A 60,948-nucleotide genomic window follows, 5' to 3' on the forward strand; every position below is an offset into this window, starting at 1 on the left:
GCATAATCTCAGATTTCACATATAATAGGAATCTTTATTGCCATCTAACCACATCTTTAATCAACTGAAAGAGTTAAATGATTTCCACATATGTGATTGTTTTTATTTCGTGTGTGTTTTTGTGTCTTTCTCTTTTTAAAATCAGCTTTGGGATTCTCGGTAAGCCATTTACACAGTTCAGCCGCAGTACCCTGATACCCTGCGGAGAAGAGAAGCACAACAGAGTTGAGGATGACGACCATGAACCCCACAGTGACGTTAGCGACGGTGAGGACCGTCCCGGCATCCACGTCCTCCGTGGCGGGTCCTCCGTGGGACCCCGAGTCGAGATGTGGCAGCACCACCCGCACGTGAACACCACAAACTCTGCAGCTACCAGCGAGGCAGCGACCTCAGATACTGAATGATAGTACGAGGGAAAGTGGCAGAATGTTTTGTTTGTGTGCATTTTCATTGGCATAGCACAGACATTGCGTGTGCTCAGTCTTCCAAATGCCTTCCCCCAACACAGCCCACAGGGTCAGAAACCGAGAGAAAGACTCTGGTATATAGGAGCAACAGTTTCTGCTTTGTGTGGCTCATTTTCAGAGGCACCTCCCTGGACTGTCATCGCACACACACACACACCACATTTGTTGGGATTTGCTTCTGAATTTCAATCAGTTTATTATTTGCCAGCTGGTGGTGCTGTTGAATAAAATATAATGAAATCCATAACATCTTTGAAGGTCTGCACTTTCTATAGAGTCTGAATATATACAATTCACATAAGAAAAGGAAGGAAGTCCAGCACATAGCATGAATAATTCACATTGGATAGCATGTATTTGGGAAATCAAATTATACAGTATTCACGCAGTTTGTCACCCCAATCAGTGGTCACCTTTTTTTTTTCTTTTTCTAAATTTAGATTGTTGAAGGTGTCCCTTTGGACCACTGAGTCATTCTGTGTCCTTGTGCTGCTTCACAACAGGTTGACAGTAACATCACACACACACACACACCACTCTCTGGCGAGGCTTGGTAGCAGAAGGGGCTTTGCCTTCACCCTAATTGGCTGCGTAATCTGGGACACCAGGAGTAGAGTTAAGCCTTCTGAGGAGGAGGAGGAGGAGGAGGCCTGGGAATCTTGTGCAGCAGAGTGGGGGATGGGTCACAAGATATATATACTCTAAATTGGTTTAAAAAATTCAAAGTGTTCTTGGTTTAAATTTGCTCTGTTTCACACCCAAAACTGTAAGCTCTCCCGTTTTGTCTAAGTCTTTCTGGTATCAGTGAGTTACTACCTCAAGGAATCAGATTTGGGGAAATTTGCTCATTCGTTTTCCTTGCAGAGAACGAGGTTGAGACAGTTGATGCACTCACAAGTTTGTATGGTAAATATGTAGTTTGTTAGCTTAGTTTAGCATAAAGACTGGAAAGATCTAGCCGGGCTCTGTCCAAAGGTATCAAAACCTGCATATCAGCACTTCTAAAGGTCAATACTTATCACATTATACCTCATTAGTTTAATTCATACAAAAACGGAAGTGTAAAAAGGACAATCTGCAGTTTTCGGGGGGCCTTTGTGTCAGACTGCTCGTTGGCCAGGACCACTTGGAAGGCAACCAGCGGGGACTCCAAAGAAGAGGTCCTGCAAACGGTCCCTCATAAACCGTGAATCTGTGCTTTTTCATTACTTTGACAGTATTTGTACAGATTTAATTACCAAAGAAGATATAACGTTAGCTTAAATGATGCTGGTCAGTGGATTTAGTGAGCTTTGGGCAGACCCAGACTAGCTCTCTCCCCCTGTTTTCAGTCTTTATTCATGTTTCCCAGAAAGTCAAACCACATCTTTTTAACTAAATAGTTGCCTTTTGGATACCTCTGTATTTAAAAAGACTTCTCGTTGGATTGTCAATCATCCGTGGTGTAGATCTCTTAAAAGGAAAATGTACCACTCCTCTCTTCATCAGTAAATCCAGCTGGATTTAGTTCCAGTAAACTCTCAATAGACCATTCCAGAAGCTGCACAGCGATGATTCGCCGCATGCATAATATTCCAGTTAATCAGTCAGAAAGATTGAAGTTGCCTTTTAAAAATTCCCCCGAAAGTGTTCCAGCAGTGACAGTCATTAGTAAAGCTGTGATTCACACCTCTTTCCACCTGAGTGGTAAAGGTTAATGAGTCAAACCAAGTCAAGGATGAGATGCCGTGTGGTTGAACTCAGCAGTTCAGCTGAGCATGACGTTGGTCGAGCACCAAGGCACGGAGAGCACATACCAAACTCTCATGGACACGTGTGAGATTATGTCTACATTCTGTGTTCCACACGTAGAGCTCTCTGGCCCCGTGTGTTTGAAGGAAGTCACCTTGCGTCTGCAGAACTGACTTGCAGAATGTGTGGCTAAGGAATTTAGTCTGGCAGTACTTGTGATCAGGGGAGTTGTAGGGTTCACTGTGCACAAAGGCCAGACTGTTATTGAGTGGGATTAGCGGTTCTGGGAAAAAAACGCTGTTTGCACTGTTCTGAATGGATTTTAGTGATGTGGAAATTCACTGCGAGGCGGAAGATACATTTGGGCTAGCGGGTTAGTCGTTAGTAGAGCATTTAAAGGCTGTATACGTGGATGAAAAAATGAATTGAATAATTACTAAATTCACTCACAAATCAGGCACTATAGTTGCACATGTTTTAAATTGTGAAGCATGTGTGTGCATGCTTACAGAGCTTCATAAACCAAACGGGATTCTTCAGAGAGAGCACATTTAACTTCTGACCGGTCGGTTTCTTTGAAGCGATTCAGTGAGACAGCGAGCTATGATGTAGGAGTTTGTGAAAGCTTTATAGAACCAGTTAATCATTTACTGAAAAAAAACCCCTTCAACATCAAGCCCATGATTCTGTACAAGGTGTAATCGGGGTAAAAACGAATCCTGCATGCTCAGACCTGAGTATGAAGCTTGTTGCAAGTTTGCGGAAACAAATATAATTTTTTTTGCAATTAAATTAAAACAAATTCAAACTAAAAACATGTGATATTGTGTAGATTATTGGGTGGGGAAGGCATTCATGTACACCAGCAGGGGGAGACTTTGCCCACAAATAGCTGAACTCAGTGGGACTAGTCATAAAACTGATGTAACTCTTTTCAGTGTTAAACTCCATCTCTCTCGTGCAGTGTGTCGTTAACAGGATCTCGTGTGCCTTTTTTTTTTTTTTAATTCATCGCATGTATAAAGACCGGCGCATTGATTTTACGGCGTGCCGCGATACAGCAGCAATGCACGACTAATCAGATGCGTTCACAACACCGTCGCTGCATAATAAACACGACATTGATTGTAATTTAGTGCGCTGACTTAGTGGAAGTGTGGAGTCCTCATTAGAGGGGGTGCAATTAATGATCGTTATCTAAACGTGGAGATAAACGTCCCAATTAGTCTGTTATCCGACCTCCCCCAGTAGCAAAAAAATACAATAATTAATATCTATGAGGACTTATACGCAACATAATTGGTTGGATATGATTCCTGTGTAATTATTGACTTCCTCTTTTCTTCTTTTTTGGGGGTGCTACTTTGTAGCAAGTTCTCTCTCTCCGTCTCGCGGTGACATGGCCGAAAAGAGCGCACGCACTCGCCAGAGCGTCAGTCGTGCTCGTGCTTATAGCGCTTTGTCCTCGTTATTTCAAAGTGAGCGCTGAGGGAGGAGAGCGAGCTAGGTGTCTCGTGCGGGTTTTCGCTGACACAATAAGGTGCGCGCGGGTGGGGGTACGTTGCAATTACGCCGTGCTTTATTTGTATCTATTGTTTTTGTGTGTCAGATTTACATAGGGGGAAAAAAAAGTGCCTGGAGAGAGAGAGAGAGCGAGAGAGAGCGCGCGCGCGAGAGAGAGAGAGAGAGAGAGAGAGAGAGAGAGAGAGAGAAGGGGGGAGGAATAACCAGAACGCAACACGTATCCGGTGGGATCCCACTCCTGAGAGAGAGAGAAGCGGCAGGAGTTGGAGCGAAGGGTGCAAGGAAAGCGAGAGAGGGAGAGAGAGAAGCAGACGAAGAGGAGGAGGGGGAACGTTAACCTTTCGCTCGCAACAACGCGTTTTTAACTAACAAAGAGGAATAATGAAGAACGTTTGGATAATTTTGACCCTCGGGCTGACCGTCTTCCTCTCCGGGGAAAGGGTAAGTTTTTGGGAAATCGAACTTAAAAACGGGGGTAAATAGCTGTGTGTGGGGGGTGGGGGGGAAAGGCAACTTAGGTCCACGTACGGACCTCTCGCTGCTTTTCTTGTTGTTTTGTTTAAGGAAAAAACAACTCTAAGCATTTGCCGTGTTTTTTCCCCCTCGAAACACAATATGATGGAATAAATAAATGAGAAACGTTTCGCTTTTAGTGAGCCGAGAAGTCAAGCGGTTTGCCCATTGAGTCTGCTCCGACGAGCTAGCAGACTTCTTGTTGCCACTTTGCACGAGACGTACAGCCACTTTTCTGGAAATCACGTTAGATACTCACGAGCTGGAGTGGAGCGCGTGGAGGTCAACGTGCTTTCGCTCTCACTGCTCGGCTCTAGGTGTTCAGCATGGCAGCAGCGCTTTAAAGGGACATTTGTGGCTGAAGTTTATTCAACGAGCTAGTTAAACGTGTCGTTTGAAGCTCTGACGTAGCCAGTAAAGACATATTTCAGAGGGACGTTTGAGGACATAATGGAAATAATTAAAATGTTAAGAATCTATGACATCTGACATGAAAGTTAATCATCAGGAAACACGGGGCGCCTCTATATGACCATTACAGCTGTAATGCAGTGATTTGTTGTTATGATTCCTATGACAGCTGTGAACAGGGTCCATGCTCACTGAAATACATGCATCGTTGAGGAGATGTCAACAATATTGGAGCCATCCAGCTTAAAACTTTAGGTTTCTTCTTTTGTGACATTTAAAATGAACATGGCAATACCCCAACTTTTATTCTCAATTTTCCTTTCCCCCATTTTTATCCTCAGCCTAGGTTTAAACAAACATAGTGATGTTTTTTTCCTTGATTCAGTTTCAAGTCCTCCTCAGCGTTGTGCCTCCTAGCCGTGTGTGCATCACCCTGCAAAATTGGCTCGGGGCTGTTGGAATGACAGATTCTGGCACTTCGGTGCTTTGGCCCCTGTCATTATTGTCCCCTCCTGTTGGCTCTCTGTGGGCTGCAACTTGTCAGCTTGGCGCTGTGCCTCCTCCTCTCCTCTGATTAGCTGATTCAGACACTGTTGTTTGTTAATGACTCATTGTTTTGCACGAGGTCACCATCATGTCGTCTGTGATTTTTTTTTTTCACACCAGGGCTGTGATTGCGTTTCAGTTCTTTATTGAACTGTCGCCTAATCGTGTGCATGCGGTGGCCCGAGGATACACAGGGTGACTGTAAAATGGGATGGGTACATTACTTCTTGCGTCACAGTGTCAACAACAAGTAGAAGAGGTAGCAGTTATTGCAATACATTGGATTGCAGCACAATTTACAGGGGGATGTTTTCCCGGTCACACAGTATAATATCCCACAGAATTCTGGCAAAATATGAGATAATCCATGACAAGAATATGGCATGATTGACCATCATCATCTAGATGATTTACACACACACACACACTTTAACCTGATCAATATCTACCTCTCCTCTTTATCGGTGTCCCCTGAAGGCCTCACTAGAACCTGACACGGCGCATTGATTCTCAATATTGGCACTGGTGTTGAGTGGTTGATAACCTGCTTCAGGCACATGTGTCTGTGCTGTTAATTACGCCGTCCACATCACAGGGGTACAGAATAACCCTCGGATAAAACCCCCCACTGCTCCTGGCTTTGGAGAACTAATTATTTCATTATCGAGATAGCGATTTTTTTTTTTAATGTCACCCCCCCTAACCCCATATGGTTGTATGAAACAGTCGTGCCTTTGTCTGGAAACCATTGGTGTATGTTGTTGTCGTTGGCTAGCCTGCTTACCAGCTTACTTATAGCGAGGAATGCTTTGGCGGTAATGCAACATGTGAGGTCCCTGCACGTGTCGAAGCCTCCAGTTGAAGGTGGATACTGTTGTGCAGGATGCAAAGAAAGCACAGTGGCCGGCGTGGCGTCGTTAGATGAGGTCAACGTAGTGGCATTTATTTCTCTGAGTGGTTTCTGGCCACTTATTCCACTCCGTTTTCTTTTTTTTTTTTGCCAGGCTGCTTGTGCTCGTCGCCGCCCCGCCGCGTTTCGATGCGCGCCACTCACCAGATGTTGTGGTCTGTAATTTGTGTCGTGTTTTCGGTGGGAAAGGGTGGGTGTCGTTCACCTCCCTTTTACAGCTGCGATTCACAAGGGGGTTCTGAGTGCCGTCTCGCACTCCGAGGCCGGACTCAAAAAAAAAGAAATCGCTTCAAGTTGAAGACTTGGTTGTTTGGGAAAGTGCGGCGGAAGAGAGAGGGGGTGGGGGGGGGGGGGTGGGAGGATGGAGGAGAAACAGACTCCAAATTACACGACAGCTCAAGGGATTCTGGAGGCAACAGCCAACGGAAGATTTCACATGTTTGTTTATTTCTTTTCCTCCTGGCCGTCTGTTATGGACTGACCCCGTCCGTGAGGATGATGCGGGGCGAAAGCTGTCTCCGTCTTTTCTCAAAAGGGCAAGTGAGGTCGGACCGCTCTGATAAACCAACCTCAAATGATCCAAAAAGAACGGACACGCCAAGCCTGAGAAAATCCTGTATAGTATTTCAAGGGTGAAAAGGCCACGGCAGCAACAAGACTTCAACTTGAAGCCTTTGAGGGAGGGGAGGGGGAAGGTGCACAAGGCCTTGTGTTGTGAAAGATGTATTATCTCGGTCCCATGGCAGTATTCCAGGTTCATTTTCTGGCTTGAATGGTAGTTTTCTGCCGATTTGGTGGTAATGAAATGAACAGCACAGACTGACCTTCCGCTCAACTTCAGGCTGCCTCTAGTACATCTACACTCGTCATTCACTCCTAGATTCACCAAGAACATATAACTCGCACTGCTATTTAATTTCACGTTGATTGATGATCTGGAGGCTATATGAATCTTAAAAGCGTGTTTTTTTTTCCCTCTTGAAAATAAATCCTCCAGGGCTTCTTTAAAGCTATAGTGAGCTGAATGCAACCCCTCGCTGTTTGTTTCACAGCACGAGGCTCTTGAATGAGGTGTGTACATCAGAAATGTCCTGCTTCATCCGAAGCACTTCATTGCAGATGTACTTCACGATGAATAAGTAAAAAATGCCTGTCCGCAGTGGGCGGACAAAAGAGTATTTACCCTCTTCACCGCCATTCTGTGTTCGAGAGCAGGAAATGTGCAAGGGAGACGTGTGGCGAGGAATAACACGCAAGGATACCAACGACCGAATAGAGAAAGTAACGCAAGTCGAGGGTGATGACGGCGTGGAGGAACGAGAGGACGTGGTGCCACACGGAGGAGGCCAGATGCCGTGTCGCGACTGCTGCTTCGCCTGCTGTATATTTAATGACGCTCTTTTATTTTGTATTAACCTAGAATTCCTCAAACCGGAGACACAGTCCTATCTCCCCCTGCATGCAACTGCTGGTGTTTTTGTCCGACTGCGAGTGAAAAAGCTTTCTTCTTTTTTTTTTTTTTTAGCACATACACACAGGAACCCTGAGCAACCTATGCCTCCTTGCTGGTGTCCGACCCTTCGGGTGTGTGTGTGTGTGTGTGGGGGGGGGGGCAGCATTCACCCGGTCCCTGGCTGCCAAGCATTATGTAATCGCTAATGGACTCTACAGAAGGCAGAGAGGCTGCTGGACCGCTGAAAGCACACCACCAACCCCCCCCCCCCCCCCCCCGAATCCATCTGTCTCCACGCATGAACTCCTGTTTTGTCACCGTGCACACACACTCGCGCACACACACTCGCACACAGTCACACACACAATTGGATAAACACTCCCCTGCGGTGTCCTTCCTCTGCTCCTCTCTGCCAGCGTGGTCAAGATGCCGGCCTGTCATTGCCACAGTGTCTTAGATCAGGCTGAGAACAGTGGCATTATATTTCCCTCTCAGGCATCTGGAATGAATGAAGGGGAAAAAGTATATTTTTCTTCCTCCTTTTTTTTTTCTTTCTCCCCCCAAACAAGATACACCCCCTTTGTTTTAACCTTTCCCCTCCGTTAGGATGTGCATCGGATTTGCCAACATCTGCAGGTCGTATGTGTGTTTTGAAAGGAGCTGCTCTCCTCTTTCGTAACGACGAGTTGGGAGAGGCTCTTACTTTGGCGGGGTCTAGTGCACACTCTGCGTACAGACTCCTCAAAATAGTCGCAACCCTGTTGACCGTGCATGTCTTGAGCTGGTGCATCCGGGCCCTTTTTATGTCCCTACTGGCTACTTGTGTGTGTGTGTGTGTGTTTATAGCCACGTGTTTAAAATACACTGTCAACCCAGCCACCAGGGCATAGGGAAAACACATCAGGGAGATGTGGCTGCAGCAGAACGGGCGACGGCGGTCCACAGCCACCTCAGCTATAGCGGGAGGCTGCAGCATTGGACAATAAAAGCCTCTGCGTGCGCTTGTGGCAATGTGGAGGAAAACATTTAGACACAGCAGACCTGGAACGTTGCTCTTTCTCTCTTCCCACCCCTCTTTTTTCTCCTCTTTTTTTAAAATTAGCTTAGCAAATGGAAACTTCCGTGGCAGCGCTGCAGTTGAGGAGTTTGTGGTTGTGACGAAGAGAGATTTGGGGGGGGGGGGGGGACCCTCCGTCAGGACGTCTGTTTTCTTCCTTTCTTCCTCTCTCTCTTTTTTTTCTTGTTTTTTAATGGCCTGCCGCCTTACAGCTTCAGTCGGTAGGAGGAAAAGAATGGGGAGATGAAGGAAAAGGAAGGAGGTGGGGGGGAGGGGAGAGTGTGAACCCGGCCTCCCTTATGGTGTTCAGACAGGACCTGTCTGGAGCTTTGCTGTGTGAGGTGTGAGAAGTGTCTAACTTGGCAGCGGGATGAAATGAAACAAGCCCATGTGGTAGAAAGAGTGCCAGTGACATGTGACTGCTAGTCTGCTTCGGTAACGGTGTGTAAGAGTTCTACGAGTCTGCCTAATTTGATTTAGAGAAAAAAAGAAGCTGGTATATTTTGGATTTCTTGTTTTAGCCTGACCAAAGGTATTCAGTTTGAGGAGCAAATGTTTGGCATTGGTTTTATACTGTCCAGAGAAGTTAACGCACACACAGATCATCACAACAATTGTACATTGCGGTGTTGCTGCATTTATAGTTCATACAAGAAACGTGCATTTTGTTTATAATTTGGCAGTCACCGTGGCCAAAAGCCCAAAGTGTTTCCACGCACCAGATTCACTTTTAGAAAACCTGGTCTGACAGTCTGCTCAGCGAAAGTCCTGGTTCTGGTTCTCCCCGTGCCCCCCCTTGCCTCCAGCGGGCCTGGGCCTCCAGCAGCGTGGTGTCAGCGTGTGACTCCCAGTGGGGACCGGTGGTAGCGATGACAAGCATTAAGAATAACGATGTAGAAAGGCCGACATTCTCGCTCATGGTCTGGTTTTACTTATGTAGGTCATATGGAGGCACCGGTATTATAATTGAGACGGTTTCATAACCAGAGTTTCCTCTCAGTAACTTGAACCGTACAGCTGGAATTCTGACATTACACAGCTTGCCCTATTGCTCCAACTGAGAAAAGTCTATTAAAGCTATCGTTAGCATGAGTTGTAGACAGCTCAGGTTTTGTTCTTTCAAAGGAGTGGGGTGAAATTTAAAAGCTGCATGTGGAACTTTTTCTTGGTTGACTTTGTTCTGCTGAGAAGACAACGATCTTGAGACCAAATGTGTTCCATCTGTATGCCGTCGCCCCAAACAAACGGCAGACATTTGAAGCCATGACGTCTTCGTTTTTTTTCCCCCCATCTGACTCCCAAGATTGCTGTGAGAAGAAAAAAAACCCGGCACGGCACATTTAACACATCTGCGCTCTTAACTCGTATTTACGAGCGCACTTTATCGTCTCTAAAAAGGCGCCAAATTGATATCTGCACTGGCGAATGTACTTCTGACGTCTGGTGTTTCCGTTATTTCACTCCCCCATCGCCAATCAAAGACGGCGCCAAATGAGCTTTGAGAGTGTAAATCATGCTCTCTGTGCGGGGTGTATCGCCAACCCGCACATTACACTGCGTGCACTCACTTAATCCAGAGCTGTTTTCATGGGGAAACTCTGGGACTCCAGAGGGTATTTGGGGAAGCTGATGAGCTGGAGAGGAGAATTCATTAGTGAGCTCCCCACACTTAGGGAAAAGCAGCGCCTTTTAAAAGGCTACAACGGAGCGCTCATGAATATTCATTATCGCGATGTATTCGTCATTGTAATGCATCGCAAACGAAGAGGAGGTAGATGTGTTTCCGTCCCTGTCTCCACGTGGGTAGTCTCGGGAGACTTCCATCTTTTAATCATCTCCTTATGAGCAGCACATAACCTGTCATTTGTATAACAAGCCGGTTGATCCGATGCTGAGGAAAAAACACTCTTTGGCAAAAACAAACATTTGGGTCTTCAGCGGTACTTCTGTATGTCCTAGTTTTTGAATCCCGGATTCATTTCAAAGGCGACGGTTTGCTTCATTTCCTTGTTTTGATTTGGAGGAACCGAGACGTCGAGAACCGCTGGATCCGTGCAGATGTTCCGAAGTGCTGCGGTGGCAGACGTCCGATGTTTGAAAGTCTAAACTGTGACCACATCAGCAGAACCGGTCCAGACAGTGACTCACTCTGTTAGACTGAATGAGCTAAGTGGTGAAAGAGGGGGCAAATATATATGAAGGGACATTGCTCTGCACTAAATTAAAGAAAATACTTGGAGGGGAGTTTCATTAGCGACTGAGGATCAGACTGAGGGCCTTTTCACGCTGAGTCTGAGACTAATTTACAGTTTCTAATCTGAAAAACAAACGGGTGTGATTTCTCATGTAGAAAACATAAAATGTGTGAACATAGCTCCTCTCTGTGCTCTACGAATGGAGAAAGTCTTATTCTTTTCTGCTGCTTTCCTTTTGTTCTCGTCACAGGTCACTCAAAAGTTTTGACTACACAGTTAAGACAAAACTCTGTGTATATGTATATGATAGTATTCTTTTTTTGTTTGCTTGTAGTTTTCTAAGGCCCAAAGTGACGTCTTCTAAAGTCTTACTTGCCGAACCAACAGTTCAGAACTCCAAAATATTCCCTTCACTTTACTATAAAATAATGCAGAACAGAAAATATAAAGAAAATATAATTTGACAAGTTGAAATTGTTAAATATTTGGTATTTTTGCCCCAAAAAAAAGGGGAAACAGTTGCCAATTGATGTTCTATTCATTGGTTAGTTAGTTAATTGTTCCAGCCCCAGTTGTCCTAAGGGGAATGGGAAATGAATAATGTGTGACATAAAACTTCATTATACCCCTTCGCTCACTTCATAGTTACAATGATAAAATAAAATGATGAGAACTAAAACTAAGATTCTACACTCATGAAAACATATTGATGAATATCATATTCTGCTAATAGAAAATACACTACCAAAATACTCCACGCCGGCCCTTTAAGAGTAACATTACTTCTCTGCACAGTTGGCATCTTTTCAGCATCTGGACTGCTGTTTGCAACTCCGCTGGATGTTCTATATTTTATGACATTTTGACATTTCTTGCAGTAGATTTGACACACACACATTTAACTGTGCAGCCCCGGGGTCAACCTGTATGGCCTACCGTACCGCTCACCGTCTCTCTGCCGTGGTTGTTAACGTGATCAGAGGCACTAATGTGACTCTACCAGGCGAGTTAATCTTTACTAATGCACTCTGTTAACAGCCATCTGTGATCTCCACTGCGGCCGTATAAACCCTTTCAGCGGGAGCACGATGCTGCATTCGGCGCCCCGGCAGTCGGTCCTCCATTACGCCGAGGGATTGGGTTTATTATTCAGCCCCCGAGAGGCTTTAGATCCGAGAAAGCGTGTCAGATAGAATCCATGTTGATTTCAAATGCAAATACCGCTGACACGCTCGCTGCCGGCTCCCCTCCTTACGGGGCGGGACCGCTCAGCCCTCCAGACGGGGTGGAAAATTACAGGGAGGGGTCTCCAAACAAGCAGAGGCAGCCAGTGAGAACGGGTCATGGTACATGCTTGACCCTGTAACTGTCTTTGCAACCTGTGTGCATGCTTTATTGTGCTCAGGGTTTGGAAATTTGAAACAAAATACACTCCAAAGTTTTAAACCCAGGATGGAATTGTGGAGACATGAACCATTTTTTACGCCATCCTCTCTTTCGCTCTCTCGCTCTCTCTGATTTCTCTATCCAGGTCTCTCCCCTGCTTTCACCCTTTCTCCAGTTATTACAGTCTTATCCCCCCCCCCCCCCCCCCCTCCCTCGAAAAAGATCTAAGGCCTTTTGACAGCGACATTAGCCAAGGTCATAGCTTCATTCATAATCCGTTTTTCATGCTATGCGTAAACCGGTTTTCATGGTATAATGGAAGCAGGCAGGCCGGGTGCAGAGCTTGATTACTGCGGTGATGATAATTTGTTTAACCAAGTGATTGGGTGGGGCGGAGTGGCCGTTATCCTCCGGGCTCCGAAAGGATATCCTTCTCTGGCCGGGAGTCTCCTGGCTTTTCACCGTGCGGCCTCTGCGGGGCTTTTGAGGTTCATCACAAAGAATTAAATGGAGGATAGAAAGAGAATGAGGGATCTTCGGAAGCTTTAAGCAGCTTTCAGCCTCAGAACATTTTGGCTAACTTCTGTGATCTTCTCCAATATCCAGTAGTGCTGCTCGGTTAACCCTTGACAACACAGGAAGCAACTTTCTTTGTTTTCTCAATGTCATAGTGGACATAGTGGACTTAAAGGCACACTTTGATCGCTAGTATATGGAGGCATTGTTTCAATGAGTGGGTCCATGTTAAGCTTATCATGAACAAACAGTAATGGGGCTTTTGCACTCCCGGTTTAGGCCCGCAGAGTCGCACCAGAGAATGACGTAGTGTGTTTTCCGCTCTCTGTACTTTCTGGTCTGCTTTATATCACCGTCTCGCTTTCAGATGTGTTGGAGTTAAATTGCCATTAAACCCAACATTTCCTGATTAGGCTGCTTCACAATAAAAGTTTTTAAATAACAAAATCCCGGGGGGCTTTTATTGTGGAGAATGTGCAGCTTTGTTAACGTCCATACTCGATTAATGATAACCTCTACTGATACTGCAGCGAGGAAGAGTAGGCAGCAAAAATAACGGGGGACTTTTATTGTGAAAGATATAGGAAATTAAATGCGTTTATCCACCGGTTTACGTCTTTTCGTTGTTGTAAATCGTTGTTTTACGAATCCTCCCGACATATTGGAAGTAGAATCTTAAATTGCTGTTCCGATATTAACAGTTATTATGTACCTGGTTACGTCAGCTCTCTCCCGCTTCAGAGACTCCCACTTTTTTTACAGTGACATCGTGGCATCCTGCTTTTACAGTGAGCATCTAATGAACCCCACCCACCTCGCCACATGTGCGTTGCGGCAGACGGAGCTAGCGGCGCGTTCTCTGCGTCGACACACAGTCTGCTGAAGACGCCTTTTTGTTTTTGAAGATGACTCCTTACTGTTGCAGCCTCTGCTTCTTGTTTCGTGTGGTCGCGCTTTGCTACGTGTCACTCGGTGACCACAAGAGACACGTTTTTGTTAGACCTGCAGTGCAAAGCGCTTCTGCAAACATCTGTTGCCTGGTGGGTTTTCTTTTGACAGCGTCTCCTCTTTAGTGTGGGACGAGCCACCGCAACCTCTTTAGCTTCTTAGCTTTCACAGCACACATCTCTGTCTGTTCTCACTGGAGAGATCAGCTTCACGCGCATACCATCGAGTGCAGCTCGTCGCCTCATCTTTCCTTTTGTTTTAAGAAGAAAAAAGCTGTCTCTTAACATATGTTAAGATTCTTTTTTTCTTTTCTAACCACCACTCACGATGTCTCTCCTGAGACCCCGGCATGCTCAGCCTATTAGTTAAGGAGGTTGTAAAGTATAAAAAAAAAACCTTGAGCACAGGGTGGAGCGCCAGTCGGCCAGCACCGTGTGTTGTTTCAGGACCTTTTCAGGAAAGCCAGACTGCACTCTGCAGAAACCACACATTCTTGCAGAATTACAGCACGGGGGAAAGAATTGGGGAAAGGCGATGTAGTGAGCAAAGGGAGCATGGGGTTTGGCAGACGCATTAAAAGCCACTTTGAGCAGCAGGAGTTTTAGTTCGGGATATCTGTCCTGCATCGAAAGGACGGAGCGCAAACAAATAAAGAAAAGTCTCTTCTGTGAGAGATTGGGCTCGTGCTAATTGCGTGTGATCTCAGTTGAATGTGTTGTTCTCTGTCTCGATCAATTGGTGCTCTTTCAGAGTCCCGGCTTATTCTTCCACAAAGTCATTAAAGATTGAAAACGCAGCCTCGCTGTGGTTGAAGCGCTGGGCCTATTTTGGTTGCCAGAAGTCAATTATTTACATTGCGTGGAACATAAATAAGAATTTTGCCCCATCAAGTACGAGCCAGAGCGCGCACACACACACACACACACACACACACACACACACACACACACACAAAGAAGTCACACAAAATATCCCCAAAAAGATGTTTTTTGCACTGCGACATTACACCTCATCCTTAAAGTAGGGAGAGTGTGAACGGGAGCTGTTCACTCGTATATCTGCGCTGAACTTGTGGGCTCTCTGTTGTTTGGATGATATGAAGAAGAATGCTTTCAGCACCAAGCAGCTGGCCTGCATATGTGAAACATGGAAGCCTTTTAACTTTTTTTTGTTGTTGTTTGTTGTCAACAAGCACAGGACCCGAGCGGACGTGGGCTGTGGCGTTTCTGTCGAACATCACCAGCACACAGACTGCAGCGGCTCCCTCTTTGTGTGATCAGGCTGCGTTTACAGCGAATCAGGCGACGCAGCGGGAAAAAAAACGCCAATAACACGACAGTCGTGTAAACCGGCGATCCAAAGCGGAACAACACAGCCGTGAGAGAACAAACAACGCGAGTCGTTGTGCAGTCGCTTGGTGTTAATGGGCCATGAAGTGACATTTGGTGTGAATGTCGGCCTGTTGTGGCAGCGCCAACTGCGTCTTGTGTGAGAGGCCCTTAAGGCCAGCTTGTGTCCTCCAAACACAATCACATTTGTTATTTCACACGGAAATGGCGGCTTAATGAGCTGAAGGAAGTGCCAAAGTGTTGCAGTATTGTGCGTTTGAAGTATTACACCGTAATCTGTAACTGGTCAACATTGGAGTTGTACTTTTTTTAGTGAACTGAAACTCACAACTATTTATTTTTTGGGATTAATCTGCCAATTATATTTTTCTGACTAGCTGAGAAATGTGATTTGTATTTCAAACAATTAATTAGAGTGACGCCTTCCGATTTCTGTTTTTCTTTCTGGTCAAAAGTCTAATTTTCATGATGTATGTTGCAATTAATTTTTCCCGTGGAACAATTAATGGATTAATCAGCTAATCCTTTGGGCTGCTCCCACCGCAACCAGCGAGTCAAACTGCTATTGACGGCATTAAAGGAACTGTGTGTGTGTGTGTGTGTGTGTGTGTGTGTGTGTGTGTGTGTGTGTGTGTGTGTGTGTGTGTGTGTGTGTGTGTGTGTGTGTGTGTGTGTGTGTGTGTGTGTGTGTGTGTGTACACCAAGTTCGAGTTCATCTGCCAGATGACTCTTTTCAACGCCGTGTTAATCCACACAGGTAACGGTGTTGCTGTGGGAAAGTGGTGTGTGTGTGTGGATGCTTTTCCCACTCTGTGCCTGAAATCTGAAGTTCTTCTCTGAACATTAGTGTGACTGCACCATTAGTGCTTTAGCTAAAAGTGAAGTGTCAGTGAGTACATATTTTTGAAGCTCATCATGGTTTTACAAGGTTCAACAGATGTGTGGGTGCACATTATTTCTGCAATAGTCTGCTGCAGTGTTTGGCTCCTAAGTTCTACGTTGGTGGGCCTGACGCTACTTAAAACTGGCTGCAGGAATGTAACCTACGCTCCGATAATATTGCCAAGAAAACCTTGCGTTGACATGAATTCCTTTGTCTGCTTTTGAAGAAATTTTAGGTTGGAGTCCAGAGATTAAAGAACCTGTGTGGTTGTGTGGACCCTACACTGAGTCTGGCAGGCAGCTACGCTCATGCACACATAATTAGACGTCATTAATGTGCAATTACATGAGTCACGCTGTGCCCACGTTGTATCTAGTCACTGTTCACACTGTAGCCCACTGAGAGACTTTTCTTTTTTTCACTGTCATGATTTTCGACATGCCCATCTTTGTAGAGAGATGTCCCGCCTTGCAGACGCTCAATGATATGCCCCCACTTGCTCTCACCTTAAAGCCGTCAGAGGCTACATTTCTGAAGGCTAAAATGGTTGAGGAGACCCTGAAATAAGTTAAACATCGCTCAAGTCATGAGGTCTGCATGCTTGTAGTTTTCAGGATCATAGAGGAAACTATTTTGGGGCCATAGCAACGTTTAGCACCTCTAGCATGTGTCGAGGCATTACAACGCCGCTCCTATTCGGAGCGTCGCCCCCACAGCAGCACTCAGAGCCTGTTTCTCCTCCGCACCGGCGGCTTTGATAAAGAATCTGTTGTCTGTCGTGCCGACTTGAAAATGAACTCAAGGTAGCTCCTGGCTTTTAATGATAGCACTGTACAGAACACCAAAAAGTCCTTCTACCCATGCTGCCACGAAGGTCGTTTGTTTCTCACTCTCTAATACAACCCACGGGAGAGCCCTACAGGTGGCAAGAGATCAACACATCCTCTGTCGCGGTTTTAAACACGTGGTTAAACGGTAGCGCTTTGGTAATGTTTAGGCGACAAAAGGACTAGGTTAGGTTTAGGAAAAGATCTTCGTTGCCGTTTATATGACGTCAACTGACTCCTTTCTTTGCTCCCGTCATTACTACTGCTACCACTAGAGATCAGCGCCTCTAACATGGTCTTAAATATGGGACGTAATCGGGCGGCGACCTCCGGTTCTGCCGAGTGAAGCCGATGCGGAAGTGTCTTAAAACGTGCATTCTCTCTCCTGACCAGCAGGGGGCGACTCCTCCGGTTGCAAAAAGAAGTCAGATTGTATAGAAGTCTATGAGGAAATGAATCGACTCCTCACCTGATTTATTACCTCAGTAAACATGAGTTTATGGTCTCAATCTCTAGTTTCAAGTCTTCTTCAACACAGCATGTTGTTCATTTATTACAACATGGTCCAGTTTAGAGAAAAATAGACCATTAGCTGCTTGTACAAAAGATCTATGGGGTCATTTCTCTCCAGAATACCAGTGATGTTTTGTAAAATTGTGTCTCTAATTCAGCTGTCAGTGGTTGGCATTTTGTCTCTGGTTTTAATAAATGGGAATTACAGTGTTTTGGGACATTTTTATTTTCTGAGTCTTAACATGCATGACACGTAGAAATGACCTGCACCTCTCCGTCAGGAACTGCAGTCATCTAACATTATCATGGGACATGGTGGCCCAGACTGGATTAGAGCCAGATGATGAAGCCCTCTTCAAACTAAAAGCCCTGATGGCAGGAACGCTTTAATACACACATCGCTATGCTCGGGTTATGTTATTTACATTATTACAAAGGTCAATGTGATTTGGTTTAAGGTGTTTTTACTTCTGTAACAGAACCGGTAAGCAGTGTTTGTTTTTATTGTGATCGTAGTACAACCGGAAAAAAATATATAATTTAAATATTTTGACTGTAATTGATATGAACAGAACAGTGTGGCCACTCACATTTCCCCAGTGTGCTTCTGAATCAGTCTCAGTGCATTTTGTGACACCAACACATTGTGGTCCAGACAAACTGGCTAGCTGACTATTAATACCTTGTGCATACTGGGCTGAAGTTGACGGCACTCTGGACTCGTACCGAGTGCTGCCAACTCTCTCGCTCGCCCTCGACTCACCCCAGTCGCACTGAATCTGCTGCTTCTCAAACTCTGACAAAGTTTACACCCGAGGTTTTTATTATTTTGCTGACGAAAAGCCGAGACGTACTTCGTTTCATCTGACAAGCTGTCAGAAGTCTGTTGCTCTGTGAGTGTGGTGGGGGGGTGGGGGGGGGGTAGATGGAGAGCCGACAGACACAGGAGGGGAAATAAAGTAGCACGAAGTGACAAATGGCTTGTTATAACGTAATAAAAAATTTATACTGTACAAGAAGAAGCACCAAACTTTTGTCAAGTTTCCCAGTATTGGGAGAGCTGAATTGCCAATTTGTCTCACAGAGGTATGGTGAAGGATGTTCGACCTTCCTGATGCTTTCTGTAGGCATGCGATTTCATGTACTTTTTAAAGGTGCCATATCGGGCTCATTTTCAGGTTCCAACTTGTAGTTCGGGTTTTTAATCGAACATGTTTACATGCTTTAATGTTCAAAAAACTTTTTTGAATATACTTGTATTAACCCTGTCTTAAACGCTTAGTTTCAGCTCCTGTCTCTTTAAGACCCCCTTCTGAATCTGTGACATAGGACGGGGATTGTTTTTTTTTACCATTAAAAATAATAACTGGGTTGTCATATTTAATAACTGGGTTGTCATACATTTCAAAAAATGTACGTGCACAATATATGTCCCCTTTTTAAATGAACCCAGAACAGCGTCTACACAGATGTCGCCTTCACCTTTTCCCTCAAATGTGGCTGCGGGTTGTCTTGACAGACCTGACGTGCGTCAGTGATTGTCAAGCCAACAACGAAAACAACAACAACACACGTGTGCATTGTGCGCCGCCACACATGCTAACACGCTAACTGCTGGTCAGGATTAGCCCTGGATAATGGGATCAGAGATCACCACCTGCCGCTGCTCTCCTGTCATCTCTTCTTCCAATGACCCCCCCCCCCCCCCCCCGATCTTCCTTCCGTTTATCCCTTCCTTTAGTCGTCACTGTCCCCTCTCTCTTTCACGGTCCGTCTCTTTCTGACAGTTATAATGTGTGTGACTTCTAACATCAACCTTTCTCGCCGCTCTGTAAATAGAAAACACATTATCCCTGCTCTGGAGGTGATGGCATGTTTGCCTCGACTGAGAGCAGGATTTATCCTTGACCTTTTTAGCTTTTTCTTTCTTTTTTTTTACCGTTCTGGTTCTTATTCATTCTTCTGCAATTCCTCAATCTTGCACTTTCTTTCTGCACCCGTCCTTTCTCCTCCACCATCCCATCACGGGTCCCTCCTCCCCTCACACTCTAGTCCCGTGGCCTGCTGACTCCCTTGAGTCCGAATCAATCCTCTTAAGGAAAAGGCTTGGATGGCAATTCAATCGCTGCACAGCCAACAAAGCGGCACCATCGCTCTCCTCCCTCTAACGCCCCCCCCCCTGCACGCCTTGCATGCCTCTGCCCCATGTGCTTCTCTCTCTCTCTCTCCCTTCCCTCCCATCTGGCTTTCATCTATGGTGATAAAGGCCTATTTGTCAGAGCCGGCAGCAGTGAGAGATTGTCGTCCTGGATGGAGGAATTTGGCACATCATCTTTTTTTTCCCTGCACACCGATAAGCGCATAAATAGCTACACGTATTAACAGGCATGAAAATACGGTTTGGTTATCTGTTTTTCCCACTCTTTCAGTTACGCGTTCATAATCCAACCATCTATTCATGTCATCTCAAATACATGAGGTACATTTTAAAACGGGCAAAGAGTTTTTGGTTAAAGGGTAAACTTTGGTATTTTTCATCCTTATTTTCTCATGTTTTTGTACCTTAGTGAGAAATGGGGACAGACTGCAGCCGTTAAACAGGGTGCTGTGTAATCATATCGGGAAATTCCAGACCGTCAACGTACATCCATTAAAAGTGCTTGTTTGAGCCATTGACTTATAATAAGTGTCTGACAACATTATGGAAAGGACCCTACATGGAAACACTGTTACCTTTTCACGTCTGTTTGTTATTGTGTTTTCCATCTCCGAGAAGTCTCGCTCTGGAATCTGGCGTCACATCTTCGTCTTTGATTTATCTAAATATTCGGCCGTGACTTTGAAAATCTTTCAGATAACACGAAGCTACGCTTTCTGTGCTCCGACACAACAAACTGAGACAACTCCGGCTCCTCTCTCCAACTCTCACTTAAGTTTCCACCGTTGTCCCCATTGCAGCTTGTTTTAGCGGCTGCCCTCTGCAGCCCATACTGGACCAATTTCATAAACTGTTGTCCTAATCAGTCACTCACACACAAGTCACTCACACACACAATCATGGGAAAATAGAGGCCAGCTTGAAAATACGGCAGTTACCCTTTTAAATTGAAATAAACAACAACAGCGTTTTTTCTCATGTTTGCATGTTTTCTTCCATTGCTGCCGTACCTTCTCCAATCCATCCTCTATATCTGATGTATTTTATGTGGTGAGGAAGACATGTGGCGAACTTTGACCCCCACAGTCCTCGAGAGAGCCTTCATGTCGGGGTGTTAATGATCTGGCAACAAAGAGCGCAGGGTTTCTGTTTTCTTTTTCTTTTCTTTTTTGGCAACAGATTGATCGGAGACGCACACACACATAGACTAAGATGCTAAAATGTGTGTGTGTGTGTGTGTGTGTGTGTGTATGTGTGTGGTGGTGGTTGGGGGGGGGGGGGGGGGGGGGGGACACTGGACTATATTAAGTTTGAAACCAGGTACGTAGTTCATCCATCGAGCACACACACAGACACTTTCATGTATATGAGGGAGCGCAAATGCAGACGCATGATGCTGAACACACACACACCTTGCCCTGGGGATGTTTATAACATCAGTGAAGCGCACACACTTTAAAAAAGGGCAGAGCTGATGGAAACCATGCCCTTCCATTGACAAAGTGAGAGAGAAAACCAGACTGTGTGAGGTGTGACTGACAAGAAACTGCTGACATCCGCTCCACAAGAAAATGTAAAAAAGACTTTTCATTGAAGGTTATCTTTATTTCACTGAAAAGAAGACAAGTGATTGACTAATTGGCCTATTTTGTGTGGAACAAAGTGCCATTTGATTTACACTCCGCTGAAAGTGAATTGAACTCGGCACCTTGATTGTTATAAGACAAGTTGATTAGCTTAGCTCTTAGTCTGGAGCGCGTGATCAGTGATTAATGACTTTGACCCCCTCTGGAGACTTAAACTATGCGCATGCCATTGTTTCAAAGATTAAGGGCACCGAGTTCAAAACACTCTAAAAGTCTCCCTTTATGTTAGACGTGCACATCAGAGGTAGAGCAGCTAATGGGAGACTGAGGGCGACGTACGAGGCACCACGCTGTATTTTATACTTTTATTTCTTCAGCATGTCGTTTTTATACCTCCAGCATTTGAACAACTGTTCTGTTCAAGAACAAAGAGTTCAAGTACAAAGCATCCACACACAGGCATCATGGAACAAATGCACACACGTACACAAAGCCTAATTATAGTGATAGGGTTCAAACAAACACACATTCCAGTCGAGTGTGTGTGTGTGTGCTTTGTTGACAAATGTTCAGTCAGCGGAGCAGAACACATGATTGACTGACCCCACCGTGTCTCAGGTGATTATGATATACTGTGTGTGTCTGTGTGTGTGTATTATGTATCTACCATATTTGCATGTGCACACAACTATTCATTTCTATTGACCCGTCCAGCAGCAGCACCTGTGTCAGTGCAGGCATTAGTTGATATTGAAGGCCTGCTGAGGCCTGAAAGACTGCATTCATCCCTTTCCAGAGCACTGACTGACACACTGACAGCCTCATGGAGCAACTGTGCATGTGTGTGTGTGTACATTTACGGCTATCTTTGTGGGCACCAATGAGTTTTAGACCTTTCAGAGCGAGGACATTTTGCTTGGTCCTCACTTTGAGACGGACCTTCAGAGGCCTGTTTGAGGGTTCAGGCTTTGGTTTTAAGGTTCAGGTTATAATTAGGGTTAGGTCAGGGTTTAGGGTTGGGGTCAGGGTTTAGTTGTGATGGTTACGGTAAGGGGCTGGGGAATGCACGGTGTCAAAGAGTGTCCTCACAAAGATAGAAGTACAACATGTGTGTGTGTTTTGAGGGGGGCGTAGCTTGTTGTGTTTGTGCACACGGTATGACGTCGGGGTCAGTGCACAGGTCAAAGCAACCCGGTCTGTAGTTTGTGTGTTCAGGAACATGTGGCAGCTCATGTGTACATGCATATCTGAGATGTGTGTGTGTGTGTGTCTGTGTGTGTGTTTATTTACTGACGGCACCATGCTGAAAATGTGTGTTGCCCCGTGGCACAGGTGTGTGTGTGTGTGTGTGTGTGCACAGCCGAGGTTTACATAACACACAGCGTGATAGATCTCAGGTGGGAGCCCCGAGAAGCTTTGAATAACGGCGGCTGTATTTATTCAGGAATGTGTTTTCTAATGCAAATGAAATAGAATTTGCCTCGTCTGTAAAAATTAACAAATAACTTCTGGATTTGTAAAAGCATCCGAAATGCGTATTAATAACACTGAACCTGATGTTATACAGGAACCGTTTTAATTCCCACATTTTAACGGACATAAATCAGTCATTCAGTTCGTTTGTTGTCTGGTGGCAAACATTTCGACCACAAATCCAAAAAAAAGCACAGAGAACGAATTATATTTGGTGTTCATGTTTCTGGTGTTTGACCATAAAAGGATTGTTTTGGCTGCACGTTGCTGTTGCCAGCTTGTGAGAGCGGAATATGTGGAGGAAGTGGTCCGATATCAAAATCAAAATGCCAAGAAAGCCAGACGTGTCCACCACCATGTGGGGGTCAGAGGACACGAGCGTCTGCCGTCTATAATTGGGGACTTCCTCATCAGCTGGGAGTCACTAAAGCGGCGCATTATTTCCCTTTTCCACCCGTTTCATTGGCTGTTTGTCATTTTTAATGCTGCGCGTCTGAAAAACCAAACCAGTTTGGGCTGAGATATTTGTATTCATAATTATATTCACGTTTACTTGGCACTTTCTGCATCCTAACATTTACTGTAGGGTGTTGAACTGATAAATAAGAACAATAAGATCATCTTATTCTGACAGTAAACTGTACCATACGGTTGAGGCTAAGCTTCCACTAATAATCATTGAAAGGTTTTTCCATCCATCCCCCCCGTCTTCTTAGCAGGCCCGGTCCAAGGACACGAGATAAAGAGAGACCTGTTTTCTCTCTCTCACTCCCTTACAGATGGTCTTGGCACCCTCTCTTAAGTATTCCTCCTTCCCCCAGCTTTTCAAACCAGGAGAAGTCCGTCTGTCTCTCTGTGTGTGTGTGTGTGTGTGTGTGTGTGTGTGTGTGTGTGTGTGTGTGTGTGTGTGTGTGTGTGTGTGTGTGTGTGTGTGTGTGTGTGTGTGTGTGTGTGTGTGTGTGTGTGTGTGTGTGTGTGTGTGTGTGTGTGTGTGTCAGGCCGCTGACAGCAGCTGAGCACAGCGGAGCTTCAGTTCTGGGCCACATGCTACTCAACCAAACCCCCCCCCCTGCCTGTCGGCGCAGAGAGGTAGATAACAGTCACACGGGCGTTTAACTAGAGGAGGATGTACACGCGCGCATTCCTTCCCCGCTGAGCCGAGTATTACATAGCGGGCCTGAAAGATGAGACGGTCTCGTACAGGCGGCGGCGCTGCATTGCTGTACAGCCTCTTTTATTCCGCTCTCTACCAATGTACACTGCAGCTCCTCCCGGGGAGAATACCTGCTCAGTTAGCAGCACAAGTATTCATTTCCTGCTCTTGCACAAGACAAAAGGCTAAGGTCTGGTATAATGTGCACCTGTGGGCTTAAAAGTAAAGCTAAGTGAGTGCTGATGGGATGCAGGGGAAGGGCTGGAAATCGGCTGTGAAAGCGATGATGTCCGTGGCTATTCCGTCTCCAAGTGTGTTTGCGTTGTTTCCATTTGTGTCCGCCGTGATTGTTGCCTTCACCTCTGGCTGTTTTTAAACATCCGCTCTTTCTGTTGTCGGCTTGCTTCATCCCTCTTTCTCTGAGCTGCTCTGAAGAGTGACGCACAAACACAGGCCCCCCCCCCCCGGGGCCCTTAAGGTCCTTGTGATATTAAAGGGGAAATATTGTGAAGAAATCGGTTTCAACCCTGTCAGACATGGCTTTTTTTTGGGGAGGTGGGCTTAAAGAGACAGGTGCTAAAATGTTTCAGACAGAAGGTGAATACAGGTATACGCAGACAGACGTTATGAGAGAAATAACGTGTTTCCTGAACATTGAAGTATGTGGACACGTTGTAGTGGAAAACCCCGAATACAAGTATGAACCTGAAAATGAGCACCATATTTCCCCTTTGAATGGATGGCAGGATATAGTTAATAGTAGAGCTAAAACTGTTTCCCCCCCCCCGAAAAAAATAATTAGCCAATATTTTGTTAGTCGAATATGTCATTTTTCAGGAAATGATTACCTTGTTATGGCTTTTCATTCGTCTTAAGTGAAAGTAAACTGAATTGGAGCTGAAATGATTAGTCACTTAATGGATGAGTTGGTTGAATGTGACAATCATTTCAGTCATTTTATAAGAAAATAAAACAGCCAATTATCAGGTAGGTCTTATCAGGTTGCTGTTTTTCTCTTTCTTTGTAACATAATATCTTTGGGAAAATAGAAATCAGCTGTTGCAGGTTTGACGAGGCCGAGGCCTAAAGGTGTAATTAAGAGGCTTGATATCAGCTCGATTGCTTCAGAACAGACTCAAATCTTGAGGGAAGATCATTCTACACTTTGTGGATAAGCCAGAATGTGAAGAAGGCATGGTTCAAACATCTTTAAAGGAAGATTACGAGTTATTTTCTGGATAATAAGATCGGTGATGGTTCACTTTGGGTCCAGAGAGGGATCTCCTCCGCTCCTGGCAGGAGGGTTAAACTGTTGGCAAAACCTCTCTCCGTTTATCAGCTCTTGTTCAACAAGCGCAGCGTTCTCATTCACAGGGCTGCTTTCACATTTGCGTGTACATGACTCGACTCCATTTTGAGTCCCTGCGAGTGGTTTGAGCCTCTGATATCTGGTTTATTCATGATATGGGCTGTGCTATCACTTCCAGCTAAATGGAGAAACTCCAGATTGTTCCCAGAGCTGCGCCTTGGCGCTTTCGGGTTATTGGACTGTTTTGAGATATGGATGATGAAACCTGTTTCATAGAACACACTTAAATATCTCTCTCTCTCTCTTTTCCTGCGTTTGCGCTTCCCTTCTCTACAACGCTCAGCTCAAGCTTTTCTCTTAAGCCTCATATTTCTCTCCTGTCTGCAGGGGAAGAAAGCTGCCGTGTTGCAGCAAATCTTCCCCCCCCCCCCCCCTCCCTCCCTCCCTCTCCTCCCTCCCCTCTTCAGCACCAGAGATGACTGGAAGGTGAAGCCCATTTCCCAGTGTCTAGAGTTTCACGGCTGACAAAGAATCTGAGCTTTCCCGTGCGTATCGGAGGCCGTTTTTTTAACGGAGCTGAGGAATTTCCCCCCAAGTCCCAACCGGCGGACAGGCGAGCGGAGAGGCGGTACAGGAGGGAGGGAGGGGGGGGGGAGGAGAGGGAGGGATTTTTCGTCCAACGGAGCAGCAGAGCTCACCCGGGCCCTGGGAATCCGCAGAGCTCCTTCTTTCTGAGAGAGCCAGTTACGGTTCATGGGGCTGGATACCACAGCACTGAGGTATTCTCTAAGTAGGGCCATGTTGAAGCCACATGAGCTCCACATTGTCGTCGTCCCCCCCCCCCCCTCCCCTCTCTCTCCCTCCTCATGAGTTCTGGCAGCGCTGAGGGAGAAATTTCACAGCGAGAAGGTTTACATTAACTTTGCATTAAATCCGATCGGGGCCTCCAGAGAGCCGCTTGACAGAATCAGACAGCCTTTAATTAGAGTGGTGAAACATTCGGCGGTCTGGGATGAAGTAAATCAGCTGCAATGTGTTGCTGCGGCATGTGAGACGGGGCTCGCAGGGAAGCGTAATACAAAGCTGCTGTGAGAGCTGCAGTTTTTATTATTATTTTTTTTACTCGATTCTCACACAGTTTTTGGCGGCGGTTGCATGTTCCATTGTTAGTTACGTGAGCGTCCAAAACACGACTGGACAGGCAGGGAGAAGCACCATTGTTCACCTCTCAGCCAGTGGTCGGTCAGCGTGTGTCTGTTTTTCTTGGAAACCGTGGAATTGACTCTTCATCCTGTTGGGAAGCAATACCGCATGGCAGGAAGTCATAGCCTCTCCGTGTTGTGTCTCCCTGGCCGGTGGGGAGGAAGAAACGTTTTTTTTTTCTCTGTTTGTTAGCTTTGAAGTGAAACTCCCAGTCCACCCCTACGGCAAGAAAGCATAAATTTTAGTTTTAATTTGACTTGTGCTGACAAGAGTCTACATAAAACAAGAGTCTACTTGTACACTAGCAGATCTGTGAGGCCGCACTGAGGCAGACAGGTGTGCCTTGAGATAGAAGCTAACGTTATGCTAACATGCTCACGATGACGATGTCTATATGCTGATGTTCAGTAGGTATGATACCTAGTCATCATGCTAGCGTTGGCTAATTAGCAGGAAGTTGGCCATGAACTTAAATATTGGAGTTTTTTGATCTCATGATGGCGTTAAACTATACCGAATGACATCATAATTCATCCAATAGTTGTCGTGACATTTAACTAAAATCCACAAACGTCAGCCTCGTGGTGGCGCTAACGGAAGAGTCAAGAGGTCAACAAAGTCAGCGGGATCCATCCTCTCGATAACACCAACATCCGTACAAATGGTACCGGCCGGCATTAGCATCCCCAGAGACGAGACGCCACCGTTGCTTGAGTAAAAAATCGATTAACTCGATGTGCAATGTTCGAGCAGTGAGGAGGTAGCTGATCCTTCATTTATTCTAGAAAGTCGGCGTAACGGCGACGCGTCCGTCAAGCCGCAGCACTCGCAGGGAGGTGTCCTGCTTTCGGTTGTCCTGCAGTCTCGGACCGTTCATTTAATCTTGACGGGAACATAAAGTTGTGCTAATGCACCAGTAAGAAGCTGCTCTCTTCCTCTTTATAATGGTGTGCAGGGCAGAACAAAGGGGTAACTTGTCTTTCCACCTTTCAACCATGTCAAACGTTTTATATTCTGGATTTATCTAAAAGAGCACTAAATTATATTTGAAAAAAAAAAAAGAGAAGTGTTGTGTCTAATAATTCTTCAGTGTGAAACACCATAGGAGCCCAAGTAACTTAGTACATGCAAGACATTGAAACAAGACAAGAGACCCAGATGTTTTTCCTCAGGAGCTGGCAGACCAAACTAGGGCTCAGTTATTATTGGATGTGCATTTGACAGGAAGTGAAAGAGGATTCCTGCAGGAAGCTCACGTTGCTGTCTGTGTCTGATGGCTGTCACTGAGCAAGTGTTTGGGAACATTTCAGCCAAAAGAAGTTCACAAGTCGATCTAATACTGAAGGTTTTCTGACCAAAACCAACAATGTGTTCGCCTGTCTCTCAATACTTCCTGAGCTCCCCATGTGGTTGTCGGCCCCGAGCCCATTAAAACTGGTCCGGAATAAATACTTTTACTTTTGAATTTATTTTCCTCAAACAGCTGGGCACTGTAGTCTGCAGGAGACACTATTTTCAACTGCGGATAAAAAACCACACATTTGGTGCTCAGGTGTGTGTATTTATGGCAGTGGGGATGGTGTGTGTGGGATTGACTCAAAATAAACTACAGGGCCCACGTGTATTGCAGTGTGTGTGGTTCATTGGTGCATCTCTAATGGTTCTTGGTCAACAATGTAGCTCTGTGGTACAGAGGAATACGCTAAATCAGCCACTTTGTGCTCCTAAGATCAAGTCGCTGTTCGTTCCGGTTTGATTTGCCGACAGTAACATGAAAAACAGATCACCTCTGGAACCCGTCTGTTAACTGTGCACATCTCTTGTAGCGGTCCACCTTCAGTTTGAGGACGGCCGCGAGACACCCCTGGAAGTTTTGTTTCTTTTGAGCTGGAAACCCCTCCGGATCCTGCCGAGCAGCCCTGTGGAATGTGGCGTATGCCTTTCCATGTCAGACGGCCGTTTGTTTTGGAACGGGAGACGATACGAATCTGAGCCGAATGCACCCACACGCTCAGCTGGGGAGGTGCAGACGGTCACGTGATCTCACCCTTTAGGAGCGTTGAGAAAATGAACAAGAGTCGGGGAGGGGGAGGGATCACATGTCCATAGGATGTGTCTCAGAGACTTCGTCAGATGTACGTGAATCTGTTGTTTTGTGTTGACTTTATGCCGTGTGTTTTCTCAGTTTTTGAAAATCTGCGACTTTAGAGGAATAGCCCAAATCTATTTCTATTTTCGGCATGTCTCGTGCATCCTGAAATGCACTCTTTGAACTTGGCTGAGTTGTTAGACAGCGGAAAACTCTAGGGTCGAGTGAGGAGGCGGCGTCCGCAGAAGTAGGTGTTTAAAACTGTAAATGTCAACTCCAGACGGTGGCTCTTTATCTCAGTCGCGCTCTCTTTCCTACTTCCTCTCCCTTCTCTCTCTGCGTCTGTCTCCCACACACACACACACACACACACACACTCGTGCACACACCGGCCGCTACCCACCAAACAGCTCAGCTGGAGTTGCTCCAGACCTTACGGGCTCCGAGAGAGTTTGATTTGTGTTGACTTCCTGCAGGAACTCCCCCCTCTCTTCAGCCCGCAGCTCAAAGACTATCAATTAGTTCCTTATTATGATCCCTGGGAGGGCAATAAAAGTTAAGAGTGGGTTCAAAGAGCACAAAGGCAGACACACACACACACACACACACACACACACACACACACACACACACACACACACACACACACACACACACACACACACACACACACACACACACACACACTCACACACTCACTAACCTTTTTTGGCCCGTGAGAGTTCCAGTTTGGACATCCTCTCCTACAGTCCTGTAGTTGGCTCTTACTGCCTGCTGTGCTCTTGTTTACATTTTCCAAACAATGCTCACCACCCACATGCATGACTCACAGAGACCCTTTTTTTTTTCTGTCGGCATCGTGTCGTGGGACACATTTAATAACTCCTCCTGTCCTGTTTTTTTTTTCGTTCTCTAATAACAACACCATCCTGTTTCCAGCTGTTATTCACACTTCTTCCGTCTGCTCTGATGCTGCATGAACACAGGCAATGTGCTGCCCTACAGCCACCCGATCTCTCCTGGTCTCGTCTAGTCACTCCTCTCCTACCGGCAACTTCTCCAACCATAAGGGAGGCACGATAGTTATTATGAGCTGTTGATTGTTTTTACATACAAATTTGACAAGCAAATACAAACACAGGAGTCTCCGGGATAATTTACTGAGACTTTATGTGTCTGTTAGTTTTAATTATTTCAACTTTTGTTTCTGAGAAAATGTGTCTTTTGTCACTGTGGTGTGGTGGATCGCTCTGAATGTCATTCTAACGAGCCTCAGCCCGTGCTGCCCCACAGCTGTGATGAAGAAAGCAGCCGCAGGAAACATTAGGAGACAAAATGCAGCATCGCCTCTTTTATCCAACATTAACCGAGAATCTGAGATTTAAAGCGAGGGTTGGTAATGTTTGGTTGTATTTGCTGGGAAAAAAAGAAAAAGATCTGTTATCTGTATCTACTTTCATTAGAATAGAGTTGGCAACACTGGCCTAGGTTTTTACAGTTTGATATTTATTTTTAAATCTAGCTTATTATTGCTGGTTTCTCAACATTACCAACCTCTGCTTTAATTGATCAAAACTCCTGAATGTATTATCAGGTGTCTACACATAATGTAATATTTACCTTCAGCCTACTATTAGTGTTCAAACGAATACATTTTTTGATTCTGATGGCTTCATTTTGGATGAATTCAGCTACTATGGTTAGTATAGTATTGCTGCCATAACGATTTGAAGGAAAAAAAACAGTATAGTAGTCCAAACTGACTAACCCATAGGATCAGTGAATTGTTTCTATGTTGAGGAATCAATATTATTAAAAGAATAAAGTAAAGGCAGCAGCCTAGCCCACATTTCCACTGTGCCTCTCTCTGTCTCCGTTCTGCTTCTTGTCCCTCCAGCTGGAGTAGGGGGGGGGGGGACGACGGACATCTCTGATGCCCCTCTCAGCCAGCTCTCCGCTGCTGTTTTTTGATGGCCCCGTCTGTTGTGCAGTGATAAAGTCCAAAGGAGGCCTTGGGCAGGGCGGGGGCAGACAGAGTCAGACGGAGCAGAGCACAGTTGCTGCCTGCTGGACTGTGTTACTGCATCGACCTTGCGTATGGATCTGTGGCAGGCTGAGTAGAACAGATAGAGTGAGAGACGGCAGGATAAACGGCCACCTTTGCTTTGTTAATTAGGGATTAACGGGCTCAGGCTCTGTCTCTCTCTCACACACACACACACACACAGCTTCCTCTTCACATATTATTGAGTTCTCTCATAGTTGCAGATATTTGTTTGCCTGGTTTGTGATAATGAGAAGTGATTTCTTTCACGGGACAGAGACACGCTCTACAGACTGCTGCTTTCACAGCATGCAGATGAAGAACCGTGACGCCGTGAAAGTTAATGCACCTGAACGAGTGGAGAGGCAAAAGGGCCTTTACCGTGCTGCTGGAAACGTAGTGAACGAGGACAACTAGAGAAAACAATCGTTGATGATCAATTAATCGGTTTTGTGTCAAAGCAAATTGTAGCCTACTTCTAACATTAAACCTCACATGAAAGGCTAGCATACAATCAGTTTTTTTGTTGAATTCCTGTCCTATCTCGCCAATAAGGAGAGTGAAATGCACACCGCTTCTACTATAGATAAAAAAAACACAGAGAAGAGGCACAATGCCTTATGGACAGGAAGTAGCGATGCCTGGAAAACGTAGTGGCTTGTTGTTTTCCTCTCACGCGGTTCTTCCTAAGCTCATTGCAGTCCCGAGGTAGACTTAAGGAAACAGTCGAGAACCAGAGACGACAGCAGACCTACGAAGGAGGATCTGAGACGCTGTCTGCCTGCCGGCCTCTGTGCACTTATTTTCCCCTTTTTCTTCTCTCTGAAGTCCGTGTTATGATGTGTGTGTCTGTGTACTCCTCTCACACCTTTGAGATGTGTAGGCTGAATAAGGGTGTGTGTGTGTGTGTCTGTGTGTGTGTCCCGTGGGTTTCTTTCATGGACACGCAGATGTTCGTGTGTGTTTGTGTGTGTGTGTGCGCGCATTCCTCTGAGGAACACCATTTCCCCTGGCCTGACTTGGCGTTGAGCTAATATTTGTTGTGTTAGAAGTGAGAGCCGTGTGTCAACAGGAGCCCACGGTTAGTTCAGATGACTCCTTATGTATCACCACCATCCATCTCTTATAGGAGAGAGAGAGAGAGAGAGAGAGAGAGAGAGAGAGGGAGAGAGAGAGAGAGGCGCAAATATTACACGGACACACACATACTGTAAGCATACACAGGCCCAGCGCCTTTCAAGCCCCTCCAGGCATGAACATGGTGATTTTGACAGGCTTTTAGCAGAGCAACCTCCAGGCTACAGGATTGTCTGCAGCAGCGGGTTATCCCCCCCCCCCCTCCCCTCCCTCCTTCTCTTTTGTCATCTCCCACTCTCTCTTTTATCTCCCACTCTCCCCTCCCAGCCTCTTCTCTATCATCTACATTTTGTCCAGACTTGGTCTGCAGCTCTTCATGTCAAACGGAGAGAGAGTGACGGGGAGACACAGGCAGACACACAGACGGTGTGGAAGCTGCCCTCCCGCTGGCTTATTACTTCATTAGCGGTTAGAAATGCCGTGTAACCGCAGCTCTTCGCGCAGCTAATAGAGGGCACACATCGCTAGCTGCTAGCTCATTATGGCAGCTCTCCCTCCTTCTCACTTGCGTGTCTGTCCGTCTCAAAGCTGAGTCAGACTATGTAGGATCTGCTTGTCAAGGTGTCCAAATGGGGCGGTCTTTGTGTGTCTGTGTGTGTGCGTGCACATCATAATATGTGTCCTCGAGTGTGAGTGTGTGCATGTAAGGATTTACTTGTTATTCACCCAAAGGGATGAAAAGAGTGATATCTCCAGTAAGGCCACGCCAAAGCCGACTGTAACTAGAGTTTTGAGTCTGGAACTCTGCGGGTAAGGGAATTGTGTGTCGCTGCACACAAAGGCGGCGCGCGGCATTGAGAATGTGTTGCCTTTTACGTACGCTGCACTGCACACAAACTGATGTGTCCTCCTCCCGCTGCTTCAGCGCTCCAAGGCCTCTTCTCTCTGAAGCGTGATCCTGTTTCTTTTCTTAGCTCGAGCTCGGAGAGTGACACTTGTCAAAGCGGGACTAGTGGAGAGTTAACCCTCATTTATGAAGAGCGACTGAGTGCGTCTTTGAGCTGTGTAAATTCCCAGGGATGGCTCTGTGTTTGATAGTGGTTGTCATAGTGAAGTATTTGTGAGCCTCTGCCAGGCTGTGGATCGGAGATGATTTAACTCGGAGGCAAACCAGTGAAATTCACCGCTTCACAAAACATTAACATCACATTCACTTTCAGATTTAGTTAACGAGAGGACATAGAAAATGAGGAAAGGAGCACTGATTTGGTTTCTTAGCCATGAGTCAGTAGATTTTTAAGGGGAAATCTAACATAAAAAAAAAAAAAAAAGTTGCTAAATTAGATATTTCCAAATGGATCCATTTTACAAGCTCCCTGCCCTGAATCACAAGTACCTACACGATTTTTAAACTAGAGCAGCCATGCAATAGTGGAGCAAACTCTCAGACTTCTGCGAGGCCTCGTCCGTCAGCGAACTGGTTTCAGGAGTCCACTCCCCTCTACTTATGTCTGGATCGACTCGTAGTCGCTGATAAGGGCTGAAAGCAGAGACTATCTGTAAATGTCACCGGATTGATAAAGAGGGAGAAGTTTATCACACACAGGCATATGTGTGTGTGTGTGTGTGTTAGTGATGGAGAAAGTCTGCTCCAGTACATTGTACACACACTTGCTAGTGTGTCGGATAAAGTAAGTTTATCGAGGTCACACCTCCTCTCAGATCTGCACTGATGTGGTGTTGCAATACTTTGCACAACATTGTTGAAACACGGTGACGACAGTGAAGCCAGCAGACTTTTGTACGTGCACGTCTGGGATGAAGAGGGCCTGTGGACACTTTGTGTACCTCAGTGCTGAAACTTCAAAGGTTTCTCTCTGTTGGATTTGGCCTTATTGTCAACGTTAAGCAAAAGTTTAGAGGATCGATCCCACTCTTACGTCTCTCTGGTAATCAGAAAGGAGCCAGCTAGCTTAGCTTAGCACAAAGACTGAAGGCAGCTGGAAACAGCTAGCCTGACTTTCCAAGGGAGCTCACTAATTAAATCCGCGAAGTTGTTGTTTTTGAAAAAATGTGTGTTTACAAGTGAGCTTTACGGGTGCTGGTAGCTGGATTTTGTTAACTTTGTACTCTATGATTATAAAACCGGACATGTTTGGGTTTCGAACTATATTTGATTAATCGAGATAATTATTCGATAATGAATCGAGGCGTTAGCTGCATCCCTTAAATACTATCTTAAGGGATTCCTGGTTAAATATAGAATACATAAAACTATGATTAGCGATCTGCAAATCATCCATTTATTTATTTCACAAATCAGGTGAACGCTAATTCATTAGAGTTCAAATGTCTTTCAAATCTGTAGTTTAATAGGCTCGAGGGGATTCATTGTTAATACTTTTAGCTCTTCATGCATTTCTTCACACATTTCGTGTGTGTGTGTGTGTGTGTGTGTGTGTGTGTGTGTGTGTGTGTGTGTGTGTGTGTGTGTGTGTGTGTGTGTGTGTGTGTGTGTGTGTGTGTGTGTGTGTGTGTGTGTGTGTGTGTGTGTGTGTGTGTGTGTGTGTCCATTTATATGCTCAATTGCTCACTCTAATGTATGTATAATCAGTGAATGAGTGAAAGCTTGCATACATTTGTAAAACGTGTCCACCCATGCATGTGTGTGTGTGTGGCCTCTATCTCATTAGTGCCCTTGGTCACCATTTGATCTGTGGCCTGCCCTCCTCGTGGTCCATTGTGCTCATATCGCCAATGCATAAAGACCTGTGGACCGGTGAATTGCTTCTGCCGGGCTGGAGCAGGGCGGGGGGGGGTTGTGTTTGGAAGGAGAACGAAGGCCAGAAAGGTTAAGATAAAGTTGCTTTGAACAAATTCCCCCTTTGATCAGGCGGCTCAGCGGTGAAAAGGCCTTTTCTAACAGAAGTCAGAGCCAGTTGGGAGCGAGGAGATGGAGATCCGTATTGTTCCGTTTCATCTCGCCTCTGTCTGTCTTTTCTTTTTTTTTGCTCTTTCACACTGTGTGTACTCCCTGCCTCTTTGTTATGGAGAGCGCCAGGCCTCTCTCTCTCTGTCTCTCTCATTACGCCACACAAACACACACACACACACACACATGTGCACATACAATGACTTAAAAGCATTAGTGAACACACTCACATAAGAATAGCGGGTGTAATTGGAAATGCTGAGACGTACCTGAAAGAAGGCATTGTTCTCTGTTCTCTGTTCTCCGCTCCTTCACAGAGTGATTGGACAGACTTGTAATCTGCAGCCAGGGATTCACCGATCCCACTTTTTCAGTCCTGATAACGGTGCCTGGGCTTTTGGGTATCGGGCCGGTACAGAATACAATAGCGGAGTTTGTTTGATAAGCTAAGCTAAGGATTGACTGTCGTTGAATTCTTCGTCATGATTCTTCATATCTGTATCGGATCGGAGCATCCCTATCTGCAGTAACACGTATTATCAATTCATTTATCACGCATTTTATGTGTTCTTTCTTTCTAAATATAAATAAGTCTACTATATTTGTTTTTTGGACTGCTGGAGCTATCTGAAGATGCTACTTGATCTCTAGGAAATTCTTTCAGGCTTTTTTTTTTATTTTCTTTTTAAATTGCAGCCAGTTGAAATAGGAATACTGAAACCCAGAGACAGTTTAGATCATTTACAGACTTGAAAACATGAATTCACGCACTCTTCGATAATGAAAACAGCCCTACTTTCTTTCCCCCTCTGTCCAAACAAAGAATGTCGGAAAACATGATTTTTCTTCATTTCTATTTACCCGTTTTCTAAGCTCTCTCACAGCTTGCCTGTTCTTCACAGTTGGCAAACAAAAACACTTATTTCCTGTCAAGCCAATTGATTATATCCTTCAATCCAACTTCATTCAGGCCCGGGTTTATCAGCACAACATCCTCAGAGCAGACCTGCAACTGTAGCAACCCCCCACACACACACACACACACACTCAAACACAGATGATATACTATTGTGGCGTCCTTCTTTTGTTCTTTTATTTCTCTAAAGCGGGACTATCAGTATAGAAGGGGCTGTACAGCTGACCACAGATTGATGAATAGGAGTTGAATAGGTGTTGCCATGGATGCGTTTATAGCTATTCTAGTCACACACACTCAACGGCAACATATAAATAGTCCCATGTACCACACAAAGACTTTGTACAACAGTTTTTATATTTGTTATACTTAAGTGTCCAACATACATCAGGCTCTGCGAGCCACTTTGAGTGAAAACTCAGTTTTCTTGTCTTATTTCTTGTTAAAATCTCAACTTACACTCCCCGTGAGGAGGTGCTTTTTTTTTTTTTAAACAAACAGGCACTGTTAGAACTGTGGTCTTTTCAGCCAATCACTCCATTAAGCTAAAGCACAAACATTCCCACCACTCGGGCTTGTTGTCTAGACAACAACGGTGCCGTGGGAGGGGCTACACGTTGTGATTGGACGGTCACCTGTTCTTCATTAAAGTCCTAAAATGTGTTTTCAACCGCTTCAGCAGTGTGGCTCTGGGGTGGCAATGCTGGTCTGTTCAGAGCTTTGGTACGGACTACAAATACTCCAACAACTAAAGGATGCATTGCCACAAGATATCGTCATTCATGGTCACCAGAGGATAAATCCCCATGACTTTGGTGAACCCCTAATTTTTTTCCTCTAGCGCCACAATCGCGTCAAAGTTCACACTTATCGAGTGAAACACCTCAACGTGATGGATTGACACTTCATTTCATACAGTCATTCATGGTCCCCAGTGGAGGAATCCTAATGAATTTGGTGATCCCTTGACTTCTATTCCTCAGATTTGTTTACGGCCAAAAAACTTCTAAACTAAATCCTTTGTCTTATTTAAAAGGAGGCTCTTATAGCTCCGATAGAAAACACAGAGTGATGTTTGATACACTCAGCTGATCATTTGTGTCTACGCTGCACCATTTCTTACTTTCTAGCAAATACAAGAGACAGTTTTGTTATTTAGATGGCGTTGACTGCACACGGCGCTTAAGTTAATGATACGAGCTTTAGATTGCTACCCGAGAGGTTTTAATGTTTGCCAATTTAAAGAAATAATCGGCAAGCAAAGTGTCGGTCTCAAAGCAAAGAGGTTGTGCTTGATGATTTAAAAGCCCAAATAAAAACGTAGCCACTAGACTGGCCGATTCACATTTTAGCTGTCAGTGGTGGAAACACTGAAAAAGTGAGCGTGTGTTTTGTGGAAATAGTCGGGGGTCTTCACTCTGTTGGTGCGATGCGCTGTGGAACGAAAACTTTTACACAGAGAAAACCTACGCACGTCCTCAACATCTTTCCATCTTGTGGTTTCGCAGATAGCAGACGCAGCCAAGACCTCCTCTCAGGCGGATGACTTGTACCTGGACGACGCAGGCTCAGGAGGTTACTACCCTGAAGACGATGACGACTTTACCTCAGGGTCTGGCTCAGGTAAGACCCACGTGTACGCACGCACGCTCTCACCGCATTACTCACTTGCAAGCTCAGCAGGTAATTACCCAGAGGTGTGACGACGTCGACATACATTTTCCGAGTCCTCTGCGGTTACGTTTTTGCAAACGGTTTTTTTTCCGGGTTCCTCCCTCCTCTCGCTTTACCTCTCTCCTTTCTCCCATTCTCTTTGTCTGTTCTTCCTTTCACCGCCTCTCTCTTTCTCTGAGATTGCTTCGTCACCCAGACATGCCGTGGGCAAGTGTGCAAATTTTACATGTCTTTTTTTATGAGCTCCTCTCGCTCCTCTAGCCCCACTTGCTTTCAGCACCTTTACAGCCCTCATTCATTTGTCAAAAGTAACTCTTCTATCCGAGAGAGTTGTAGAGCTGCAGTGAGAGAGTGTCATTTTAGGTCAAAGGAGAAAGGACTGTGATCAATAGCTCTTCCAATACTGTATATACACCCTATCAATCTGCCACTCTATTCTATAGGAGATACAAACTGTAAATAATGCATTCAAATGAAATCCACCGAGCTTGAAGTTAAGTAAGACGAACTATACGACAGTGGGTGTGAAATATTGATAACATGTACGTCCATATTTTACCTATTTGCAAATATACACAACATAATCTTTTACGTTTTTTTACACTCTCGCCTTTTAATTGAAAGACATCACTTCCCTGTTTGTCTCCAAGGTGGAGGTGAAGTAGTGGTGGAGGAGGCAGTGACTGTCAGTATGGTTTATATCGAGCCCAATGCAGCAGAACCCACCCAGGACGCCACCAAAGAGTTCACGCCCAGGGTGGAGACGGCCACGGTCAGAGAAAAGGCCAAGGACAGCACGCCCAAGAAACCATTTAGAACAGAGGTAAGTGATACAGCCCGACCCACGCTCAATCATTTAGTCTGATGCAGCTTTTGAGTTCAAGAAATTCTGATGATATATCGGTCCCATAACGAACATTTTTGATCACGTTCCATTAAATTGCTCTTTTCCTTTTTACAATTGTGACCAAGAAATGTACCGGGCAGGACATTCATGCAGTTCTAAAATAAACTTGGAAATCAAGCAATGGTTTTGACATTTTGGAAAATACACTAATTCACTCTCTTACTGAGATTTAGACGAGAAGATCGACACCACTCTCACGTTTGTCTGTGACATATTAAGCTGGAGCTAGGAGATAGTTAGCTTAGCTTGGCATTAAAGCTTTCGGTCCTTGTGTCAAGCTACACTAAACATTGCTTGGCTGTAGTTTCGTATCAAGATATGACAGTTGTATCGATCATCTTTCCTAACTCTCGGGCAAGAAAGCAGAGAAGCATATTTTCCACTATTTTGAACCGTTTCTTTAAGCAGAAATTCTGTATTTGACAACGTATGTGATCCTGCTGATATGCCCACATGTGTTTATGCTCCACCTTGAGCACATGGCGCTCTGAGCATCTTAAAATTCCACAGTCACAATTTGTAAAGTACATTTCAATACTTAAAAGTATATGAAACAATTCCGTTGTGACATCCACAAACATTTCCACTCTTGCTTTATGATTAGGTGTGTAGGACATAATAGCACTTGGCTCATTTGTAACCATCTACTCAACAGAGAGCGACACAGTAGCTCGGTGCGTCTTCAGCTGACCCAGTATGTCATCAAATCCTCTGTAATACCATGAGGTTGCATTCCAGATAAAGATCAAGTGCTCACGTCAATTCTCAATGTTTTCGCTCCATTGCAAATTATGGAGGATTACATCTCTCTCGGACATAATCACATATTCTGGAACCATCCTAGATCTCGCTTGTGTGGGATGCACGCTTACTGTACTGTACTGGATACTACATCTGTTGGGGATTAGTCGTCAAGGTCTCAACCCTCTAAACCAGGGGTCTCAAACTCAATTTACCTGGGGGCCACTGGAGCTAGGGTCTGGGTGAGGCTGGGCCGCATCAGGTTTTCAACAAAAAAAACGCATTTATTAAAAACAGAAAAAAAAAGAAAAAAAAACTGTCTTCAATGCTTTTGCTTCTGCTATACCCTACACTTTTTCAGTGCTTTGGTTCCGGTTTTCCACAAGAAAAGCTCTGATAAAACATTCCACTGTTCTCAAATATCTTAATTTTTAATTTTCTACACAAAATAAGATGAAAAAATAAATAAACAAATAAAGAATAAAGAAAATAAATCAATCAATCAGTAATAAATAAATAAAATAATAATAAAACAGCAAATAAGAAAAACTTAAGAAACCACATATAGTTGGTGGGTAGAGAAATTATTTTTTTTCAGATTCAAATTAACAGTATTAACAGTTATTTAACCTTTAACATGAACATTAATGAAACTTTCAACATGAGCTGTTCTGAACATGGCTTCTCTTGCCTACTTTTGGCTAGAGGTCTGGCAGCGCTTCCTCTTGCATAGCCGAGCCACATTTGGCTTGAGGGAGGAAGCAATTGAGACCCTCAGTAGACTTTGAAGATGCTCATCAGTAAGTCTGGTCCTGTACTTGGACTTATTGAAGTTCAAGGTGGAGAAGAGCTTTTCACACAAGTACGTGCTCCCAAAAAGGCACATGGTCCGCTTGAACATTCTGGAAAGCTCAGGGAAGCTGGGAGTCAATTCTCTCAAAAATTGCCCAAGCTTGTCTGCTCTTCCACTCACCTCCCTGAACTTGGCTTTGAGTTCAGAGTTGCACTGCAGGTCAATGAGCTCCATTTGAAGCACAGGAGGGGCATCTTGCACATCAAAGGAGAAGGGGTCCGCAAAAATTTGAAATGTGGCTCTGTGCGTCTTGAAGTCTGCAAATCTGTGGTCAAATTCCTCCTGTAGCTTCAAAATGGCATCAGCATACTTCTCACCACTGAATGGTGTGCCTGCATCCACAAGTGCCTTGCATGCTGGGAAATGGCAAAGGTTTGTCTGAGATAGCTGAACTTTCCATAGCATAAGTTTTGTGGAGAATGCTCTCACATTGTCATAGGCAGCACTGACAAGTTGCCCCTGGCCTTGTAACCTCTTGTTCAGTACATTAAGCTCATGCGTGACATCAACAAGAAAAGCTAAGTCCATGAGCCATATAGGATCACTTAACACAGGAACAGCCACCCCATTCTTCTCCATGAAGACTTTCACTTCTGCTCTCAACTCAAAAAATCTCTTCAACATGTTTCCCCTGCTGAGCCAACGTACCTCGGTGAAGTAAAGCACGTCCCCATATTCTGACTCCATTTCTTCTAAAAAAGCACGGAACCTTCTGTGTTTTAAGCCCCTGGATCTGATGTGGTTGATGCATTGCACAACAACAGACATCACGTTGTCAAATTTCAGGCATTTGCTGCAAAGGGCCTGCTGATGGATAATGCAGTGCAGAGCTATGGCTTCCTCCACACCCTCCTCTTCCAGTTTTTTTTGAACAAGTGCCACCAGTCCATTTTTCCTCCCTGTCATTGATGGCGCTCCATCAGTTGTTATCCCAACAAATCTCTTCCATGAAAAACCGGCATTCTCAATGGCATCACACAGCTGGTGAAATATCTCCTGAGCGGTGGTCTGGCCATGCATTGGCATTACTGTGAGCAACTCCTCTGTCACTTCAAAATTGTCATCAACACCACGGACATATATTGCGAGCTGGGCAGTGTCAGTGATGTCTGTGGTCTCATCAAGAGCGACTGAGTATACACTGAAACATTTTGCTTTCTCACACAGTTGATCATAAATGTCACTTGACATGTCACAAATGCGCTCTGCCACGGTGTTGGCAGAAAGGCTGATGTTGCTGAACTGACCTTTCTTTTCTGGACAGACAATACTTGCAGCCTGTAACAGGCACTTTTTGACAAATTCACCTTCTGTAAATGGCTTTCCTGCTTTAGCAATCATCTCACTAACCACATAGCTAGCTTCGACTGCTGCGTTATTCTCTTTGGTTACTTTCTTAAAAAAATCTTGTTGCTTCAGTAGACATGTTTTAAGATTGGCAACTCGGTTGGCTCTCTCATCTCCCTGGTATTTTGCATAGTCCTCAGCATGTCTAGTTGTGTAATGACGTTTCAAATTGTATTCCTTATGCACCGCAACTTTCTCTGTGCAAATAAGACACGTCGGAGTGCCCCTGTGCTCCACAAAGAAATACTGAATTTCCCACTTTTCCTGAAATTGTCTGTGCTCATCACCAACCTTTCTCTTCACTGCAGGCTTTGAGAAAGACATGTTTGGGGCTGTGTAATATATAATTCCACTAGGTATCGCTGTTGTGTTGAAGTTTAAGTTTTAGTGTTTAGCTGACGTACAAAGAACGTAATTTCCGCTGGTACCAGATTGGCTCAGGGTCCTGCGCCTGCATATGACGTCGAGCACGGCACAGTTAGTGATTGGTTGAACGTCAGAAACCATGGAAACACAAAGTGTTTGTGGTGGCCGTTTAATATTTATATTATAAGTTCTCCCTATAAACGTGCATTTTTTTCACACTGACAGGATCAGATAGTTACAATAAGTGTCCGACAACATACTAGAAAGGAGAAATGAACGTATGTCTACCTTTAGCTTGAGATCGCTGTTTGTTGCGAGAGCCAATCAGTGTGGAGAGTCTCATAACGTTACTGCACACAGGTCCTGTGCGGTGTCCTGCAGGCTGCTGTGCCCGCTGCAGTTTATGGAAGACAGAGTTTACCGACAACCGTTTAACGACCAGGAGAGTTTATGTTTCGCAGCCGGCTCTGGAGGGAGAGAGCCGGTGAATCCCCTGTGAACTTCCCCTGACCGGGGGAATGGGACTGGACCGGAGTTCGCTGGCGGTTTACCTGACCGGGAGTTTCGGAGGGAGAGAACCGGAGGAAAACCGACGAGATTACATACAAAGTCAATGCAGACCGGAGGTTGTTTATTTTTTTCGCGGGACTGGACCGGAGGACTGAACCACTGCTAGCTGGCAGGCAGCCGGCTCAGAGCAGCAGCACTGAAGGATAGAACTGGGGGAAAAACCCACAGTTTACCGGCGGCCGTTTACTGACCATGGGAGTATTTTTGAGTATTTTGCGATTATTTTTGTCGCTTTTGCTGTGAACACCCCTTTAGTCCACACAGCAACAGAACAACAACAAACAGCGATCTCAAGCTAAAGGTAGACATACGTTCATTTCTCCTTTCTAGTATGTTGTCGGACACTTATTGTAACTATCTGAGCCTGTCAGTGTGAAAAAAATGCACGTTTATAGGGAGAACTAGGGAGAATGTGACGCCTCCAGAGGGTATCATGTACCCAGAAATGACAGCGGAGCTTCGGACTTTCAGAGCAGTACAGCGCAGTGATGGTGGTGATCTCAGTCATGGATGATGAGAGAAAAAGCAAAACAGGCGGGCTCGCTCGCGTATGGGCGAGACAAAATCGTGTCAATTGTGTCCGGTGTGCACACAGCTTTAAGCTGTCATTTCTGGGTACATGATACCATACAGCATCCATGTCAAACTCGCGCGGGCCGCACTAACATTAAACTTTCATATCAAGGCGGGGGCCTCAAACTAGCGTCCGGCGGGCCGCATTTGGCCCGCGGGCCGCGAGTTTGAGACCCCTGCTCTAAACCAAGCCTACCTGGCCCAGTTCCATTTTTTTTTCCCCTTCTCCTGCCTCTGTTACTACTCCCTAAGGCAAATGCACTGGCCCAGTTCCATTTTGGTCCTTTGCAACCTTCTCTAGTGTTATTAGGAAAATAAAAACATGAGATACATGGACCCATATCCATTCCAGATACTTTGCTTCTTTTCCTAGAGTCCCAGAAAAACCTCCGGTCCACCGGTTCTGTTTTCTTTAACTACTTTTTTTTTTTTTTTTAGCCTTGCACTAATCTGGGCAATCTGGATTTGTTCCATTTTTTTTCCTCCTCTGGCGAGCCTCTATAGGTTTCATTTTGGTCCCCATTCTCCTCCTTTGCCTGGACCGCCATGCTAAGTGGACCAGTGAAACCCTCCCTTTATTTCTTAAAGGAACATTTTTAGAAGTACACTTCATTTACATTCGATACTCATCACTCACACAGCTGGAGCCAACAGTCAGTTAGCTTAGCTTAGCATAAACGTTTTAAACAAAGGGACAGCTAGCCTGCCTCGGTCAAAAGGTTTTAAAATCCAGTTATATCTTGGTTGTTTATGTCTTTGTTTGTTGGCGCTGTGAAATCCCGGAAATAACCCCCTGTAAAACTGCAAATTGTTATTTATAGACATCAGTTTTTGAACAGATTAAACCAACAATACATAACATGTTTCTTAGAGAGTTTACAGGTGCTGGTAGATGGGCAGATTTTCTTACCTTTAGACAGATTTAGGCTAGCGGTTTCCCTTTTTCCCCTCTTTATGCTAAGCTAAGCTATCCGGCTGCTGGCTGTAATTTCCCATTAAACTAACAGATATGGATATGAGAGTGGTATTAATCTTCTCATCTAGTTTAGAGCAAGATAGCGACTAGGCGTATTTCCTAAAATATCAAGCTATATCTCAAATATTAACAGTGTGGGATTATGCCATGACGCCTGAATGAACACAAGTCCTTTAAACACACAGACGAGGACTATCAGAATGTGAAAGTCAATAAACGTTAATCAACCTTAATCTTCCTTCTATCCATTCTGTTTTTCTTCTCCTCATTCAGGCACCAGTGCCAGTTACAGAGGACTTGCAGAGGAACCAGATGACTAGTACGACTAGTGCCCCCGGCTCCCCCCAGGATCCCATTGAGGTCCGCACTGAAAACCTCTTCCAGAGGACAGAGGTGTTGGCAGGTATGTGTCACAATAAACTGCAACAGACTGCTACAGGCGGGTTTTGTTACTTTTGGACCATTTCCTACTGATTCTAGCCTTTAATGCTAAGCTAAGCTAACTGCATCTTGGCATTAGCTTCATATTGATATTACAGAAAGTTCTCGTCTCTCAACAAGACGGCGTATTGACCAAAATGTCAAACAACTCTGTTTAATATTTCAGCTCATAATGAAAGTAGCCTTTCAGTTTGACATTCCACCAATATATATATATATATATATATATATATATATATATTCTTCGATGCATTCTGGGAGCGTTTATTTCATTTGCCTTCTAAGGTTTCTCAAATGCTTACACGTTGCAACATGTCAGCGTATTTCTGGTAAACGGCTAAATCTAGAAAAATCCATGAAATATTTTCCCTCATGTCTCCCACCTAATCCACTTCTGAAAAATAATTATTTTTAATGAACTCGGTCTGCATCCCTCTGTGGGACCTTGTAGAGTTCACAGTGTTGTGGGTGTTTCAAGTGCATCACTTTGAATACATGAAAGAGTGTGGAATTATCTGACTGGAAATCTCTGTGCTCTCTGATGCCGACTCTCTCTCTCCCTCTCTCCTGACGTATCTGAGGCGAACACTGATTGGCACCTCACTTTTACTTTGTTGTGATATCCATCTGGTGTTGGCAATATGCAGAAACAACATCAACAGGGACAAATCAGGACGGCTTCAGTTAGACGAAAGCTCAGCTCCATTCTCTCTCCTACTGAAAGTCTCATTTCATCTTTTGCTCATTGTTCTGTCACTTTGACAGTAAAAGAAGAGTAGAGCCAGTAGAAAGTCTTTGGATAAGGCCTGTAAATATACTGTGTGTGTGTGTGTGTGTGTGTGTGTGTGTGTGTGTGTGTGTGTGTGTGTGTGTGTGTGTGTGTGTGTGTGTGTGTGTGTGTGTGTGTGTGTGTGTGTGTGTGTGTGTGTGTGTGTGTGTTCTCATCTCTTCCTTCTAGCCTCGTCTACCTCGTTCTCTTTACCCTTCTTCTAGACTATAACCATAACCCTTCATCTCACGTGTGACTTTTAAACAAATAATTGCCCATAATCAAATTTGTATTTATTTGCGCAGCATTGCGTTACTGCTTCTTTAAGCTCAGCAGCTCGCTTGTGTGCCAGGATCCTTGCCCATGGGGCCAGTCGACATGTGGCACACTAAAGTGGCGCAGAGGGCAGATTGTAGCACCAGGAGAAACAGTTTTAGCAACCTATGAAGTCCCTCACACGGGCATAATTGGGAGGGAGAGTGAAATAAGCCCATGTGGCGAGTTAGGAGCATTAGCGAGGAGAGTAAGGGTCAAAGCTGGAGGTGGGGGTGCGTTTCTTAATGAAGCCTGGGCTGATTTTTTTCCACATTTCTCTTGATGTTGCACTACTGTGGGCGCTTCTGGTTTACAACGTGTCATTAAGACAAACAGAAAACTTCTACAGGTGCTGTATAGAAAAACAAACTGCAGGTAAAAGTCCGAGAAAAGTTCAATTTCACAGAGCAAAGTTTCCATCGAATGTAGACCTCGACCCGCCTTCATCCTGATCCAGTGTTGTTCCAGTCATGCAGCACTGGTTGTTGTTGTTTGTCTGTCCTCATTGGATTTATCTGCTCGACTGTTGAAGCAACGGAACCAATATCATCGGCTTCTTCCTCTTGAGCCCCAGTCGGCACTCACTGATTGGAATGCAGACCGTGTCGAATCAACCACTATCGGGACGGCGCGGCTCTGTGTACCAATCAAGGACCGGAGTCTTAATATCCCCCAAGTGGGACAATAACTTTGAAACTCACCAACAGGACACGCATTAGAAGAAGTGAAACGGACTGATGGCAAATGATTGACTTTGTATCTCTCGAGACAAATTGACGTGAAGTAACCGCATCGATTTTAGCTTTCAGCTGAGGCGGTTAGCCACTCGGTTTCACCACATTTAAGCCCTCAATTCTTAGTAGTTTGCTAGGGAATTGAATTAGTATTGAAATGTGTTGCAACAGTAGCTCGCGCTAAAATTAACTGTTGCAATGGATTTCCCAAGACACGGTTCACCTCAGATTAATTCGGCTCATGAGAAGTGCTTTCTTTAGGACAAATTGAAGGTCTCGTTCTCCATGAGGACACACAGTAGACATTGATTTGACGGTTTCCTTCCCTTCCTGTCTCTCTCTCTCCCCCCCCCCCCTCAGCTGTTATCGCAGGCGGTGTGATCGGCTTCCTGTTCGCCATCTTCCTCATCCTCCTCCTGGTCTACCGCATGAGGAAGAAGGATGAGGGCAGCTACGACCTGGGAGAGAGGAAACCCTCCGGCGCCGCCTACCAGAAGGCCCCGACCAAGGAGTTTTATGCATAAACCCATCCCCCGCCGCCAGATCGGCAAATCGCGAGTGACTGTCAAAATCGCAGTCCACCACAACGGAGGAACGACGACAAAATGTTTTTCAAGTTGATTTAAGGAAAAAAAAATTGCATAAAGGAAAGCTTTTGCATAGATTATTGTAATTAAGACCTTTTCTTTCTTCTTTAAAAAAAAAACAAAATATGGAAACCAAGCATTTCTCATTTTATGGCAAATCTCAGTGTATTTAAACATTTTGTGTATTATTTGATAAGGCTGAAAAAATAGTAAACAGGATGTGTACAGGCGAGGAAACTCATCGCATCTGTCTTCTGAGCGGTTTCCAGTCGCTGACTACTTTTAACTGTAGCAGTATGTTATTTGTAAAGAAAAAAAAACAATTTAAAAGTGGAAATAATTGAATATAATTATTCTGTATCAATCCTACTTTCATTTTATTTTGTTTTATTTTGTCCTAGCATGTCTGTCGTTGATCTCTAAAGGTGTATTACATTAATTTATCTTTTCTCTGATGTTTAAAAAAAGAAAAAAATGCCTTTGTAGTTTTGATGAAGCTCTCCGGTCTTCATATTAACGCTGTTAACGGTCAATGTAAATGTTCTCCCTTCAGGTTACAAACGTTATTTGCTCTCGCATCAGTTTTTTTTTTTAGTGAGCGTTACATTATGTCCTGTTTATTTGTTTGTTCTCTTCTCATTGTAGCCTTTTTTTTCTCTCTCTCTCTTCTTTTCGACAGCGTTTTTATTTACATACCAGGAACAGGTCTTTAAAAGATAATTTTTTTTTAAAGATAAGCGCGTCAGGGCTCGAGAAAAAACGCAAGTCTCGCTTCTGTTTGATGTCTAGCCGAACTTCTTTTCTATTTAAACGCGTTCTCTTTTTTTTTCACGTTGCACATCCGCTGCTTTCTGCTCCCCCCCCACCGCTGTCGTGCAGCTTTAAGTGTACGCGCGGGGTGTGTTTTTTTTTTTCTGGGGGCAACGTTTCTTTTCTCTGCGGATTGTGGTGCTTTTGGCCCATAGCCACCTCCCTCCCCATATGTGTCCCCTTTGAGTTTAGTGACCCAAACTCTGCTCTCACCCGAAAACATCACCCTCCCCCTCTCTCTGTTTACCCTGACCTCCCTCGCTCCCACCTTTATAATCAAATTGGAGCACGGTCAGTCGAGTTGTCAACTCGCTCTCTTTTTACTTCACATGGAGCCACAAGCGTAGCCCGGCTTTTCTAGTCCCTGTCCCAGTGTTGATGCTAAGATCTGCTCACTGAAGGTCTGCTACTGCTTGGACGCAAACCCACCAGGCCAGGGCCCCCGATCCCCACATGCAGAGCACATACCTCTGCAGCAAACATCACCCGAAAAAAAAAAAAAAATCCTCCCCTGTAGAAACCTATCTTCTCTCAGAGGGATTGATAAATAAGGCTGCACAGTAAATGTAAGAGTCCAGTGTTATGTCTGAATAGTCTTTGACAAGACACTGGCGTTGAGGGCTACTCGTACTGTTTTTGGTCGGTGGAGGCATTTCAGAAGAGCTTCTGTTGAGAGATGAGGCTGTTCGCCAGGTTTAAAACCTGAGGTTTAGCCGAACACAAGGCCACGTAGCTACATCAAATGAAAACACAGCTAACGGCCACATGACTTTTTTTATTCTTACGTTACGGCTACACAAACTTGCTCTGAAGGGGACGCAGGAGTTTTGTCCGGCAGGTTTTGTGAAGTTGCCTTTTTTTTTTTTTTTTTTTTTTTTAGCTGTACAGTAATGTGAAGTAGTTACAGTAGATGCTGTCACATGGTCCTAACTCCTAACACCACCCACCTGAAGCTGTACATCTCCATCCTTCGCGATTCTTTCAGTCTGTGATCCCCTATGTTGTCCACTAACCATCCCCGTCTCCCCATCCCTGTTGTCCGTTCTCGTCATATAGCACCTAAGGTACTGAACTATACTGAAAAACCCAAAGACTCACAGTATTTCTACTCTCAGACCCCCCCCCCCCCCCCCCCCCCCCCCCTCCACCATGGCCACATCATGTTGTTTCCTCATTCTCTTTATCGTCACTCTTTTAGTTTCTTTCTTTCTTCTTCTTCTCTCTATTAGAGACCTGACCTTTGAGTCCAATTGCTTATTAGTATATGAAAAGATATATAAATATATATAAATGTATATTCACAAATGTTTTAAACCTTCAAAGTGCCTACCATTTGGAAATGTACTTGCTCGAGGTGAGCACGAGGCGGGTGTGTACGCGACGGAGGGGTGTAAACGACTTGACTGGCATTCTGTGAGCATGGATGACTGTAATGGTAACTTTTTTTTTAGTCTTACAAAAGCTGACAGTATTGTACCTATAAGTTGAAACAACACTACTGAATAAACATTGTGGCCTAATATCCAACCGCTTGTGCCATCTTACTTTCTTTTTTCTTCACGAACTGTTGATTGATAACGAACCCCCCCCCCCCCCCGCCCAACATGTCTATAACACTGTATTATATTAGTATGACTATATATATATATATATAAACCTTTGGGAGATGAGTCCTGGGATCTGTTTTGTTTTTGTCCAAAGTTTAGAGCACCGCTTTAACTACATGTTCCCTCTTCTGTTTGTGTTCAGGTTAGATAAACCAGAAACAGCATTTTAATTAAGCTTTAGAGAAGCTGGTATAGGCAGATTTTTTTTTTTTTTTTTTTTATACTTTGGACAGCTGGCGTTTCTCCCCTTGCCTCCAGCCTGTATGCTAAACTGAGCAAATCGCCTCCTGGCTCCAGACTTAACGGACGGACACTGGAGAGTGGAATCAATCTTCTCATCTAAAATCGCTGCAAAATGTTTTTGGAACTATTCCTCTGCAATACTTCAAAACCACAGTCTCATACTATCAATTAATGCGTCATGCTGTTCTGTTATAATTACGGGGCGTTTGTGGGTTTTACATGTAAACATATATTTTTCTATTCCATTATAAATACATTTGAGCAAACATTCCTCCCGGGATCTATTACTAAGTGTTTTGTCTAAGAATTTGAGAAAACGGGCGCCTTGCTTCACGGCTCATTAACCTCTTTTTTTTCAAACAAAGTGCTCATTTGGTTAATTATTCAAAGGTAAAACTTTCTTACCCTAAAGCCAAAAACACCCGCAAAGCAAAGCTGCCCTCTAATAAAAAATAAAAAACAGGGTATCTCTGTATTTATAGATAGAAGATGAGAACATTTAAAAAATGTAGGACTGGCTTTAATACTCTGCAGCACATTCGCTCTCTTAACCTTACTTAAAGTCTAAGGGGATTATCAATGTGCAGATGAGTAATCTGTATGTGGGCTATGTGCTCCACCATATCATTTTAGTGACCTAATCTCCCCTCGTTACAGAGAGAGATTAGAGTAACGGTGGGGATTAATCTCGCGCAGGACTGCACATCTTGAGTGAAACGAGAAACCAGTGGGGCTGACGTGACGCTCTGATAAAACTCAAGTGGGGGGGGTTTACTCTCAATAACGACATTGCTTATTTAGAGCTATCCCATAAAACACTTCGGGGGCTTGTGCCCTCACGCACCGATGATGCTCGTCAAGAACGTGCATGAAATATCTGCTTTCTTGAGATTTGATCCATGCTGACTCCGTGATTACACAGGCCGCTTCATCACAATGGGGTTATTCATACTCCAAAACAAAAAGCCTTCATGAGTGCAAAAAAAAAAAAAAAACCTTGTGATGTTCTCTTTGATGAGGAGAAAGGAGAAGAGGAAGCGAACGTGCATGCATCATTGCGTATTCCTGAAAGTGTGTGTGTGTGTGTGTGTGTTCTTGTGTGTCTTCTCCTCTTGTATCTAACCTGAGGGGAGGCGGATCAATAGGGACGGGATGAAGCCATGACTATATGGTTCTTGATATGTTGTTTTAAGAGAATACTTTCCTTTCTGCCCTTTTCTAAGGAATCGGGTCACTGTGTTCCAATATGGCACGTGATGTTTGCCCAGAGGCCGTTTGTACAAGGCATCCCACCAGGATAGGACCCATTCAAAGGGCGTGGAGAGGGAGGGGGGGGGTGCAGCAGGCAACCAATAGGAGAAGCCATTTATATTGAAGCAGATGCAGCAGCCAACATTTCCCAATCCGTCTGTTCCACTCTGTGCTGCATGTGTTTGCCCTTTTAGTCTCCAGTTTGTGTCAAAGTGCAACCAGGATTCATGTGACGTTTGTGTTTTGTCGGGTTTGTTGTCATGTAAACCGCACTTAGTCAAAGATAAAGGTGGGCGGCTTTTTAAATGCTTTTTAACCTTCCCTTCTTTCCTTCTTTCACTCTGTTGTCTTTCCCTGTGTCTCTCTCTCTTTTTCTTTCTCCTGCCTTTGTAGCTGCTGGCGCTAATTCAATAAAGCTGTCGGCCGTCAACTGGTAGTCAGCGCCAAACCATGCAGAAACGTCAGGGAAATGGCGTCCAAGGTAAACAGGCTGTCAGGCCTCATGAGATCTCATGGCTGGAGACTAAGCCTGGGCCCGACTCGGGTGGACACGTTGCACCTCGCTGACCCAGACGCCCAAGCCCCGGCCCTGGCAAAGCGTAACTGTGATGATTATAGTATGCTGAAGTTGAAGTCTATATTCTTGCCCGCCGTTGGTCGTAGTCTCCGTTGCCACAGGCCTCAGTCTGAACTCTACCAGCTGCAGCCACTTCTGCACGGTGCTCTGCAGCTTCAAGCGAAGCAGTCGCTCTGACTCTCTTTGCATAGAAGTGCATCACACTGGAAGCGATGTATCTATAGGTATCAAGAGACACAGCCGGCTGAGAAGACAGAGGTTGCACTAAATGAGATTTAACTTCCTGTATGAGGCACAAGCTATATATATATATATATATATGTATATGTATCTGTGGCTCGTGGTGGAAAGGGGAAATTGCAACACACCAGAGAATAATGAATAGAAACCATTTAAGGTCCTGCTTTTCAACATTTTATATTTAAACGTTATTCTCACTACGAAGCACACCCAGACAAAGAAAGGAATGAAAAAATACAGTTGGTTGCATAATGGTGCAAGGCAAATTAGCAATACGAGTTGTGGTCGGGTGTTACCATTATCTACACTTACATAGGTGTTCGCAAACAATTCCAATAACTAAGTCCAATAAGTTAAGTCCAAAAGTCCAAATATTTTGGGGAAAAAAAACATGTAATTGTTTCCAAAATTCACAACATGTCTTAATCAAACAGAATATTCTCCCTCGATCCACATCTGTTGGAGTTTAGCCTTTCAGAAAAAAAACGTCACTGCAGGAAACCGCTCGCTTCTCCAATTTGCCAGCACACGAGGCTTTTAAAAGGATTGAAATGGTTCAATTCATTTTACGCCCGAAACACAGCTATGATCAATTAAGAGATTACACACAACCCCTTTGCCGCTTGCGCCTTACTTTGCGCCCAGATTATGTGCCATTAAACTCACTAAAGTGGGGATGGACACGCCATAAATGCACACGTGCCATGCATCTATAGGGCCCTAAGAGTGTGAAGCCATGCTGGCAGCTTAGTGAGGCTGTACTTGCTAAATGCTCACATCTGCATGCTAACATGCTGATGTTTAGCAGATATAATATTTACTATGTTCATCGTCTTAGTGTACTGTGTTAGCATGCAAACGTTTGCCAATTAGCCCTAAACACATTCTGCAGGTATTTTGTCTGAAGTATTGGACAAATTAGATTTTCGACCTGATGGCAACACTATATACACTCTATAGTAGGTGAAGGGATCACCAAAGTTAGCATGATTCCTCTTGAGGAGGGCAGGAATGTCTGCACCAAATATCTTGACCATCCATTCAGTAGTCGTGGAGGTATTTCACTCTGAACCTCAAATGTCAACCTCATGCTGGAGCTGTAGAGGAAAAGTCAGGAGATCAACAAGGTCAGCAGGGTTCATCCTCTGGGGACCAATGTTGCATCCGTTTCATCATAATGACAGTTACTCTGAATAGGTCTGTTTCCACAAAATGGATTTGACCGGGAACCGGTCAGGTCTCATTACCACGTTAACGTATCAAAGCGAGCAAATAAATGTAAAACTTAACGGTATTTTTTGGATAGAAGGCCAACTCGGCCCATTTATCATCAAATAATAACGGATGGGATCAGAGATAAGTGAAGAAACCCACGTGGGACTGGACAAAATTGGAGAAGGGTAATCAGTTATATTTCATTTTACACGAGTCTAATTATTATTTGGTCGTCTCTGCTGTAAAGACACTGGGCGTTGGCAACTCCTGTCTCTTGTTGAATACTCTTCACTGGATTCAAGGTTTGACTGCTCAAAGAGGGCAGAGGAGACAGAACGGCATGAGCAGCATTTCCTGGCCTTTCCTGAAAGCAGAGCGATAGTGTAACTCACCCCTGTGAGCGAGGTGAGCTCAGCTGAGTACTTCTTAGGATCAGAGGCTTTAGTGCCCAAAAGGTGCTTAGGAGGTGAATCGTGTTTGAATGCTGAAGAAATGAAGGAAGTGCAACAATGTGTTGAATTTGTGCCAATCTTGTGCGGGCTTAGTCTCCATCTCCTTTATTATTGTCCCACTCTTTAAAAGCTCTGAGTCATGTATAACAAAAAAAAGGTAATTTAGTTCTTGAGGTTTTAAAGCTTAATGATGCTTTTTACATTAGGCAGGGAGGCATAAAGTAATTATGCAACAATTTTGCTTAGTTTAGATGATCCACCGGGGAATTTGAACAATTTTAATTCCTCGGTTGAAAGTAAAAACAGAGCCGGTCCAGGTTGGGAGTGCAACGCTTGGCTGCTACTGTAAATTGGTTGTTGCGGTTGTTTCAAACATTAAGCAATTAAGTCATCACTGCTGCATAAAGAACCGCACATTTGGGATGGAAGAAGAATGTAATGACTGCTGCTAAGTAACGCATTCAAAGGATGAGAAAAGAGGTTTTCCAGCACTCTGTTCCAGCAAAACAAAAGCTGACAGACATAGAAATCAACTGAACGCCATGAAAGACCATGTTTGAGACCTTTAAACATGTTTCTTTTGTTCATGAAAGCATGTATTACGTGGTGATCTGAGTAGCTGTGGGTGGGCCTATATAGGCCTGGCTCCACCCACTATCATGTGACTAACATTTTGATGAGTAACCGTGATTTGACACGCTAATAATACATTTCCCCCCTCATTTGTAATAGAACGCACAACCTAATCATGTTTAAGAAGGACACTTTACAAAGAGCCGAATTATGCCTTGGTTCAGTTTCATCCAATTTGTTGGCCCACTTTCATGAAGGTCGATGTAATTTAACAGGCCAGATGAGGCATTGAAGGAACAAGCTGGTAGTGTGAGCTCACAAGATTGACCTCATGCCCTCTTTTTTTATGTATCATAAAGGTTTTCTGAGCTTATCCGTTATATTTAAACAGATTTCTCCCACATGACACTCAATTATATTTCATGATTGCACTGATTTATGTGAATAACATCCACATTTTGTTGACTCTAGACACTGAACCAGCCTTTTGTTAAGGACTAATGAAACGATTTAAGATTCATTTATCAAGGTAAAAGTTACTGTTTTACAGCTTTCTGAGCACACAAATCATATAATGGTATGTTTCAGCCCGAAGGACGACCGCTCCCTGACTCTGACGAAACATGTTCCGCCCGGTTATTCAAACAAGCAGAAGTATCATTTTCAACGATGTTCATAAAATTGAAGCCCTCAAAAAAAAATCTAAACATTCTGCTCCAAAACCTCCAGCTGTCCCACTTTTTTGCTGACATGATTTGGAGTTTTTGGCCGCGAGTCAGAGGTACAGCACAGCACAAGCTATGTTGATGAATGTGGACAGTTACTCAGCTGTAGCATTAATCACAAACTTCCTGAATATACAAATGAGGACATATTAAACCCTCTAATCATAAGTTTGGCACTCGCGTGCAGCTGTGCAAGCATCTCCGTGAGGCTGAGCCAAATGTCGGTATGCTAACGTTTGCTAATTGTCTCCAAACCCAAAGTACAGGGTAACGTCATTAGTTTTACGGCTATTTGGACATAAACCAAAGTGTTGGACAAAGTAAACTCTTCACCTGATGGTGGCGCTGGATGAAAAGTTCAGGGATCATTCAACAGTTTGTCCTGAGGGGGATGTAAATGTCTAAACCGACTCTCGTGGCAATCCGTCTGATAGCTTAAGACATTTCTGTCAAAACTACAAACGTCAACCTCATGGGGACGCCGGAGGAAGAGCCGGCTCATTACAAAGATCAGTACGCCAAATGGGGACCACGTCTATATCAAACAGATTCTGCATTCACATCTGTAGAATGCAGAATCCGGTCGTTGCTGGATAAGTGATATGAAGAGCTAGATGAAAAGTGAAGGGATCATCAGTGGCAGTAGGGTACATCCCCTGGGGACTATGAATGTCTGTACCAAATGTCATAGCGAGCCATACAATAGTAAAAGAGTTCGTTAAAACCCCAAATGTCAACCTTAGGGTTGCGGTAGAGGAACGGTCAGGGGATTCACAAAATCAGCAGGCCTCATACGCCGTGATTGTCTGTGCCCAATTACATGGCAATTAATAAAAAAAAGGAAACAATCAGAGTTGTTGAGATAGTTCTCAGTGGACCGACCAACAGATCTGCTCTGACAAACCTACCAGAAATAGAAGCTGACTGCTATAAAAGCTGTATAATTGCTGTCTGCATGTTACAAAAACTCTTTAGAAAATAGGCTAATATAACCTTCCGCACGCAAGACAAACTCAATTTAGAGAAACGACGAGCTGCTCACTTTGCCACTTAATCACAGAGTTTCTTGATTAAACACCGACTGATAATGAATGCCAATGCGCCACCTTGCTTCCTCGATAGGATTTTGGAAATCACGCCGTTCCCCGAGCACCCTCATACGAACACACACACACACACACACACGCACGCACACACACGCACACACACGCACACACACTTCTCATCTTCCCCAGCTATAGCCAGCAACATGATATCACCATCATTTCATTTAAACGCAGCCTGCTCCTCGGAGGTCCATTGAGGGGAAAATGGAAGTTTTGTTTTTGATTAGAGTGCCCGTGATGGGAACGTTTATAGCCATTATATACTAATTAGATCTGAAGCTATGGGGAGGAAAAGTCATATGGATTTGTGCTCGGAGCCCATGGGAAACGCTCCGCTTTCCGGGACAGGAACACTCACTTTGCCGATGGTTTGAATTACAGTTTTTTTTTTTAGTCGCGTTAATGCCATTTAACAGACTGCGTCTGCACTCAGTCACTTTTCACTACAGTGAGTATTTAGTGTGGTAAAATACAAGCAGTATAGGGAGTAGTGAATGATTTCAGACACATCCATACGGTTACAGTAAAGATCAAGGCTGAAGAGGGAAAGAGGAGATTTGACGTTGAAATTGTTAACTTTTGAAGCGATGAACTTCAAAACTAAAACACGTATACATTTCAATGAGAATGTTCAGTAAAGTCACAACATGCTGAACCCATCTTATTTAGTCTTATTCATCATTTTATTATATATTCATCACAGAGAGCGGGTGCTTTTTTCAGTCCCTGAACTCCGGCAGACCTTTCCAAAGACCTGGCTCTGCACTGCTGCCTTTGTTCTCATAATCATGGCAGCGCCGCGTGATGAAAGCCTCATATCTCCAAATAAATCCTCTTTCCAGGATGTAAAAACCAGGGGGGGCAAGTACGGGGCCGGGGGGGGTGCGTCTTTTGAAGTCAAATCTGTATGGAGAAAAGCAGGGGGTGATGCACACTAGTGTAGCAGCCAGACTAAGTATATGTTAGTGAAACGTTAATCACTTATCAGAAGCAATGTGAAGAAACCAGTCGGTGGCAGATGGGCTCCGGAGGAGTGCCGTCGCGTTAATCCGCCGGTGATGGATGCAGTGATTCGTGTCTTGACGCCGCAAGCCGAGGATGTTGGTGGTGAGGACAGACCTGAAGGATCAGCCCGGTTAATGATGTGTCCACTCCTCCGTGTGGTTTAAAAGCTTCAGAGAACCTGCGGAGCTGATGGGCCTCAGACATGCTGCTCTCTCCAGATGTCTCACGTGTCTCCAGCATTTAGATCTCCGACGTCACCTCCACATGCAGACTAGATGGATGCATGATGTATCATTTCAGCGTCCACATTGCGGCATGTGCAATAGACATAATACAGGAAGTTCAAAGTCTGCAAAATTGACTCAAACGCGTCATGATGCAACGTTTTTTGCCAGACGGCCTCTGGCTGTGGGTCTTCTAGTCCAAAACCCGGGGTGAAGGCGGCTCCGGCAGACTGTCCTCAGTGCGAGGGGTCTGCGGCGATGCCGGCAACCCACCTGACCCGTCTTGAAACTCGAAAACCTGTCTCGTTAACCGTGTGTTGTGGGTGTGACTTTTCTGTCGTGTCATCACCATTTATAAGATGAGATGAGATAAGATCATCCTTTATTAGTCCCGCAGGGGGGAACTTTACAGGATCACAGCAGCAAAGTGGACAGTGCACACAAGATACAGAGTAAAAAATAAGAGCAGCAGTAATATAAATATAAATACTTGTACAACCAATGTGTTTATGAATACATTGTTTACAAGAACACAAAGTTGTTTATCTATCCTCTGGATTTTGCTCTTAAAGTGCACCAGTTTCATGCATTTAACTTAAAAAAATATCAGAATTTAGGGTGAATATTCCTGTATTCATTTCATTTTGCAACATTGTGCTGCCCTGCATCCAGACGTACCGAGCCAGATTTGGGCTTCAGTAAGTGGATACGCTAAGGCCCAAAAAGGGACTATTGTTATTGCCTTTGCACCTCACAACTCAAACTATTTGCATATCTGTTATGTCTATTAGCCACGCTAGCGTAGCTTTAGGTCCACCAGTCCACCACTGGTCTGGACTGAATCCTCTCAAAATAGCCGTGAACTTCGTCCAGATACCCACGACTCCGGTGTTCCTTTTTCCTGCCATTTTTCTCTTTTTAGACAGTAAGAAGCATTTAGTTTTTTGCAGTGTGAATAGCAGGTGAAGTTATTAAATGTGCTTGTAGATTGCCAAACATTCCCTTTTTATATGAACTACCTAATGTTAGAGAAAGGTCGAAGTCACATCCGTTTGTAGCTCCAAGCCGATAATACAGGTAGGTCTACTGAAAACATTTCATTAAAAATTGTTACCTGAAGCAACTGCAACGCATTACATCAACAATATAAACGGCTTTGATGCCAGCGTGTCTGTGCCTGTGATTAGTGGAGCTGACGACAGGCGCTCGAATCGTACCCAACATGCTACTGATGTGACAGGAGGGCCTGAGCGACGTTCAAGTAGCGCTGCAAAAAAAAAGAAAATTGGCTCCTCGCAACACGGCTCTTATCATCCTCTCATCAGGTTTTTGTCGACGCTTTTACATCTCTCTTGTCAGCGCTTCCATCATCTACTGACGCACGTTCATTATTTGTGACAGACAGGGTCTCCGTCTGCAAAGAAAGCGTTCTCTTTCTGCTCTGATTGGACACGCTTTGTTTTTCCTTTTGATTCACCGTCTGCAGACTGTTGTGCATGTGTGGAGCCTTCATCCTGCTAATGATCAGCTGTGCTGTGAGTGTATCCTCTGCTTGGTGTGTGTGTGTGTGTGTGTTTTCATCATGACTGATTGATTGGACCTGATGTGTTCAGCGCATGTAGGAAAACAGCAATCAAACACACATTATGTCATTACAAGCTGGTCATGTTTGCAGAAATCTAATCCCAAAAAAAAAACGGTGACTAGAATTGTAAACGCGGACTGTTATTATTGCACGCAGCACATATTTTGGTTCGTCTTTTCCAATTTTTTTTTAGTTTCACGTCACCTTCTTCGCAAATTCTTGACTCCTGAGACTGACTTTTTTTTGGGAATGCCGCCTTTTCATGTGACAGCTGATAAGTTATGTGACACATCACCCTGCCGCGGCGGGCTTCAAGCACCGTGAAGCATTCGCCTCTGTTTCTATTCTGATTCTTCACTCAAGCCTGCACACCTTTTCATCCGTCTCCGACTCAGCCATTCAAGCCGTAAAAAGAAAATAATAATAATAAAAAAAAAGAAGCAAGACAACATCGCTGATTGAGCTCGAGCAACAACAAAAGAAGATAGATTCTAAGAAAAGACATTGCCCATTCGGCTCTCTGTTGCCTGCATGGCTGATCTTTTCTCCCCCTTTTGTGTGCTTTTGTCTTCCTCCTCGCTCTTCTTCTCTTTCACGCCGCTCCTCTACCTGCTGTTTTGAACGGCCGAGTGAAGACTGAGAGGGGTGGTGGGGTGGGGGGGGGGAGAAAGTAGAGTGAGTGAGTGAGTGAGACGGACGGTGAAGGGAAAGCAGGATGAGGAGGATGGAAGGGGAGAGAGGAAGAGGGGAGAAGGGAAGGGGGAGGGCTCCCCGTCTCCAGGCGAGGCTTTAATGAAGAGCCTTTGAAGTTGGCTGTGATTGAGCAGCACCCGTGTCCTCTTCAAACGGGACCAACATCCCTCCGAGAGACATGCCTCACCCTTCCCCGTCTTCCATCTCTCCCTCTTGATTTCCCTTTCTTTTTTTGTCTCTGGCAATTCCACGTGAGATGCTCACCTCCTCCTCGCTCCTCTCTCCTGCAACCAACCCGCCTTCGACCTCCTGTCCCTCCTCTGTGATCAGGACATGGATCATGTCTCTACTTAACTAACCGTGGTGGTCCCATCCCGTTAGCTTCAGGACTTTGAAGCCCCCCCCGTGACTGCAGGACCGGAGGGATGTTGGGGGAATGAAAAAGAAAAATGAGTGTGGGCGACGTCGGTGGTGCTTGCGTGTGTGTGTGTTTTTCAGGCCGTGGTTGCCTGGGTGCATGTATCTGTATGTGTCAAAAGGCGCACATTCAGAAAACACACATCGCCTCCAGACTTCAGGAAGAGATAGCGATTCCCCTCCCCCGTCGTCGTCCGGCGCTGATACCACTCTGTTATCTCAACAAAGTGGCTCCGTGGGCGATTTTTCGCCCGGCGCCCACCCACCCATCCACCAACCCTCCCACGCTCTTCCTCCTCGTCTTCCTGCAGGTCATCCTCATCTCTTGCTTTCTCCTCTTACACAGCTTCTCCATTTACCCCTCCCCCAGCTAATTGATCTATATTCCACCGCGGTGGGCCCCTGCTATATACACTATCTGTGACTCCTCGCCCCGAAGCGATCTATTATGGCCACGCGTTATCAAAAGGAATATATACGGTGCTGCACATGGTTTGCATTTCAACCGAGGGGAAGTGAACTTTAAGATTGCAGTATACTCTCAGTGTGATGTAAACTGTTAATATATGATGTCACACACTGTTCCACTGATTGACAGCTGGTGGCAATAATATGCCAGGAAAATGTAGCAATAAGCCCGCAAAGAAAAATACAGTTAGCGAGGGAATATAGATGAGAACAACAAAAAAAACTGCTTTGCAATTAGCTTGTTAGACCTCAAGGGTGTGTTTCGTTGAGAAACACTCAGTGGTGGAAGAAGAATTCAAATGATTGAAGTAAAAGCAGCAATACCGCACGATAAAAAAGATTTAATCGCAAGTAAAAAGTCCCGCGTTCAAAATGTCACATCAAGCTGCTACGAGGAACTTTTGGTCCCTCTGGACAAAACCAGTTAAAAGTTCCCCGCAGAAGCTCAAAGAACACATATAATGGAACATTCCACAGCTTGAAACTCTGAGTGCAAATACTAGTTTTTCAGAAAACTCCACAGAGCGCTTCCAAAATTCTGATATAAAAACTGCAGTTCTTCTTCATGCCGTTAGTTTAGAATGCGACTCTCGCTACAACATGGCGGCGCTGACTTGCAGTCACGTGCTGTTGTGTTTTGTTGGGGCCGAGGCTGGCATGCGTGAATTTAACTCTGGATTTTCGTGTGGCGGACAGGAGGCCCGGGACGGTCAGTCAGCCACTGGCGGGCTTAGTCTGTGTGATCACAGCCCCTCTTCTCATCCAGGCCCTGTTTTCTTTTTTTTTTTTGGCGGCGGCGGCGGCGTGGCCAGCGAGAGATTAATGGGTTGAAAGCAAACATTAGCGCGGCGCTATAGTACACCCTGGCTCTTTGCTCCCCTCTCGTACTCCGTCTCCCTTCTTTACCCCTGAGCTCAGAATCTCTGCATGAACCGGTCTTCCAGTGCGAGAGGAGACCTTTTGAAGGATGTCTTAATAACAAACCGCTCCGGGAACCTGCCACTAGCTAATCCTGCTGTTTGACATGGGATTTTAGCATTTCAATAGTCAAATCAAAGCATAACAAAATCAGTTCTGCGCACCACAGAAAAGATGCATCAAAGTATTAAAGCTCTGGTTTGTGCAACCGGCACCCGAAATGTCTCAGATCTTGAGACACCAGGTCAGCAATACCCTGAACTGCAAAAACATTGCACAGGGAGTTAAAAAAATAAAACCGTCTTCAGGCTGACTCGAGCAAAAGATTGTTGTAATGCGCTTCTTTCTTACTTTTTTTAATGTTCCCTCTCGTCTGTCTCCGCTGCTCAGCGAGGCGGTTGTCTGAGGTTTTGAGTCCCGCCGTGCTGCTCCATGCCTGCGGAAACAGCTTTGATTGTTAACCCATAAATGATTCACCGAGTCATATTTTTAGGCTGGAGACATTTTCAATGACGTATTTATCAAGTGAGCCGTTCAGCATGTGTCCATAATCGAGTTGGCGCAAATATGTCTATGAGATTTTAAGTTTGGGAGCTGTAAGGTGCTTTAAAATATTTATTTTCACTGCCTTGGTTTTAGCTAATCCTTTAGAACAGGGGTGTCCAAACTTTTTTCAAAGAGGGCCAGATTTGATAATGTGAAGATGCCCAAGGGCCAACAGTCCCTGCTGACATTATTTTAAACAATACAAGTTGCCTATACATACACTATTATTTAATAATTATATTTTCAATGACACAGCAGGGATAATTTT

General features: G+C 44.7%; 2 protein-coding genes across 2 annotated transcripts in view; both read left to right on the forward strand.

The window, feature by feature from the left end:
• ppp1r36 (protein phosphatase 1 regulatory subunit 36) overlaps positions 1 to 407 on the forward strand; it is a gene marked incomplete at both ends in the record, with an annotated part of 8,832 nt that extends 8,425 nt beyond the window's left edge. The window contains 1 exon segment of the mRNA XM_079176232.1: positions 146 to 407. Within this exon segment, the coding sequence (XP_079032358.1) occupies positions 146 to 407 (262 nt within the window).
• Positions 408 to 3,821: 3,414 nt separating this feature from the next.
• Positions 3,822 to 48,357, forward strand: sdc2 (syndecan 2). The gene is made up of 5 exons (XM_079176728.1): positions 3,822 to 4,166; positions 36,681 to 36,795; positions 37,497 to 37,669; positions 43,453 to 43,582; positions 45,799 to 48,357. The coding sequence occupies exons 1-5, from the start codon at positions 4,107 to 4,109 to the stop codon at positions 45,960 to 45,962; spliced, it is 642 nt and encodes a 213-aa protein (XP_079032854.1). The 5' UTR covers positions 3,822 to 4,106; the 3' UTR covers positions 45,963 to 48,357.
• Positions 48,358 to 60,948: the final 12,591 nt, after the last annotated feature.

This window comes from Pholis gunnellus (genome assembly GCF_910591455.1).
Source record: "Pholis gunnellus genome assembly, chromosome: 16".
NCBI classification, from domain to species: Eukaryota; Metazoa; Chordata; class Actinopteri; order Perciformes; family Pholidae; genus Pholis; species Pholis gunnellus.

Bases quoted from the DNA above. Each gene is read 5' to 3' on its own strand.
- sdc2 (XM_079176728.1), top strand. From the start codon at position 4,107: ATGAAGAACGTTTGGATAATTTTGACCCTCGGGCTGACCGTCTTCCTC. The intron at 4,167-36,680 runs GTAAGTTTTTGG...GTGGTTTCGCAG, and splicing joins TCTTCCTCTCCGGGGAAAGG to ATAGCAGACGCAGCCAAGAC. The intron at 43,583-45,798 runs GTATGTGTCACA...CCCCCCCCTCAG, and splicing joins GAGGACAGAGGTGTTGGCAG to CTGTTATCGCAGGCGGTGTG.